At 38.3% G+C, this 63075-nt stretch overlaps 1 protein-coding gene, 1 long non-coding RNA gene and 1 pseudogene across 2 annotated transcripts; 2 read left to right on the top strand and 1 right to left on the bottom strand.

Moving 5' to 3' along the window:
* Positions 1-5637: 5637 nt before the first annotated feature.
* On the top strand, positions 5638-6108 carry LOC134619957 (uncharacterized). Its single transcript, XR_010092062.1, has 3 exons — positions 5638-5737; positions 5826-5860; positions 5965-6108. It is a non-coding gene; the product is annotated as an uncharacterized LOC134619957 (long non-coding RNA).
* Positions 6109-16468: 10360 nt separating this feature from the next.
* LOC134624088 (uncharacterized) lies at positions 16469-33491 on the top strand (annotated as a pseudogene).
* A 23537-nt stretch (positions 33492-57028) lies between these two features.
* LOC134624089 (uncharacterized) lies at positions 57029-59657 on the bottom strand. Its single transcript, XM_063469071.1, has 5 exons — positions 59456-59657; positions 58109-59052; positions 57922-57991; positions 57339-57513; positions 57029-57194 (listed from the first exon to the last, which is right to left on the bottom strand). Exons 1-5 carry the CDS (start codon positions 59655-59657, stop codon positions 57029-57031), a joined length of 1557 nt encoding a protein of 518 aa, XP_063325141.1.
* Between the last annotated feature and the right edge of the window lie 3418 nt (positions 59658-63075).

Here is a 63075-nt window from a genome sequence, read left to right on the forward strand (position 1 = left end):
AAGATTTTATATACACACACATATATATACACACACACATATATGTATGTAAAGAATCCAATCTTTTCAGTCACTCCCAACAACTAGACTGTTTTATGGTCACTTCTGTTATTACCTGTAGACTGTGCACTTGTGTAGTGTATGTATTTGAACAGGCTAAAGTTATCTCAAGTTAAAAATGGTAAGTTGTGAATGTAATGGAAAAGATCATTTGACCATGTTTTCCTAAATTTAACGTACACTGAGAGGGATACCCAAGTTACTGGGGCTACAGATTAACACTCCTTTGTTGCATCTAGATTGGAAACTTGCAGTGGCCACGAGAAAAAACTTCAGCTTAAACTTAGAAAAACAGGCAGAAGAACATTGTTTCTTATGTGACATTGGTCTTGTCAAAATATTTTTGTCACCAAACATTTTAACTTGTTATAATGTACATGTTTTTGCTCAATATTACCTTTTTTGTCTGGTTTCTCCCAGCTGTGTTTCCCTCCTGTCTCCCATTCCCTGATTGCTCCGGTGTGTATTTAATCCTGTTTTTTCCTTGCCCTGTGTTGCGTCTTACCCTCTTTTTTGCTGTGTGTTTTCTTGTTGTGTTCCTGGTTGTTTTTTCTTGCTCATGTTCCTTAGTTTTTAGTTTCTTGAGTTCCATTTAGTTTCTAACTCATGTTTGAGGTTTTTGGTTTGTTTTGTAAAGTTAATGCCTTGAAACGTGTTTCCAGCGAATAAAGCTGCGTTTTGAGTTTAAGTCCAGTCTCTGAGAGTCCTGCATTTGGGTCCTGCCTCTTGCCTGCTACACAGCCTTTTCATGACACATTGTTTAACTGGTACACTTAATTCTTTTATTAAATTTTACCTTTCATATTTTCAAAAAGGCAAAAGCCTTATCTATTATAAGAAAATCATACATCTTAAGAGTCAAAAAAATGTTGCACTTAGTTGACTAAGTGTTCAAATCTTTAATCCATTAAAACACGTCTTGCAAATCTTTCCCAGTACAGAGCAGAGCAGCTTTTAGACACGGCAGCAACATATTTTGCTTTGTAGTGAAGTCTGACTATATAAATTTATAGCCATGAACAGAACAGGAATCAATGGTGTCTCCAGACAGAAAGTACTTATTTTAACCCTGAACCCACAGTTTCCAGTAGCTCTTTATCGAAGGGCAAAACAGTATAAGTGGTGGTTGATGGAGGAGGAGCCAGTGTGGAAAATTATGAACAGCCCAGATTACCTCATAGTGAGAGTGAGTGAGGCTCTGCCATTGCTTAATGATGAAAGAGAGAGAGAGAGAGAGAGAGAGAGAGAGAGAGAGATCAGAATCAGAGAGAAACTGAAAGAGAGAGCATGCTGTGGTCTGACAGACACGTTCTGACTCCTGGCTAAACTCGGGGTTAAAATGCACTTCACAAAAGTTAATAAGCTGTAGTGTGAACACAAGTCAGACAAACCCAAAAGAACCACCATGTGTGATGTGCAGAACAAATAAACTAAAATGAAGGTAATTAAAGTGAACCTATTATGAAAATTTCCAAGTTCATATTTTCATTCTTGAATTTTACTAGAGTAGCTTTACAAAATACACAGTTGAAAATATGCTCTGTTTTTCTTACACTATGACCTTGAAGCAGCCCCCTCTTCTACAACATGTCTTTTGAGCTCCCAAACTTTATGTTGTCTGCTTTGGGCTCAATTCCTTTGTTAGCAACACACAGCAGGAGCAGCTCCCATCAATGCAAAACTGACTCCACTAACATCTCAGTCAGTGACATAACTTAGACTGACCGTGAATCCAAAATGCTCCAACAGGTCATTTTGGAAAGAATTAATCATATTTTATAGAAACAGGGGAAAAGAACAAGAACATTACAGAACTGAATAACCACTACAAACATTGTCCTTACCCTTTATCAATAAAAAAGTCCACACAATTCACATTTATATAAGAGGAGAGGCACATTTATTGTGTGTGCAGGAGATCAAGTGGAAGGGAAGCAACGCTAAGGGGCACTAGAGGTGGACTCAAGCTGTTCTTCTGTGATGTAGACAGGAAGAGAAACTGAGTAGGAGTAACCTTTAAGGAAGAATTTGTGATTAGTTTTGTAAAGGTGAAGAGAGTGTCAGAAAGGATAATGACTTTAAAGCCGGACATAAAAAGGTCTATACTGAATGTTGTCAGTGTGCGTGTCCCAGAAGTACTAGAAGAGAAAGGAATTGTGAACTAAGATGGACAAAGTGGTAGAGAGTGTCCCCTGAGGGAGAGACTGATGATTGGAGGAGACTTCAATAGAAAGGTGAAGGGAACAGAGGTGATAAGGAGAAAAGTGAGGTGTTAAGGAGAAAACATGGTAATGGATTTTGCCAGCAGCATGGAAAAGGCTGTGATGAACATGTGACTTAAGAGAGAGGAACACTGGATAATGCATAAGAGTGCAGGAAGGTACATACAGGTGGACTACATATGTCATGTAATGACTGTGTGACAATCAGATTTGAAAAAAAAGCAACTTTAATGGTGAAGACTTCAAAAAGCAAAAAATACAAAACATGTGTAGAACAGGAGGCAGGCATTCACAAACTAGAGCTCTTGAGGAGAAACCTCAGAACAGGGGTTCACACAACACAGAGCGAGGACACAACAAAGAAGACAAGGAAAATGAGACGAGATGAGATTAGAACGGAAGGGACACAACTGAGGAACACAGCTGAACAGAATCTAAATAATGAGACAGGATGAGACTATCAAAATAAGATTGGAAATAAACACTGAGACCATACTTTACTTAGTATGTGTACTTTTCTGTTTTCCCAAGTACTGTTCCAATTCAAAGTATGCATCAAGCCAGGTACGTTAGAAATGTCCAGATTTGTTCTCACTCCGCCCATTCTATCGAGCATGCATCAGTGGTGACTGGTCTGTACTTTGTGCAGTCAGGTAGCCCAGAATGCATTTCATCTGAAACTTAAAAAAGCAGCAATGACACATAAGAGCAGCTACAACTGTAAGTAAAGTTTGAAATATTACTGTTTCTCTGATAAACATTAAACTTTAAAGATGTTTTAAGGCAAGAATGCAGATGTGTAAGCAAAGAATATAGCTGTCAATAAAATATTGCTACTTAGCTGTGTATGAAGAATATAGAACAAGTAACAAGCAAGGTTAATTGTTTTTTAAATGTATTTAAACTGTGTGCTAGAATGTACTATAAAAGTTGCATGTAAATGTGAATTTACACCATGTCATGTAAATGTGAATAACTGCCAGCTGTGGCCTCAAGCAGTGAGAATAAAAAAACACACATTAATTAATCCCAGCAAGAATATTGTTCAATTATACACAATTAAGATCTCTGTGCCTTTTTCTGAAGGTGATGCGGGCTCAGTGGGACTGCCCCATCGAGCACTTGCATAGACCTTTTCTGTTTATGCTTATACCTTGCAAGTAAATAAATGCCATATGCTCTGTGTGTCTTACTTTGTAATAAACCTTCTCTGAAAGTGCCCTACTCATTGAGTCCTTGTCTTTAAATGAGTTATTAAGCCAGCAGGCCAGAGATATTAGCTTTAACAAATGGTTCTTCAATAGCTAGCTTGAGGATGAAAAATTAGTGACAGAGAAATCTCCTAGCCTGCTGTTATGATTATGAAGTTGGATATCAATCTAAATCAAGGTTCCCAACACAGCAAACCCAGAATCCAGATGAGTGGACATTCCAGTTCAGGACACATGTGTAATTGATCTACAAACAGCCATGCTAGAAAGGGGAGTAAACCACATGAAGTTGGCAGATATGTGACAACAGATTATGCAGGAAACCAGGAAACCAATGTTTATCAATTCAGTTCAGCACCAGGAAAGTGAAAGAAAACCCACAGCAGATGGGAACAGTATCAGCTGTTGTCAGGCCCTCAGTAAGAAGAACTTTCCAGGGAACAAGAAAGACAGATAAGGACAAGGCTTATTCTGCATACACTAGGAAAGCTATGTATTATTATTAATGGAATATCATTTGGAAGAGAAGGAAATTGAATAACAGAAAGCTATCCTCACTAACTGTCTCCTTATGGAATATAAAAGTGAATTCCCTTCATCCAGAGCTCTCAGTGATTAAGATAAGATAAGATAAGATAACCTTTATTAGTCCCACAAGTGGGAAATTAGTATTATTATTATTATTATTATTAGTTTGGCCCAGGGCTTTAGGTCTGCAGCAATGGCGCACACGCATAATGTTTTTAAATGCAGTACAGCACCAAGAAAGTGAAAGAAAACCCACAACAGATTATATTATAATATCACAATATTAAGGAATTCACAATTGTCTTCCCCTACCTTTAATCTTACCAACTAATATTTGTTTTCAAAATTGCTCTTCCTTTATCAACATCTGTCCTGTCTGCTGAATTGGACCCAATTTCCAAAACACTAATCATGTCTCAGATATAACACATGAATCCTATCATGGGTTCATCACTGTCCTCCACCACTTTTCCTGGAATTTTTTTAAGCCAGATATCAGTACATCTGACGAAGTAAAGAAAGTCCTTAGTTTTTCCACCTCTGATGATGTATTAAGGCAGCTCTGAAGCCAAAGGGGGATCAAATCTGGTACTAGCAAGGTTTACCCAATGAGTTATTTAGAAAAACATGTGAATAAAGGACGTGGACATTTAAGCTAGAGGACAGTTTTATAAAATGTGTTCATGCAATACTGACAGTTGACAAAAGTCCAGTACATCATGCTACGTTTAGTGGGCAGACCTAAAAACAGAAGGAAAAAAAAAACAAACACCCACCCATTTAAGTGTAAAAACACACTTCCTGGATCTCACTTCAGTCCCAGACATTTCAAAGGTTCACTGGTCTGTGCAGTAATGAACTTTACTTTGATTTCGACTTTAGGTCTCTGCAACCTCTGTGCGTACTGACTTGTAATTACATTACATCACTGCTAACCTTATTTTTGTTATGTTTACCTAGCTGTTGCTTTTATTATTTACCTAAATTAAGTGGTAATGTACTTTTATATTACTTTTATTGTTTCAGTGTTGATTGCAGTCTGTAGGGCTCAGACTGTGGAGGTCCGTCCAGGTGAAGAAGTCACACTGCAATGCTCCAATATTTCCACGCACAGTTCTTTAACATTCTGGTTCAGACTGGTCAACAGAACCATGGCCAGCTGTATCGCTGTCATGTTCAGAGCTGATAAAAGTGTGGCATACTGTGATGGATTTCATAACGGATCGTTTGAAATGACTTCCAACAGCTCTACTATCTTCTTGAAAATTAAACACGCGCGTGTATCTGACTCTGGACCTTATTTCTGTGGATTTTTCACAATTTTTCCAGTTTTTAATGTGATACATTTAAATGTTAAAGGTAAGAACATTTAAAAGTTTTTGTGGGAGGTTTCAGTCCAGTATGTATTTATTCATTTTTTTGTCAAATTATATATTCGCTTTATTTAAAGACTTCAGTGATACTGATGAGACTGAGAGCAACACCAAAAGTAAGTTTAGCTTAATTACTAATCATCTGGTTTCTATGTTTGCTTGCTAATTTTGTTAGAAAGTAACCAAGACCGAGAGCTGAACTTAAACTAATATAATAATTATGTCTTTGTAGAAGAGTGTGATGGAATATCAAAGCTGGCCGGTCTGATTTTGGCTCCTCTGACTGTTTTCCTTATAAACGCAGTTATCGCCATGGCTTTTAAAATCTGGACACTACAGACAGGTACTAGAAACAGCCACTGGTTAATTTTGGTTAATTTATAAATGAGATTTTGGCATGACTGACTGGATGTTTTGTTGCTGTGGTGTAGCTGCTGCTGAAGGACAGATACTACAGCAAAGTGAGGTGAATCCATTTTTGCTGTCCATGATAATGTGTTTCAATATTTATAAGATGCAAAAATCCTGTGAAATGAGGAGACCTTTGTAACTCTGAGTTCTTGTTTTCAGAACCTGGATTCTGATGAAGCAGCAATGACTTTGTACCCAGCAGCAATAACAAAGAGGAGGCCTGCATCACAGAGAGAAGTGGAGACTCATGTTATTTATGAAGCCCAGTAAATACTCGGGGAAACATTGATAAGGTTTCCGATAAATCTGCTACTGGGATTTTGTGTGTAGTTAATGAGTCTACTGTAATGTAGAAAAAATGTTTAATACATTGACAAAGTTTTGTTTAATGAAATGTTGTCTTTCATTTGGAACAATAAAATCAGGTTTTTGTTTCAGTGAGAAAGTGTCTGTAATAACAGTGACTGACTGTTCAGGTTGTCATTTAGTAAGAGATGGAGATCTGCAGCTGTGCAGGAGTGAGTACAGAAGAGAAATACTATTCTATAATACTACTATATAGTATTATACTATAATAATTTAGTAAAGAAATTAATGGGTTTTGTTTCAGTATTAAGAACTGGAAGGCAAAGCATCTTGCTTCCATCTGCTCTAAAAGATCTATCTCCTCTGGTCTTAAAACGTGTTCGTGGGACTACCAACAGCCTTTATTAGATGATCTCAGCCTGCGAGAGGAATCATGGGGTTCTAAAAGATCAGATGTAGGCAGGAGCATCACAACTCAGAGTTTTAAAAGTCAGTACTAAGATTTTAAAATGAATTCTAAAATGTACCGGAAGTCAGTGTAATGAGAGTAAAACTGGTGTAATGTGCTCTCTTTTTCGTATCTTTGTTAAGAGCCTTCTTCTTCATTTTTTAATTTCAGCATTTTCAGTCCCAATGCCACAACCACCTATCTGTGCAGTCTACTTTTACACATATTTATATAAGAATAGCTGTAATCTACAACTACTGCTGCCCGTCACTCCTCCCAGGGCATGGGTCACCAAAGGTAGATCTCCACAGATTTCTGCCCTAGGCCATTCTTTCTAGTTAGCTCCAGGTGTAGCCCATCTTTTTTGCTTCTGCCTCAAGGTCTCGTCGCCAGGTGTTTCTTGGGCGGCCTCTCTTTCACTTATCTTAGAGGTTCCACCCCAGAGCCTGCCTGCTGATGTTGGTTGGTGGATTGCGCAGAGCAGGGGTGGACAACTCCAGGCCTCAAGGGCCGGTGTCCTGCAGCTTTTAGATCTCACCCTGGGTCAACGCAACTGAAACAAATGATGAGTTCTTTACCAGGCCTCTGGAGAACTTCAAGACATGTTGAGGAGGTCCTTTATACATTTATATCAGGTGTGTTGGATCAAGGACACATCTAAAGCCTGCAGGACACCGGCCTTCGAGGCCTGGAGTTGCCAAACCCCTGGTGTAGAGCGTGCTGTATCAGCACAATCTTCTAATAGCTATAAAGCAGGGGTGGGGGAACTCTGGGCCTCAAGGGCCGGTGTCCTGCAGCAAGCAGGTAAGAAAATGATTGCACCACTTAACCAGAGTGATGACAACAAGTCATTTTAAGTATTCTGTCGTCAGTCTTTAATGTGGCTAGTCAAATGAGAGAGCGGCCATCTTATCTCCTTATATGGGGTGTGGACATCAGGCTGGAGCTAATCATCTCTAAGCTGTAGTCTAACCGCACTGATTCGAGCGAGGCAGCTGCACAGTCAGATTATCACACTCTCCCCACAGAGTACAGACATTTCCATGACAGGAAACACTAGCTACACGAAATGAAACTAAAGGCAGAAGTCATAACAGAGTATTATTAACATTAAAAAATCATGTTCAATAATATTGACATGTAAGTCATCCTACTTCTTGCCAGTTGTCTGACACACTAATCTAAAGGTCACTAATGAAACACTGAATAGCACTGATAATTCATCTCGTCTCCTCAACTTTCTTTTAGGACAGTGCAGGCTGGATGAAGATGGTCTGTGGTTTTCTTGTAGCCCACAGTGTGTGTTATGCCTATTTGAGAGTAAATGGCACTCTCAACCAGCTTTAATGACACCTCTGTAAGGTGTGCACTGATCAAAACCTGAAAGCACATGTTCATATAATTCAAATCTGCAACAGTATATAATTAGCTGAAGAATATTCAGTCCATATTATAATACTGGCTATTATAAAGCCTTTCGGACTTTTCTTAAACTCCTGAATTTGTTGCCATAGAATATGGACATCACAGCCCATACTGTCTTATAGTACGAGATCTTCATGAACTTAGAACACTTAAGCAAGCACAGATTGTGCTTGTTTCAGTATGTGATTCAAAATTCCTAATTTACAGAATTTGGGCTCTGAAACAACTCCAGAGCAGAAAGGCTTCTGTCAACAAGAAGCAGGTCTCCAGCAACAGAGAGATGACGTTGAAACTCATGTTGCTTTATTCTGCCAACAGGTAAAATGGATTTTCTGTGTTTATAATATAAAAAATGTGTATCTATTTTTTATATATATATATATATATATATATTTTTTTTTTTTTTTGTCTTAATTGGTCTGCATCTAAACAGAATAAGGGCGTACTTGATGTTTGTCAAACGCTCATAGGGAGAGTCAAATAGTCTTCAGGGGAAAATACTCACCCATTCACAGGAAGAGACAGCACAGTGTGGTCTGAGCACAATTGAAATGACAAGGCCTCCACAGTCAACACAGCTTTAGAACAAAGTTTAAAAAGGAGCAATGATACTTGGCCTACTTAGTTTTGACTAGTCTTTGTATTTGTACAGACTTAACAATAAATAATGAAGAAAATTACAATCCTTCACCCTTGAAGGATTGTAGGTTTGAATGAAAATGTGTTATGAATCAAAAATAAAGTGCGTAACAGGAAGACTTAAAGCCTTGACCACAAACATCAAATGGCATGATTAAGACCAAGAATAATGCTACTTTTAAAAGCACATCATCTTTGCTGGAGATTTTATGAACAAGAACAAACCAGAGTTTACTGATTAAAAAATGAAACTGTGAGTTCTGTGGCAACGTGTGTATTTCTACCAAAGTCATGTAACATACATTAATGTGTTTTCATTGGACGTTATTTTAATTTCATCAGATATTTAAAATTTCTAATTGACTTGTCTACTGGCACATTTGTTTTCTGTACACAGTCGTTATTGTGTTTATTTCAGGAAGCAGGTTTTGTGCATCCTCCCCCCGCCATTTTCCACTGTGGTGACAACACTATGTATCAGACAAATCGAAAGCAAGAGAAAGACAGCCTTTAACTCTGCAACAAAACCACAAGCAACAAAGCGCAGTAGTTTGACACAAAGTTCTTACTTGTTTCTTATTATATGTTCATTTACACAAATAGCTGTCCTGCTCGCTTCCTGCTGCACCTAAACCAGCTGGCTGAACCCTGGTTACATTTCCTGATTTCTAAAGTTGATACAAAGGCCAAGAGCAGAGCAAATGTTGATGACAGATAAGCACAAGCTGATTAGTATGACTCCTCTTTTCTTCAAATTTTAGATCAACACTTACAATTTTCATATTCCTCAGACCACTGGATTGAAATGGAGGATTTGTGCTTTATTTACTCATTGCCATGGTAAATTCTGACATCAGAGCCCTATTGGCACTGCTGCATGTGCTTAACATAGGATAAATATACTCAAAGTTGGTTGAACTTGCTTTGACAAGCCTTCCTAGAAACACGCTTCCTGGAATTTGGCCAAAGAAGCTAACTAATTTATCCTGTTATTTGTCAGATCTTTCTAAAAGCTGTGAAAAGAATCCACCTGTGGTAAATTCAGTTGATTGTAAATGACTTGAAAAGACACACACTAATCTGCATATGCTCCTATTATTGACAATATATGACAGAGCACAAACCAAGCATTGAAGTCCAAGGGATTGTCTGTAGACCCCAGGCTGGGGAAGGGTACAAAAAGATTTTTGGACCATTAAAGGTCCCAATGGGCACAGTGGTCTCCATCATCCATACATGGATGAAGCGTGAAACCACAAGCGTGACTTTTCCTAAAGCTGGCCACTTGGCCAATCTTAGTGACTGGTATAACTGAGCTAAAACCACATTGTTGAAAGCTCATTAACATGTTGAACTTACAGTTTGAATAAGAATAATTCATACCACTTTAAGATTTCCTTGTTTCCATTGTTGGTGTAACAATATAATATACAAAAGGTATGTCTATTATGTCATTTACTGGATGATGGACTGTTTTGTTGCAATTGTAAATTGTTTGTATATTTACCTGAGAGAGGAATAGCGATAGGCCAAGGTGGCTCATGCTTTATGGCAGACTGAGTGAGCAGCTAGTAGCAACTAGCTACTAACACTTGAGAAAAACAGTAAAAATCGGTTGTTTACTGTGTTTCTCCCGAAGGCCAAGTGAAACACAGTTGGGCTGTGTGTTGCACTACCACATTTCAGAGTGGTTTCCCTCTTCGGTGTTACAACACAACAGAGTGGTTTGTAGAACTGCTAACAACAATAAAGGTGTGAGGACTGCTGGGGTGAGTTTTCTTGTGCTGCACACTACAAAGGACAGTGTGTTTGTTAACATCCATCGTACTCAAGCATCGGCTGCTCAGGCCTGCAATGGGTTAGGATATTTGTCTATTGCTGGCTTAAATTTTTGTTTAAATTTATTTTCTGTTTACGTGTGCCCACAAATGTAAATGTGTGTAATGTTCTAGTAAAACTGTTTTGCAAAAACTTATTTCCCCCTGCTTGAGTGAGATGTTGTGTATTAATAGAGTAGTGTTTACATCTGGGCATCATCTAGTTCAGTTACACTGCTCTCATCTGTCAGGTCTGGGCAATTGTGTCCATACTGCTCAGTATTGATCCCGCTGTGTTGTAGTCCGCTGTGTTGTGTGATGAGAACATGATAAATTAAACCAAAAATGAGAGCTTCTTTAATGTGTTTTGCTTCTTGGTAACTACTGTCAACTAAAACTCATCCATTTGTATTCAGGAAGTAAATCTGTGGCAGTTTTGATGGTTACTGATGGTTTCCCTTTTAATATTTTGGCCTTTTGATGACTGCTAAAATTTAGATAGAGAGACATTATTTAAGAGAATGTTTTTGAGCAAAGCCAAGATGGAAATCGTATGACTAAAGTCACTTTATTTAGGAAAGATCACTGTTTAAGAACTGGGCATTTATTGAGATACATAATTAATTAAACTATTTGGCAAGTAGACCCCAATACCATCAGAGCAACAGATTCTGATTGATTTACAGCAGGCAGGCAAGAAAATTATTAAACTAGAGTAATTTTATCATTGTTGAGTTGAGGGAAAGACAAATTTTTAAAAAAGACTAGCAGCGTGAACACCGAGAGAAGCAAGCAAATGAGTGATCACAGATCTTCCTTACTGAACTTACGCACAAGCTTTATAAAAATGTGCAACTAAAGTGAAAAAAAAAGTAGTTTACAGTCTGTGGCTATGTTTAGAAATGCAGAAGAAGAAAAAAACCAGTGTAGAAACTAACCTGCAGGCAACAAACAGCAAGGAAATGATCTCAACCACAAGAAGACTGGTTTTGAGCTTAATCACACACATCAAAGACCGAATTGTGTTTAAAACTGTTACTTTACTGATTAAACCTTTTATTTGACAGTTTACTACACTGAAGTATACAAACTGACTGACCTTGAATAAAAACAACGATATTTGCAAAGACTTGTGGAAAAATTCTTGTATAGTGATAACTGCAGACAATTATTTAATTGCTAATAGTTGACATGAAGGGTGTTTAAGCACCAACACCCCCAGATATGGGGACAAAAGGGAGGATATCGCACTTGGGGGTTAGGCGTGCATGCTTTAGAGGTTAAAGCACCTGAAGTTGTTAGTGTTTTGGCCACACTGGCTCAACAGTAAATGTGCACAAAACACTGAGTCCTGAAAAAGAGAGAGAAGTTGAGATGGTTTCTATTTATACAACCAGGTGCTAACTCAACCAATCTGCTGTGGTGCTTGTTCTAATTCTGTCTGTTCTTATGTGTGAATGTGTGACAAGCAAGTATTTCATACCAGTAGTAAGTTGGAGTCAAAAATGGAGGGGAGTTTGCAGAACTCGCGAAGTGAGTGTTTGGCAGGAAGAGGTAACACAGTGTGGTCAGCTGATGTCAAGAGAATCAGGTTTGTATGTGCAAAAGTCAAACCTGAAAGACGGTGGTAAACACCAGCCGAGAGAAGTCATGTTCTCAAGACCCCTATACAAGTTAAGAAGAAGAATAAAAACCACCACAAAATGTAATTTTTAACTGTGTGATCACAGGTGTAACCTCTTACCCTCTAAAGGGACAGCCAATCAAAAGAAAGTTGCTTTGTTGAAGCGTGAGGTTTTTAACTTTTGGTTTGAACCTTTTGGAGACCAGTTTTGAATCTCTGTTGATAACACTGTACCTTAATGTTAAATGAATCTTTAAAAATAGGTGAAGAGACATTAATGTATTCTTCTTTGTTTGTAGATTTTGAATGGTGACAGGCATTTGTAGAGCATTTTTATGATATCTTGACCACTTGAGAAGCTTTAACAGACTTAAACAGTGAACAGGAGGTTATGGATGCTTCCAGGGCAAAAAACACAAAAGCTCCTCACTATGAGGTCCAATAATTAGCCATAGAAGGTACACTGGTGTGAATTGTAGGCATAGAAACACACCCTACAGAGTTAATAGCATTAAAACAAAAAATAAATGTGTTTATTAATCATTTTAATAATTATTATTTGATTGTTATTTGGTGTGTTGGGAAATGTATGAATGGCATCTGTGTGATACATTACAAGCACAAAACCGAACCAAAAGCATAGCAGTCAGGTGCTGATAGAGGGATGTGTATGATTAATTGATCATCAGTGGCCCACATTTTCACAGCTTCTTGGTCTGAATCATTCAAGGATACTGTAACACAAACCAAGAAAGAAACACATCATCAGAATCTTGCAGTTAAAGAACCAATTGTTGCTGCCCATCAAGGGTTATGAGGTCATTTCTAGAGTAAACAAAAAGTCCATCATTCAACGAGAAAGATCATTCACAAGTGGAAAACATTCAAGGCATCTTCACAGAAGTGGACGTCCGAGCAAACTGTGCAATGCTTAGAAATGGCAAAAAAGTGGCAGGGGTAGCTCAGTAGGTAGCATGGTCACCCCATGATCAGAAGGTCGGGGTTTGAATCCACTGAACGGCTGAGGTACCCCTGGTGGCTGCCCACTGCTTCACTGAGTGAATGGGTTAAATGCAGATAAAATAATTTCTCCACAGGGATCAATAAAGTTTACATTATTATTTAACAAAAAAAAAAACACAAGAGCTACATCTCAACTTCTGAAAGCCTCAGTTAGCATGTCAAAGTCTATGACAGTGAACAAGTACATCATGTTCAGAAGGGCTGCCAGGATAAAAGCGTCTTCTCTTTAAAAACAACAGCACAGCTTAGGGTTTCAAAGTCACATCTGAACAAACTACAAGATTCCAGGACATACGAGGCAAAAGTAAAACTAACTCGGGGTGTGCCTGGCTATTTCAGGAGGATGAAGCCAGGGTTGCTACAACAGGATATTGTTTGAATTTGCTTCACAGGTCATGTTCACTGGATGCTTGTACGTAACTACAAAGTCACCAAATTTGTATCCATAATGGCATTTTGATTGACTACAAAACAGACTGAACAATTTTAGTGCCACAGGTCTGGCAAAAATGCCAGAAGGCTGGGATTTTGCTAGTATATGTGCGATAATATGAAAATCAAAACACACTGTTGGATAATGAACATTGTATGAAACAAATGTAAAACCTCTACTACAGCACTGTTGATATTTTATACAACATTCTTCAAAAACAGACCACAGATGCTCTCAAAGCAGACAGGCCCTGGAGAGGTTTTTCTGCTCCATCAGTGAACTGAAGAACAAGCCGACCACAGATACCGCACCGTCACATCCAGAGCTGAAGCTGCAGCAAGGCCGCGCAGGATGCGGTGGGCTGACAACGTGTCAGTATAGTACCACAGTGCTGTGACGTAATGATGGAGCAGTCAAAGGCTCACTTTGAGCAAGCACAGCACTTAGTGTCGTTTGAGCTTATTGATCCTGGGCTGTTTCTGCAGTTTAAGGAAAGTCTCCCCCAGAAGCAGCTGGACATTGCAATCAAACATTTCCCACTGATATGTAAAGAGAAACTGAAAGTATTGTACACTGGAGCGGAGTTTGCAGGATTACACTCTGCAATGTCACATTTGAGGATGCTGACAGAACAAACTTCAGGACACTTTTTCTGAAATGCTGAAATGAACACATACAGACATCAGAAACCCCGTGACATCAGCAGAGGCAGAGCTGTGTTTTAGTACACTGAAGAGGATCAAATCATTTCTTTGAAGTACTATAGGGTGCGACAGGCTGAACGCACTGGCTGTACTGTGTATTGAGTGGGACTTGATTGGACTTCAATGACAGGTTGATTAATATGTTTGTATCCCAGAAAGTTTGGCGATGCGAGAAACTCTCTAAATAATGTTAGCCAGACAGGCCAGACATCTCTCTCTCCCTCTGCTATAAAATAACGTAACACACTCTATAAATGACCCTAAATATGTTTATGTATTTGTTTGCATCTTATTTTGGCACTTATTGCCTTTATTTACTTTTAGCTGCGATTAACTTCCCGTTTGAGTTTTAATGCTATTATTTTGAAGGAATGATTTCCTGTGTAACTGTTGTTATGGAAGTTTATTTTGTCATTAGCAGCCCCTTTGACAAAGACACAATGATGTAAATAAGTACATGTTGAAATATTTTGTGTGACCAAAACTGTGCATTTGTTAAATGTTATGTAGAAGGTTAAGTTATTTTATGTTGTAAACATTAACACTTGTAAGTGTATGGATTGTGACTTGTACACTGTTTTTGTGTACACATCCCCAGTTCTGATGGTGAGGTTGGGGGTTTATTGCCATTAAACCTAAAAATTCATCAGTAAAGTGTCGTCCCTCATTCCAGTAGGTTTGCTACACACTTCCCTCCTGTTGCCTGCTACTTTTCTTTAAAGACCCATGTTTTCTGCTGTACATACCAACTCCTTTTATTGGAGTTGTTTGAGTCACTATGCTGCAAAATAGTTGTGATATTGCAATTGCAGTGTATTGGCAGTTTCCACAGTTCCACACATTTTGCATAACATCCCCAGCTGCATCAACAGTAAGTGAATAGATTTTTCTGGCATTGTAGTATTCTGATTATTCAGCCATCATTACATCACTCTTGTGTATTTTGTTTTTTCCTAGAATAAAAAATGCGTGCTAGTGTGCACAGAAACAAATAGTCAAAAGGTTTGTGGGTAAGTGTGAGAGAGAATGTGTGTGTGTGAGTGGCATTCTGGGTATTTCTCTATATAGTTTTGTTTGTGTTGCTGTGACGAGGTGTTGTGGCTGCAATGTGGTATCGAGGATGCAATGCTGCTGCTGTTAGTGTGAACTATTTAATGCATTTGTTAGCCCACCCAATATCACTATCAGTCGCCATTGATGGAGATTTTAGAGAAAGAGAAAGAGAAAGGGACATCTGGTAAGAGGCTGTTTTCTTAGTGAAAAGTTTTTTCCCCATTACAGCCATGGAAAATTAGTTAGCCAGAGTCACTTCTACAGAAAGTCTAAGGAACAACTATTCACATTGACCTAATTTTGCAGGAGGTTGCCCTTGTTTCATTCATTATCTGACAAAATCTTCACACTCCTCACCTTTTTTTAAAAATTAGCCATAATTTCATAATGGTCAAAAATTGTACTTTATTAATAGAAAAGACCAGTAAAGTCATTTTTATTTACTTTCCCTTTGACATAAATTTTTCATTCTGTCATCCACACCCCACCTCACCCCCCACCACTGACCCCACCCCACTATCTGAGAACCAGTGCAGCAGGGTGGCACGATGCCACAAAGCTGATAGAATCTTAGACTGTTTTCTGCAACATATCATTTGTATTCAGTCATCTAAATCCAGTGGAGCTCATTGGTATATTCATCTATTCTCTTCCGCTTATCCTTACAAGGGTCCCAAGGAGGGCCTGGAGTCTATCCCAGCTACCACAGCCATTAGGCAGAGCACCCTGGTCAAGTCGGGGAAAAAAAGAATTGCAAATCTTCCCCAGTGACAAAGTGTCTGAGGAATGTTTGCTGAATCTATGTCAGTAGGAAGTCAAACTCAGTACTACCCAGTACTGTTTTTTTGTTTATGTGAATAAATGCAAGAATTGTTCAGTTGTAAGTTTGCCTTCCAGATCAAAGTAATTTTCCCTTCATATGCTGCAGGATGACCATCCTTGCAGAGAAAAGTACTTGTGAAGTCTAAAACTCGATGACAGCGTGGCGTACTCGTTAGGCCCAAACTTTATCTTCTTCCAACACAAACCTGCATAAACTACAATAAAAAGAAAAAAGCAGCACACAAAGCTGTGGTGTTTTTTTGGTGGTGGGCAAGTTCTTTTGTCTGAGCAATGTGGTCAAACTAGGAAATAACACCCCTTCATGCTGAAACTTTCTTATTGAAGCTGAAAGATTTCATATGCACAGCGATGAGCTTTACTATAAGAACAGCTTTACTGCTCGGAAGTCTCAGTAAGTACTGGCACTAAATTTCTCTCAAAATCCAAAATGTGAAAGCATGTTGAACTGAATTTTAAAAACTGAATCTAAAGTCTACTTAAACCTTTGAGAGGTATTACTATCTGTTTTGGTCTTACCAGCTCAGAACTTCATTTCTTTGCTGTTCTTTTCAGACTGGATCTCTCTCTTACAGTCTCAGACTGTGGAAGTCCAGCCTGGAGAAGATGCTACACTGCTGTGCTCCAACTTTTCCAGTTCTCCTACTCAAATTATTTGGTTTAGACTAGTCAACCAAACCCAGGCTCGCTGTATTTTATCCATTTATATCCCTACTGATCCCGTTTCATTCTGCAATGGAGTTAAACATGAAAAGTTTGAAGTGACATCCAACATCTCAACTGTCTTCCTTAAAATCAAACACACAGACTTGTTTGACTCTGGGTTTTATTTCTGTGGATTTTATTTTGGCAGACACCAAGTGATAGTCAACTCAACTTATTTAAAGGTTCATGGTAAGAATGATGTAGAATGTCTCATAAGAGCTGACAAAGTGAAACAGATATCCATCTTACTTTTTCACTTTGTCAGATTGAAGAGTTGTGATCATGTTTGAAGAAATTTGAATTTCTTGTTTTCATCAAATGTGGGCATGTTTCTTGTAGAAGAAGCTGGTGAAACAACAAGCCTGACAAGCCTGATCCTGAGTGCTGTCACTGTCCTTCTCACTAAGGTCATCATTTGCCTTGTTGTCAGAATGAGGCTTCAGACAGGTACTGCTCAAGGAATTGTTACTTGTTCTTTGAATGTTTTAATGTTTCGTTTCCACATTTAAAGATTATGAACACAACAAAAAACTGCATAAGTTCAATTTAAAGACAAACAATTGATATGATGTGCAGATAAATCCACTTTTAAGACTCAATTCATGGAAGGTTTATTTTACATTTATGCATTTCTCTATTTTTTTCCCCTTTTTGAGGTCATCTCTGTGTAAATTGTCTGGCTCTTCATTGCAGAATCTGGATTCAGCCTGGATTATTAATTTTCATAATACCAAAGAGAAGAGGAGACTCAATCTCATGCATATGTAAATTGTTGAGTTTTCAGTCAGTCATTTTTCAAAACTTTTCAAAAATGTTTGTTACAGGACTCGTGACACAAGCTCAATAGATATCTTTTTGCATTAGATGGAAAAGGTGATCATTGTGTGACCACATATACCTTCTGCGCAATAACAGTCTGTTAATGAGGCCCCCACTTTCTGGAGGAATGGAATTTTGTGCCTAACAATATGACCTGCTAAGAAGTTTGAAATTTGGCTTGATGAATTTCTCATCGCAATAGCAAAAGAATCAGACTGGTGATCTTTAAGGTGTAATTTAGGGACATATCCCTCTTCCCTGTGTTGGATCTGTGTGTTGCACCTGGATAGTATATAAATGTAGATTGCTATTGGCTGATAACTTTTCACTCAACCATCTCATCCATTTACAGTATCTTATGGCTCCAAAAGCAACCAAACATGACGAGTGAGTGACATCACAGCGACTACAGCCAGTGTTGTCGCTCCCAACATTTTGACAGTGTTTTGGTTGCTTTCATTCCTACACTCTGCAGTCTGCAGTGGGTGAAGTGTGAGAGGCTAGTGCTGGCTTCTATTGAAGTACCAGAAACAATCTTAACATTGTTAAGCAAACATCTTAATTTAACAGTATTAAATATAATAAAATTGTCATTAATTATTTGGGATTTTTGTAATTAAGTGGAGTTTTTTTTTTTCCATTTCACTTCAACTTACAGTAGTTTTTACTTTTAGTTCACTTGTTTCACAGATCTTTGGTCACTGTCTTTTCTCATATTTACCAATGCTTCATAAATAAAATTATTTAAATTGCTATAGTAGTGATTGTTATCATGATTATTATAGTCAAGGTGATTATACATACGTTACTATTATTCACAAAATGTGTCTGTCCACACATTTTTACACAATTGAGTCTTAACCTCCTAGGACCTGGGTCCACATATGTGGACATTACATTTTGGGTTGTCTAGACTAAAATACTAAATTTTGCTCTAAAAGGGCCTGATATCCACTTACGAGGACATTATGCTGCCACTGTCCTATTGAAATTTAAAGCGAATGTCCTCATATGTGGATCTCATTTTTCTCAGAAACAAAAATCAGGTAAAAAAAAAAATAATAATAATCTAATTCTTTGTTTTTACATTCATCTAGTCCCAATCAGCCCAAATGGCAAAGAGAAATTCAAAATGAATGCCATGAAAGAGTTCAGGTCTTAGGAGGTTAAGCAACCAAAAGTACAGACGGGTAAATCTTAGGTTTCTTGAGGTTTTGATAGATCACATATGATGATTTCATCATATGGGCTAGAACTACCAAATTTTCAGCATACATTTACTTATAGTATGTCAAGGTTACGGGTGCAGGACTCACTCTGGGTGAAAGTCAAAAAAGTGGTTTATTTACACAAGTGAAACGGAGTGAAATGTATACAGCCAGTGACTCACTATAATCCACAATCCAATCCAAGCTCACACACTCAACTACTCAGGGTCCACCAGGAAGGGACACAGGCCACGGTTCAGGAAGTCTACACACAAGGAGAGAAGTTGATGTTAGCAAGGAGCACTAGGAAAATCTGAGGAAATCACTAGGCAAGCTGGGTTACACTGATGCATGTTAGCACAAGGATCCAGCGAAGATTCAGACTCCACTGAGGCCTTAAGTAGCACAGGAGTAATCATCGGCGATGGATGGCAGGTGAGTGGGGACAGCAGCTTAGAAGAGAATTGTATCCATTTTTTTCAGAATAATGAAATGTAATTTCTCTTCATGAAACTTATCCATCATGATGTTATCATGCCTACCAACCACCTAACAACAGACTAAAAAACACAGGCCAAATAATGCATTGGCATTAGTATAGTACTGCAGTACAGGTGGAAAGTCTAAGTACAGAACTATGTGATTCAGGACAGTGCCCTTGTCTTTTCAGAGTTTTTGTCAACAGTGGTGACAAATGGTCATAGTATAGCATACCTATTTAAGTCCTCCAGTAGCTTGCTGCACTATAGTTGGATGACTTCTGCACTCAAGACTTCATAATTTGGTTTCTGCTCTGAAATGTACTGTCAACTGTGGGACGTTTTATAGACAGGTGTGAGCCTTTCCAAATCATGTCCAGTCAACTGGCTTTATCACAGAGGGACTGTAATGAAGTTGTAGAAACATCTGACAGATGATCAGTAGAAACAGGATGCACCTGAACTCATTCTTGGGCCTTAAAAACAACTTGATTTTTTGTTTTTTTTTAATGAAAAGCGGGATATTATAGTATATTAATAACCAAAAATTGTTGAATTAAAAGGATTGAGTAATATATGGCATCGTTAACTGTCAATATCTAAAGGGGGATAAAAAATATTCATGAAAAATGAAGGTGGCATTTTGACAAAATAGCTGGTTGAACTTTGTACATTTGGCCAACCAAGTCATTTTTCTTTCTTTTAGTTTTTATGTATAAACAGAAAGCCAGCAACACAGAGCAAAGATGGAAACTAGCCCAAAGAGACTTCACAGCAATCACCACAATGATTTTTCTTTCAAGCCTCAAGCCTGACTGTGCATCACTGCGTTTGTGACCCATTCAGGCACTGGCTGCTGGGCACGGGTACATCTTTTATTTTTAATTTTCATCACTGTGAATTAGTGGCTGGCTTTGTGTTAGCATTCTATCTGTGCAGATGTTTGCAAACTGCATTAGGAGCATAATGTGATTCTCTCCATTGCGCTCCTGTCTTTTTGGGGATTTAAAAAAGTAATGTCCATATCTACTCTGAAGACTGTACGACCCTTTTCCTCATCCTGCACATGAACTGAAATCAGCTGACTGTAATAATAGTTACTGAATTTGCCACAGTAACATTTCATTCCTTCATGTGATCGGAGCAAAAGTTACAGTAAGACTGAAAGGAAGTCGTAAATACCAGCTGAGAAAATTCATGTTCTCAGAACCTTTAAAGAAATTAAAAGAAATAAAGATAATACTCTGCATTGCACTGTGTAAACACACTGCGTAAACACAGTGTGTAAACACACTGCGTAAACACAGTGCGTAAACACACTGCGTAAACACAGTGCGTAAACACACTGCGTAAACACAGTGCGTAAACACACTGCGTAAACACACTGCGTAAACACACTGCGTAAACACAATGTGTAAACACACTGTGTAAACACACTGCGTAAACATAAGTATGAAATGTTATGTTGCATGTCTTAAGTAAAAGTGAAATTTATGAAACACCTCTGACATTGCCACCCACACTATTTGACTAAAGGGTCAAATCAGCATATATACTGTACATGTACTTCAGTTCATCCTCCTAACAAAGAAAGCTGTTTTAGCTTCTTTCTATTTAAGGCCATCCTCCCTTTAGGCCATCTTACATCTGACTGGATATGTGAGCTTCTCTAACGTGATCATATTATGGACCCATTCTCACTCCCATCATACAGAGTCAACAATAGTAAAATACTCTCAGAAACTGAGTATTTTGAGCAACATCATGGGTGGGCTTTTGACATAGAAGGGCTACTTGCACATGTAATGGCCTTATTATTTAAGAAGTTAACCATGTTTGATATAGTCATCCATTAGATATCTAATGGCTTTCTAATGGATAGATCCATAAGATAACCCAAAGAGTTGTTTAAAATTATTGGAAACATATTAAAAATACAAATAATTACAGTACTGTGGAAAAGTCTTGAATCATCCCCATTTCTTTACACTTGTATATTTTTTTAAATATGTCTTCAATAATAGGCTTTCAAAGTTTGTCTTTGGACATTGATTGCTTTTTAACTGATTATCAGTCCAGTCGTTTTTTTTTTTGCTTACTCTGTTTCGTTCTGTTTTGTTCTTAAGCACTCTATTAGCAGCAACCTGTCAAATAAACACATAATATATTTCCATTTCAATAGTTCAACGAAAACTTCAAAAGATAACACAGGTTTACAGACCAACAAGGTGCTTTCCAAAGACCTATTAGCCAAAAAACCTGGCACATGTTGACATGGTGTATAGTCTGGAGGACAAAAGAAAAACTGGCAGGCTTAAAGAACTATGTACAGCAGATGAGCAGTATCAGAAAGTCCATTTATGGTCAACAAAAGTTATATTATGTATATATTTTGTATAATAAAAGTAACTTCTATGGTTAATACAGTACCAAACACCGTCTTTAAATTAAATTAAATTAAATTAAAAAAAAGTCTGATCTCATGATGGGCCCCATACAGCTCGACCTTTGACCTCAACCACTGCCTGGACTGTCAGCCATGCCTGGAATGGGTTTGCTTCCCACTGGGCCTCTGAAGATTTCTCAGGAGATTCCTTTCAGCAATACTCTGACTGCTGCACCTGTATTTCCTTGCTAGGAGGAAAAACTTCTACTTGGAAAGCATGTAAACCATCATCAAACCACATTCTTTAGTTCAGTGAGCTCCATCTATGGACCATCAAAGCCTCATCTAAACATAAATGCACCACTTGCATAGGTTTAATACCTGTAAATGAACCGTTAATCACACAAAAATCATAAAAACACAGTGGTTGCGTGCTTTGCCCCACAGTGGCAAAGATTTACACTGTTATATTCAATTCAGCTTCTCCATCATGTAGTTTTCAGCTGTTTTATACAGGGTTCAGCATATTAGTTGTTTTCGTATCTGTGCTCTATATCTCAACAATGGCTCATAATAAGATGACAGTTTTCAAACAGGTCAAGTGCCTCTATGCACGTCATTAATTAAAATATTTACCTATTTACTTCAGCTCATATGTGATCGTACTGAATTTGAGCAACCCTAAGCTTAATGCAGATTACTTTCAACACTGGTTAAATTAATGGTCTGGAGCACAAGCTGTTGTTGATCAGGGCAATCTAAAGAATCATCTAAACATTTTGTGTCAGCAAGGGGTGGGGGAAAACCATTCACCAGAGCACATCTTAACTGCTACTGATGTGGGCTGGCCTTCTCCACACGCTCTTGTGTTTTCTGAAAACTTCTAACATTTGAATCTCTTCCATTTATAAGCCTGCGATTAACCGCACGGCTCAGGTCCGCGTGAAACCCGCGCGACCGTGCCCGTGTGCAGCCGCGCAGCAACGGAGCCGTCCACTCTTTTTAAATACTTTGCGCTGCCAGGAGTGAAGTCCAGTCTGTCACCCTCTGACGCACTCTTGGTTGCTTAGGAACCCATGATAACAACAACAGCTGGCGACACAGACCACATGTTCTACTCCGCACTCACTCACACAAACACACTCAAAATAGGCCTATAGCTTTTCCCAGCCTGCGTGACCCCGCACGGCCGTTGCGCTCCAGGACTCGCGTGCACCCGCGCAGTCACTGAGCTTCACCTGCCTGCGTGAAACCGCACGGCATAGGCCCGCGTCAAACCGCGCGACCGTGCTCGCGTGTACCCGCGCAGCTACAGCGCTCTCCTTTGTACAGTACTTACTTGGTGTTGCTCTTGCGTGTAGTATAGCCTCGAATCCCGCCGATCGTCATTCATCGAGGAGGAAAGACAGACAGCTAATCCACAGGAACTTCCTGGCTGACGTCAGTATTTCAGCGTGTCCCTTCTCCCCTCGGTGAATGTCGACCCAGAGATCCGGCTCTCGAAGGACCAATTAATGATAGGTTTGTAGCTTAAACCCATTCGCTGGAACGTTGAAGACAATTTGCTACACAGCAAGAACAAGACCCAAGTAGGCAACGTTCTTTATCTTTCCGTGCACGGGGAGGCCTGTCTGGAGCCAAGTGTCGTTCCACCCACTTTACCTCTGTCAGACTCTCAGCCAGGTTCCCCATAGCACTCCTTTTATTGTGGTTACATGAATATGCATAGGGTCATTAACATATAACATCATACATAGGTATACATGTGAACAAAGAACACCCTGTGTGTGTGTGTGTGTGTGTGTGTGTGTGTGTGTGTGTGTGTGAACCCATAAAATGACTTCCTAAACCTGCTGGCCTGGAAGTCCAGCAGTTCATCTAAACAAAAGGCACTTAGCCTAAAACAGACATAGATAGGTTTATCCTACCATAAAACAATAAGACAAGGTACGACCTCTCCCATGCTCCCAGAATGCTCTGGAATGCACACAAAGTTTGCAGACTATTAAGGATCGGACCGCTACCAATCTACAACTAATTATAAACTCTAAGCATATATAAGTAGATATTTCTAAGCATAACTGACAATCAACAATACAAATCTAACAGATATGTTTTGTACCTCTCACTCTGTTTCTCTGTTTGTCACTAAGCTCAAGATGAACAGCAAGATCAACAACAGAGTGAGGTGAGTCCGGCTTCCTTTTATATATATATGATGCTGCACGTGTCAAACCTGCATTTCCTATCTTAAACTACATGTGATGAATTTCTGCACTTTACAGAATCTGGGCTCTGATGACTTGAACTATGCTACAGTGACTTTCGGTCAAAAACCACGAAGAAGAAAAATTGATACGAATGTTGTGTATGCAGCCACCAGATAGACTCAGGAAGCAACTGAACTGCAGCTCCGAGTGAAACCGATGTCCTTTTACTCTGCTCTTTGTGACACATCTGTGGGGGGAGTTGTTATTTTACTTTTCATTTTGCATTGAAGACCTGTTTGATCTGAAGAATAAGATTTGTGTTTTAAGATGGAAGAATTAAGTTACTTATGTCTGTTTAGGGTCCCTTGTGTGATAGAATATGGAGCTGTGGGAGATTTAGTGAGGTACACGGTTTGTTTGATGGGGACAATCAACACAGTAAAGGCTGAGAACAGCTGAGCTTAAAATCCTGAGGCCTGTTAGCTTAAAGCTTAGGGGGGAAAAGTATGTAAAAGTGAGAAAAAACAAAAATGACCATGACTGTGTCATTTTGATGCATGTCTGAATAAAATATTCATTGTTTTTCAAAACAGTTTTTTGTTGTACTTATTAAAAATAATGACAAGGACAGGCCCACTGTCTGCATGAGTGAGGTGTCTGCAGGTTTACACTTCTAACAGACTTACACCAACTGGATTCACACAGTCCACACGTCTCTGTGAAACTTGTGAATGCTCAAAGCAGTGTGAAACGTTTACCGCCTCATCTGAAACCACTCACTCTGGTCCATCTCCCCTGTGACATGCATTCTGCTTTTCATTATAATTAACAGATGATTGTTGCCAGATTTAATAACAACTACTCAATACTGTAAGGACGGATTACATTCAATTTTTTTTATATGAATTCCAGTGCTGTGAAAAACTATTTTCATCCTTCCTGAATCTTTTCTTTATTTTGCATATGTGTCACACTTACATGTTTCAGGTCATCAAACCAATTTTAATTTTAGACAAAGAAAAGAAAAAACTGAAAAACTGCACTGAGATACAGAGCGGGGGGGGGGGGGGGGGGGGATTTCACCCTCGCCCTTAGCACGAAGAACTGCAATCAAGCACTTACATTAACTGGCAATAATTTTTTCACATTTTGTTGCAGGTATTTTGGCACATTTTTTTCATAATGACATAATGAGGGTTATATGTTCAGGCAGGTGGGAGGTCAGGTGAGTTGAAAAGGTCAGAACACAGCAGGTGAAAACAGCTGCTAGTCCCAAGATGAAGAACAGGGTTTGGGGTGCACACTGTACTTAAAAGATGGACATAGATTTGGGTCTGGAAAATGAAACCAGTGCTTTAAACCTGTATTCTCTCCAAAGGTCAGAATAGAATAGAATAGAATAGAATAGAATAGAATAGAATAGAATAGAATGCCTTTATTTTCACTATACAGATGTACAATGAGATGCAGAGCATCACTATATACATATGGACAGTATTTACAGAAAAAACATGTAAAATGTGCAAATACACAATCAGGTAAAAAAGGAAATAAAGCGTGCAAGTGAAGGAGAGATGAGGGCCGAGTCTTACAGTCTGGAGCCGGTTTGTGAGAAAGTCTTTTATCCAGGTAAATGTGAGAGGGGGGAAGCCAAGAGTGACCAGTTTGGTAATGAGGATATCAGGATATCTCAAAGAATTTCATGATTACCAGTTTGAGGGCCACAGGGTGGTAATCGTTCAGATTACTGATGGGAAACTTCTTCGGCACTGGGATGATTGTGGCTGATTTTAGACAGGATGGGATGGCTGCCTGATCTAGTGAGAGTTTGAAGACTCTGGTGAAGATGAAGGTGAGATGGTGGGCACATGCTCTTAGCACCTTGCCAGGTACGCCGTCTGGACCGGCAGCCTTCCTGGGGTTCACTGCTAGGAACACGAGTCTGACATTGTGTTCTGTTACATTTAGTGGAGCGGTGCAGGAGCCACGTGAAGGTGGGGATGAGGATGAAAGCAGGCCTGGAGCAGATGGGGGCTGCTGTTGTGATGTTTCAAAGCGGGCAAAGATGCCGTTTATTTCCTCTGCCAGCTGCACTCAGGTTTTCTGTTTTCACAGTGCAGCCTCTGTGGTGTGAACTGATGGTCTGACATTGGACAAAGGGACACAGTGATTATATATACACAGAACAGTGACTAGGGGAGTGGAGACAGCTAGGAAGAATGACATGTCACCTTTCTGTCTGACTGCCCTCTCCACGGTGCAGTGTTTTGTAAGCCATTGTGGTACTGCTTAAGTTCACAACTATAATAAGAAAATAGAGCAGGCAAGTAACATGAAAGGACATGATGCTGCAGGCTGGCTTTCTTTCTTTCTGATTCACCAGTTTGTATGCATCTTTTCACAGGAGTGACCTAAGGACCGATCTAGCCTACACTTTATTTACTTATATGATAAATATAGTTTAGTGTAATGTAGTGGAAAATAAATAAAGTGTTGTATTATAAAATTTTATTATAAATGTAATAACATGAAGCAGGCATCAAATCTTTCCATGGTAAGTGTTCTAGAATTCTGCATTTTTAAATGTGCAAAAGACTTTAAAAAGAATTCATCTGTGCATGCAAAACCATCAAGTTTGGAGTATTTTCATATCTACATTTTGTCTTATGCAAGTTTTGGAGAGTATCATTGCAGAATCTTGATTCAGCCTGGATTATTAATTTTCATAATACCAAAGAGAAGAGGAGACTCAATCTCATGCATATGTAAATTGTTGAGTTTCCAGTCGATCATTTTTCAAAACTTTTCAAAAATGTTTATTACAGGACTCGTGAGACAAGCTCAATAGATATCTTTTTGCATTAGATGGAAAAGGTGATCATTGTGTGACCACATCTTCCAAAAAATAGTAATGTCAAAGTATCTTACTGTATATTTTACAGTTTTGTACTGTCTTTCTAGAATAGAATTTACATAAGTAGACTGTGATTTTACATGTCAAAGGTAAAATAACATAACATCACTGTAAATATAGTAAAACACAATTTACTTGTTTTTTAAATATATTTTTTGTACATATGCATATTTCGATTGTAAAAATACATTCAGAAATGTATCATAATTTCACAAATATTTGTCTGTTATGTGAGAGAATGATCTGTTAAATTCAAATGTAATGCTATGGAAAAGTATATAACATGATTCCTATAAGCTTGTGTTACATCACATAAGTATTATTATCATTGCTAGTTAGGGTGATCGTGGCTCAAGAGTTGGCAGTTCGCCTTGTGATCAGAAGGTTGCCGGTTCGAGTCCCGGTTCGGACACTGTCGGTTGTTGTGTCCGTGGTCAAGACTCTTCACCTACCGCCTACTAGTGATGGCCAGAGGGGCCGATGGTGCGATATGGCAGCCTCGCCTCTGTCCCAGGGCATGCAATCCGTTATTATTATGTTAACTGTATATTTCTGTACATTTACGTATTATGATTCATATTGCCACATTCATTGACCTTGTTTATAGGTAATTTCATTGTTTGATCACGTTAAAATGTTCCTAATTTAATGTTTAAAAGCACTTGGAAAAGGCAAAATCCCATGTAAAATTAGCACAACAAACTCTATTTTCATTACTGAAAATAACTGTATTTTTATGAGGAAGTTATTTTCTGTTATTTTACGGTAGTATTTTGGCGCCCCAGCTGCAGGAATATTACCGTTTTTTTAAGATGTTTTTTTTAACAGTGCACATATACCTTCTGTGCAATAACAGTCTGTTAATGAGACCCCCACGTTCTGGAGGAATGGAATTTTGTGCCTAACAATATGACCTGCTAAGAAGTTTGAAATTTGGCTTGATGAATTTCTCATCGCAATAGCAAAAGAATCAGACTGGTGATCTTTAAGGTGTAATTTAGGGACATATCCCTCTTCCCTGTTTTGGATCTTTGTGTTGCACCTGGATAGTATATAAATGTAGATTGCTATTGGCTGATAACTTTTCACTCAACCATCTCATCCATTAACAGTATCTTATGGCTCCAAAAGCAACCAAACATGACGAGTGAGTGACATCACAGCGACTACAGCCATGTTTTACATGCTGATGGTTTTTAATTCAGTGTGCAGCACAGTGTCATTTTATTTTTATGTTGTTTTCTTGTAAATCTTGGATTAAGGCAGCTTGTTAAATCTCTCTTCAGTGTTGTCACTCCCAACATTTTGACAGTGTTTTGGTTGCTTTCATTCCTACACTCTGCAGTCTGCAGTGGATGAAGTGTGAGAGACTTCTATTGAAGTATCAGAAACAATCTTAACATTGTTAAGCAAACATCTTAATTTAACAGTATTAAATATAATAAAATTGTCATTAATTATTTGGGATTTTTGTAGTTAAGTGGGGGGGGGGGGGGGGGGGGGGGTTCTTCATTTCACTTCAACTAGTTTTGATAGATTCCATATGATGATGTCATCATGTTGCCTAACAACCACCCACCAGTGGGCTAGAACTACCAAGTTTTCAGCATACATTTACCTACAGTATGTCAAGGTTACGGGTGCAGGACTCACTCTGGATGAAAGTCAAAAAGGTGGTTTATTTACACAAGTGAAACGGAGTGAAATGTATACAGCCAGTGACTCACTATAATCCACAATCCAATCCAAGCTCACTCAGGCCACGGTTCAGGAAGTCTACACACAAGGAGAGAAGTTGATGTTAGCAAGGAGCACTAGGAAAATCTGAGGAAATCACTAGGCAAGCTGGGTTACACTGATGCATGTTAGCACAAGGATCCAGCGAAGATTCAGACTCCACTGAGGCTTTAAGTGGCGCAGGAGTAATCATCGGCGATGGATGGCAGGTGAGTGGAGCTGCACAGGTGAGTACTGAGGCGGGGACAATAGCTTAGAAGAGAATTGTATCCATTTTTCCCCCATTAATGAAATTTAATTTCTCTTCATGAAACTTATCCATCATGATGTTATCATGCCTACCAGCCACCTAACAACAGACTAAAAAACACAGGCCAAATAATGCATTGGCATTAGTATAGTACTGCAGTACAGGTGGAAAGTCTAAGTACAGAACTATGTGATTCAGGACAGTGCCCTTGTCTTTTCAGTGTTTTTGTCAACAGTGGTACAAATGGTCATAGTATAGCATACCTATTTAAGTCCTCCAGTAGCTTGCTGCACTATAGTTGGATGACTTCTGCACTCAAGACTTCATAATTTGGTTTGTGCTCTGAAATTTACTGTCAACTGTGGGACCTTTTATAGACAGGTGTGAGCCTTTCCAAATCATGTCCAGTCAACTGGATTTATCACAGAGGGACTGCAACGAAGTTGTAGAAACATCTGACATATGATCAGTAGGAACAAGATGCACCTGAACTCATTCTTGGGCCTTAAAAACAACTTGATATTTTTTTTTATGAAAAGCGGGATATTATAGTATATTAATAACCAAAAATTGTTGAATTAAAAGGATTGAGCAACATATGGCATCGTTAACTGTCAATATCTAAAGGGGGATAAAAAATATTCATGAAAAATGCGGGTGGCATTTTGACAAAATAGCTGGTTGAACTTTGTACATTTGGCCAACCAAGTCATTTTTCTTTCTTTTAGTTTTTAAGTATAAACAGAAAGCCAGCAACACAGAGCAAAGATGGAAACTAGCCCAAAGAGACTTCACAGCAATCACCACAATGATTTTTCTTTCAAGCCTCAAGCCTGACTGTGCATCACTGCGTTTGTGACCCGTTAGTCACTGGCTGCTGGGCACGGGTACATCTTTTTTTCTTTCTTTTTTTTCAAATTTTCATCACTGTGAATTAGTGGCTGGCTTTGTGTTAGCATTCTGTCTGTGCAGATGTTTGCAAATTGCATTAGGAGCATAATGCAATTCTCTCCATTGCACTTCTGTCTTTTTGGGGATTTAAAAAACTAAAAATGTCCATATCTACTCTGAAGACTGTGCCACCATTTTCCTCACCCTGCACATGAACTGAAATCAGCTGACTGTAATAATAATTACTGAATTTGCCACAGTAACATTTTCATTCATTACAGTAAGACTGAAAGGAAATCGTAAATACCAGCTGAGAAAAAAATATATAGTCGTCCGTCACTGTAGTAGTATTTATGTGGCAGAAAATGTTTAACTTATAAGTTGTGTTTAATATTGTCACCTACTGGGAGAGTGATTCTGAACAAAGCAGGGCAGCTACTATTAAAATATTAGATAACCCAAAGAGTTGCTTAAAATTATTGGAAACACATTAAAAATACAAAGTCTTGAATCATCCCCACCCACTTTGGTTTGAAGGAACCAGACTTTCTTGTATTTTTTTTAAATATGTCTTCAATAATAGGCTTTCAAAGTTTGTCTTTTAGACATTGATTGCTTTTTAACTTATTATCAGTCCAGTCGTTTGTCTGTTTGTCCTGTTTCGTTCTGTTTTGTTCTTAAGCACTCTATTAGCAGCAACCTGTCAAATAAACACATAATATATTTCCATTTCAATAGTTCAATGAAAAATTCAAAAGATAACACAGGTTGACAGACCAACAAGGTGCTTTCCAAAGACCTATTAGCCAAAAACTTGGCACATGTTGACATGGTGTATAGTCTGGAGGACAAAAGAAAAACTGGCAGGCTTAAAGAATTATGTACAACATATGAGGAGTAACCTAAAGTCCATTTATGGTCAACAAAAGTTATATTATGTATATATTTAGTGTAATAAAAGTAACTTCTATAGTTAATACAGTACCAAACACCATCTTTAAATTAAAACCAAGATACTGAATATGTCTTTTTCCTGAAAGCATTTATGTGGTCACTTTAACAAACAGAATACAGAACCTGGGGGGTGTTTTAAACACAAAAAAAGAAAGAAAAGAAAAGAACAAGGAAAGACAGAGTTCACCCCGCCTCTTTACATTAAAAGCATACTTTCTAGAGCAGAGTTCATTACCAGACATTACTTTACTGCAGTCATACACCATGAACACATTTACTTTGATAGCTACATTACTTTTCTGCAGGCTCAGTGAGTATTGGTCTTTAATTACACTACCCTGAAATAAACATTTACATGTTTATTCAAAGAAATGTTTTATTTTTTGTTTGCTAAACGTTAACTGTTTATCGTCTGTGCTTGTTTCAGACTGGATATCCATGTCAGTTTCTCAGACTGTTGAGGTCCAGCCTGGTGAAGAAGTCACGTTGCAGTGCACCAACATTTCTGCATATAGTGGTTTATCATTCTGGTTCAGACTGATCAACAGAACAAATGTCAGCTGTATCGCAGTCATGTACAGTGCACATAGCTTTTCACACTGCGATGGATTTCAAAGCGGATCCTTTGAAATGAGCTCCAACATCTCTACTGTCTTTCTCAAAATCAAACAGGTGGCTGTATCTGACTCTGGACTATATTTCTGTGCATTTTACACAAGTGGACGTCCACTTTTTAGCGTGAAGCATTTAAAAGTTCAAGGTAAGATTTAATCTGCATGCTTGTTTGGATTTCTTTGGATTTTTCCTTCTTTTAATACGTTTCTTAAAACCAGTATAAAACCAGACTGTGATGATTTCAAATGACATCAAAGTAACAATTGTTCATTACAATCAAAGGCTATGATGAACTTGATGATGACATCAACAACATGTCTCAAAGTAAGAGTCTTCAGTCTGTTAGACAAACAGTCCAGAAAAAAGACAAAAAAACTCTAATGACTGATTTTTGTTGCAGACATATCTGGTGACAATATGGAGCTGATATGTGCGATCTTTGCTGCTCTGACTTTTTTCCTCATAATGATCATCACTGGGCTGCTTGTTAAAATCAAAAAGCATCAGAAAGGTACTCCTCTGGCTTTTTTAAAAATGTTTGTCTTAATTTTCCTTTCCAACATGGTGGCAGTTTTTATTAAAGTGCCCTTTTCAGAAAGGTTGTAATAACAGGATTTATTATTTTTAAAACAAACCATGAACCAGAAATATGCAAAGAAATAACGTTATTATATCACCATCTACGAAGAATATAGCTTTTCAATCAGTGTCTTACAATAAAAACCCATCCTTATTCTTCAAAAAGCAAAAATGCAAAGTTAACTCTTTTTTTTGTACTAACCCAGTCATTAGAACACCAATATCTTTTTAAAAAAGTCCAATATCTTTAACTGCACATGACTTTCACACTTAATCACATTGTTTCATTAGAACATGAGAAACTTAGAGCACAGTAAAGGGTCACAGCGGAACATGGAAACTTCTTCCTCAATTCAGTTCAGTTCAATTTAATTCAAGTTTTTAATCAATTTTCTTCATACAGCGCCAAATCACAGGAGAAGTCTTCTTAAGGTGACTATTTCCAGAATGTAGCCTTTTGTTCTAAAGTCTAGAACTTCAAATACTGCAGTTTAATCAAATTATGTTAACACGATGTTAACCAGGCATACCTCATAGAAATACATACTTTGTCACCGTGACACCCAGGTTTATGGCAAAAATGTGATGGATCGGCAGTGTTGAGAAGGTTACTTTTAAAATGTTCCAATGGAACTTATTGTTTCGGAGAAAAACACGAACACAGTGTACAGTCGAGTCTTAATAGCTTACTTACAACTGGGCTACACGAAGCTACATTCTTCAGGGCTGTGCCTGTAACACTCTGCCTATTGCCTTCATATTAAAACATTTTTTTGAACAATAATTTTTAAAAATATTTTGTCCTGTCATTATGCTGGCCGCAAGTTCAGGTGACATGTGCCGTGAGATTGTTACACAGGCATTAGAGCCTCTTAATGCGTGTTTTGTTCCGGCGTGGAATTACCCAAAATAGATAGGGGGCAGCCTAACATATGAAAAAGGAAATCCCTTTATTTCAACAAAGTAACCTTTTAAACGGTTACTTTAACGGAATACAGTTACTCGTATTTTGTATTTTAAATACGTAACGCCGTTACTCCCCAACACTGTGGTCACTGAAGACGACCGTTAAGCATCACATGTAAAAACATCGTGTTAACATAATTTTTACCATGCAGAGTTACTATTTAACCTCTCAACATCCACCAGATCTCAAGCGGTCCATGTAGTATTTACTAAATTTATTATAACCCTTTAATATTTTAAGTATTTAAGAATTTGGATTTTACAAAAACTACAGTGAAGCTGATGTGATGTCACTTTGTGTAAATTTGCAATGTAAAACCTAAATTAATATGAAGTACAGCTAATAAGAAAATTCTCCTGGAAGATTTTTAACAGTTATTTGAGCAGATGTGTTTTGTACCTCTCACTCTGTTTCTCTGTTTGTCACTAAGCTCAAGATGAACAGCAAGATCAACAACAGAGTGAGGTGAGTCCGGCTTCCTGCTATATATGATGCTGCACGTGTCAAACCTGCATTTTCTCTTGTAAACTACATGTGATGAATTTCTGCACTTTACAGAATCTGGGCTCTGATGACGTGAACTATGCTACAGTGACTTTCGGTCAAAAACCACGAAGAAGAGAGCCTGAACCAAATGTTGTGTATGCAGCCACCAGATAGACTCAGGAAGCAACTGAACTGCAGCTCCAAGTGAAACCGATGTCCTTTTGCTCTGCTCTTTGTGACAGACCTGTGGGGGGAGTTGTTACTTTACTTTTCATTTTGATTTGAAGACCTGTTTCATCTGAAGAATAAGATTTGTGTTTAAAGATGGAAGAATTAAGTTACTTATGTCTGTTTGGGTCCCTTGTGTGATAGAATATGGAGCTGTGGGAGATTTAGTGAGGTACACTTGAGGTTTGTGGCATTTGATGGGGAGAATCAACACAGTAAAGGCTGAGAACAGCTGATATTTTAATCCTGAGGCCTATTAGCTCAAAGCTTGGAATAAAAAGCACGTAAAGCTGAGAAAATCCAAAAATCACCATGACTGTGTCATTTTGCTGCATGCCTGATTAAAATATTCAATATATTTTAAAACAGGTTTTTTGTTGTACTTATTAAAAATAATAACAAGGACAAGCCCACTGTCTGCATGAGTGAGGTGTCTGCAGGTTTACACTTCTAACAGACTTACACCAACTGGATTCACACAGTCCACACGTCTCTGTGAAACTTGTGAATGCTCAAAGCAGTGTGAAACGTTTACCGCCTCATCTGAAACCGCTCAATCTGGTCCAGACTGTGAGCGTTTCAGCAACGACAGATCGAAGCAAAGCTATGGCGGATACAGCTGCAGTCCATCTGCTGTGTGACATGCACTCTGCTGTTCAATACAACTAACAGATTATTGTTGCCAGATTTAACAACAACTACTCAACAATTTAAGGAGGGATTACATTTAATTTATTTTATATAAATTTCAGTGCTGTGAAAAACTATTTTCATCCTTCCTGAGTTTTTTCTTTATTTTGCATATGTGTCACACTTACATGTTTCAGGTCATGAAACAAATTTTATTTTAGACAAAGAAAAGAAAAAACTGAAAAGATGCAGTTTGGAAATAATGACTTCAGGAATAAGGGGAAACTATTCAGATGTTTAAAAGTAATTGTCTGAAAACTGGCTATTTCACCCTTAGCAGTAAGAACTACAATCAAGCCCTTACAATAACTGGAAATAATTTTGCCAGTTATTGTACTTCTTTTCATAACGGGATAATGGGATGAGGGTTAATGTCCAGGCAGGTGGGAGGTCAGGTGAGTGGAAAAGGTAGGAACACAACAGGTAAAAACAGCTGCTAGGCCCAAGATGAAGAACAGGGATGAGCTGGACTTAAGGTATAGGGATACGTGATGTGCTGTGGAATGTTCTTTGTTTGAGAGTGTCTGTGTGGGTATATAAGATGAGCAAAAACTCACTGATGGGTCCTCACCTGTCTGCTTTTGGCTCAAACCTCTTCTTCTATGTAAAAAACAAAAAACAAAAAAACGGTCCTCATTTTGAAAGAAGCCCCAAAGCAATTTCCTTAACAATTATGAACATTATCTTGTACAGTACGCCTAGATGCATAGGTCTCCACATGATCACAGAAGAGGAGACAAGGGCAACTTAGTTCACAATATCCAGGATTATTGTCATTTCTGTTTTCTGCATGAATATTGATTCTACACACCTCTACAGTACTTTTTAGAAACAGGATTGGAACTGAACTTCAGAGTTTTTCTTGAACTATTTGTGACATTATTTTCTTGAGCACTTAAAGTGTTTATCGTTACAGTTTATGGAGCTGAAACCTGTGTTACATTTAGTCTGAATCAATGCAAAACTGGTTTGGCAAGAGAGTTAATGTATTTTTTTAAACACTTATTATTATTGATATGTATTCCTCCAAAAGTTGATTCTGTTCATCTGGACGTAGCGTTTTGTGGGAGAAATGTTTCGTCACTCATCCAAGTGACTTCTTCAGTCTCAGCTGACTGCAGGTTTCCCCAATCTTATAAACAGTACATTTGCATAATGACTGAAACCAGCCCACTGAAGGAACAATGGGCTGTGAGGTCAGTTCCTTAATCATAATTATGCAAATTCTCATGACCATTGATCAACAACCACTGACCAAAACCCACTGATCAAAGACCATTGATCAATGGCCATGAGTACCATTCACAGAGAGTTGGGGAATGGCTGCAATCACAGCATTGTAAGATGGCGAAAGATGTACCCTTAGGCCCCCTCCTCGATTCAGAGATGGTCTTTCCCTCTTCACGTAAATGGCCTCCTTGACTCCGCTCTCAAACCAGCGTTCTTCCCTGTCCAGGATGTGTACATCCTCATCATAGAAAGAGTGTCCACTGGCCTGTAGGTGTAAATAGACTGCAGAGTCCTGGACTGACGAGGTAGCTCTTCTGTGTTGTGCCATCCGCTTCGCCAGAGGTCTTTTGGTTTCCCTGACGTATAAATCCTGGCAATCCTCCTGGCACTTAACAGCGTACACTATGTTACTCTGTTTGTGTCCGGGGACCCGATCCTTGGGGTGGACCGATTTTTGGCGCAGCGTGTTTTGGGGTTTAAAAGCCACAGAGACCCGGTGTTTAGAAAAAATGCGTCTCAACTGCTCCGATACTCCTGACACATATGGGATCACTACAGGTTTTCGCTTGGGCAGCGGTTGTCCTTCTCTCCTGGATCGGCTGGAGCTTTCTTTAGGTGTCTTTCCAGCTTTGACAAAAGTCCAGCTGGGATAACCACATTTACTCAGGGCCTTCTAAGATTGATATGTATTAGTTATGTGTATTGGTAAAATATAAGAAATGAACATTAGTTCTAATTATGAAAACTAAACTGTGTGACATTTTGACTAAGAACAAACAATATGCATATAATATTACATGTGCTGTTTTGCAGCTTAGTGTGGCTTTTGTGGAGACAAATAACAAAGGGCAACACTAACAAAACACACAAAGAAAGACCACCAAAACATCTATCTGTGCTGTTATACAACCTAAATAAAAGCAGTGAATAGTGGCTGACTACAAACAATCTTGAAAAACCAGTGTAACTAATGTGGGACCTGGATGTAACTGTCTGTGTACTGTCTGTGCTATTATATAATAAATATTTTAACAACACAAAATTAAAAAACTATTAAAAGTTCCAGTATTACAGATACATTTGAACTTCACATGCCCTCTGCGGTAGCAAACAGTATTTTTATCTGCATAACCAGTGAGGTGTCAACCAGAGGAAGTATGACGGCATTGTTTTTTTACATGTTAAAGTCACACCAGAACAACAGAGGTGTTTAAATAAATCCAACCGGAAATTGCCAAAGAATTGCTAATGGCCTCTTGGGGGTCTTTAAACACTCCTACAGAAACAGCTTTGATTTCTTCAGGTAGTTTTGGGAGGAGGGGGTTTTTATCCATGATGACATTGGTAAGCCTCAAAGTTAGTGGTGTGGCAGCAGCTTTGATTGATATTTGTGTTAGCACACACACTAGTGGTATAGCCTCTAGCTATCTGCTAGGCCTCATCACTTACTGAACTGGACCTTGCAAGTTCAGAGAACTTTGTTCCAAGTTTTGAGACTTAATTTAAAGAATTTTATTGATTTGTTACTTAAGCACCCTATATATTTTCTTTTATTAAGTTTTATAACAGTTCTGTTTTAAACATGCTCCAAATAATATGGTCACATAAAACATAAAACCACTACTCTGAACTTTGACCTCTGTTTTACAGAAAGCACTTATGTGGTTGATTAAAGATACAGAGTGAGCAATGTGGGAGTGTTAAACACACAAACACACACACACACACAGCTTCTTTACATCAAACGCACTTACCAGAGGACAGTTCAGTAGTACACATTGCTTTGCTGCAGTCATTCACCATGAAGACCTTTATCTTGATAACAGCTTTACTTCTCTGCAGCTTCAGTGAGTATTGGTCCTGAACATGTAAACTGTATAAACTAGACTCTTTTAATGTTTATTCAGATGAATTGTTTATGCAGCCTTGGGTTCAGTGAAAGTAAATTGTTTCTCGTCTCTGCTTTCATCAGACTGGACATCTATGTCAGTTTCTCAAAATGTGGAGGTCCAACCAGGCGAAGAAGTTACCTTACAGTGCGCCAACATTTCCACAAATAATACTGCAACATTCTGGTTCAGACTGGTCAACGGGCCCCAGCCAAACTGTATCTCTGTCATGTTTAGCACTGATAAAAGTCTTGCATACTGTGAGGAATTTGAAAGTGGATACTTTGAAATGAGTTCCAATATCTCAACCATCTTCCTCAAAATCAAAAATGTGGCTGTATCTGACTCTGGACTGTATTTCTGTGGATTTTACACAAATGCAAGACCACTTTTTAGAGTGATACATTTAAAGGTTAAAGGTAAAATTTTAATTTAAGTCTTTCTTCAGATTATTTTTGTTGTTACATATAAAAACATATTTATACATTTTTGTAATTTTCTTTCTATCAAAGCAAAAACTGCATAATTACACAACAAAATGTGATGCAAAGCTGTTGAATAACATATTTTTTTATTTCAAAAGGCAGGTTTGAGTTTGTTGATGACAGCAAATCTCAAAGTAAGATTTCTTACATTCTTCCGATTGTTGGTCAAATGTCAAGTCACAGATTGTTGTTGTTGTTGTTGTTGTTTTAATTATCTGATTAAATTGTTTTTGTTGCATAAATGTCAGATGACAAAATGGAGCTGGTGTGTGGGATCCTGTGCGCTCTGAATTTTTTCTTCATAGCAGTCGTCATTGGGCTGGTCATTAAAATCAAGAAACTACTCTGGCTACCGTACATTGGTAAATTTTTCACATAATTCAAATAATGTGGTCATTTAATAGCAGTGTATAAGCTATAAAACTGTATTTATTAATTAAAGAAATATAATAAGCTGTTAATTGGAAGAACAATGATGGAACTCCAGTTTTGAGTGAAAAAACTCTATGACAGTTTAATGTTTACCTGCTGTAGTTTATCAAAGTGTGATAACTGACCTCTATTCATTAATTAAAATCTAAACTAAAGGAAACCTACCTAGAAAGTGCCACTAAATATTTTATAGCTGCTAGTTATCTGACCAGATGTGTTCTGTGTCTCACTAAGCTGATGGTGAAGAACAATATTCACAGCACAGTGAGGTGAGTCCAGCTTCAGTGTTTCCTTCTATTTTATATTTATATATATAGAAGTGAAAGACTGACTTTGGGGGTCTGTTGTATTTTTGATTAGTTATGTTTGGATTTGTTGGTTTTCACGTTTGTTATTCTCATTGTTTTCTGCATGTCATGTTATATTCTTAGCATTAGTCCTTAGGTTTCTGTTACCTTGCCTTCCCTGTGTCCCACCTTTCATCTTTAGTTACTATAGTTCTCTCTGCTCCATGTTTGCTCGTTCTTCTCTGTCAGTCACTCCTTGTCAAGTCTGCGTCTCCGTACTTATCTTGTACTTATCTTATCTTGTATTTCCTGTTTTACTTTGACTGTCTTCTGTCCTGTGTTCAGTGTTTTTGATCTTGCTTCCTCCCCTTATATCAGATTAGTCCCAGCTGTGTTTCCCTCCTGTTTCCCATTCCCTCATTACCCCCTGCTGTATTTAAACCCTGTGTTTTCCTATGTCAGAGTCGGTTCATAGTTCTTTAGTTTTCTCGGTTTTCTGTTCTTAGTTTCCAGTGTTTAGGAAAACCAAATTTCTCAGTGGTGTGACTAAAAAATATCCTACTCAACCAGCCGTTCGAGTAAAAAAAAAGAAAATTCTCAGCAAATCTGAAAGTCTCTGTGTGGCCAGCAGCAGACAACATTATGCCCATATTGTGGTCTAAACCAATCAGAGCTAGTCAAGGGCGGAACCTCTCAGATGCCCATGCCCAAGGTAAGATGTTCAGATACTGAGATCTTTAGTTCGAAGCCTTTGAGGCACTTTTAATTTTGACTTTCTTTTTATTTTATATAAAAAAGTTAGTCTAGAGCCCTGCTCCCTGAGTTCACTCCTCGGCTTCTTGTGAGTCCTGCATTTGGATCCTTCATCCTGCCTGCCAAACAGCCACACATGACATTTTCTCTCAAACTCCACATCATGACTTTTTATACCTTACAGGATCCGGCCTCTGATAATGTGAACTATGCTACAGTGACATTTGGACAAAAACCACGAAGAAGAGAGCCACAGACTAATGTTGTGTATGCTGCCACCAGATCTGCATCTCAAAGTGGAACTGATGCCTTTTTATTCTGCTCTTTGTGAGAGACCTGTGGGTGGATTTTTTACTTTTACTTTTCTTTTGCAATAAGATTTGTGTTTGAAGAAGCAAGAAATAGGACACTGATATCTGTTTAGGGCCTACTGTATTGTGAGAATATGCAGCTGTCGAGGGTTTAGTGAGGTAGTGAGGCTTGTTTGACAGGAAGAGATGACATCACAGTGAGGCCTGAGAATAGCTCAGTAGTAGCCTGTTTGCACAGAGTTTAAACAAGTATTTTTTTAGATTTAAAAGGGCCTAGAAATAAGTTGTTTTTGTTTTTTTTTACTGTAATGTCAGTGTGCTGCATGCCTGAATAAAATATTCAGTCCATTTAAAAAAATCTTGATTGTTGTACTTTTTTAAATGAAAGACCCATAAAAGCCCACTCTTGAACGGTTGAATTTTGACAGTTGTGACACTTCTTTACACTTCTAAGTGACTTAAAGCAATTTCATTTATATAGTGTATAAACATCTATAACTACAACTTGCAAACTTGTGAAAGCGTTGTGAAACTTTTAGATCTTCATCTAACAACTTACCCTGCTCCAGGCTTTAACGCCTTAACAGTGATTGATAACATAAACATGTCAGATGCAGGTCTTCTGTGAAACAAACTACTTTTCCAATACAGTTACCTGTATCATACTCAAGTTAACTACCTATTTTTTATTTTTCTGCAAAAAGAAAGATCACATTGCTAAAACAATAATTCAAAAACTACGTAATGTAAGTAATAAATAAACACATTTAAAATTGCATCCCATAGGGTGGATGAAATTCACTCCTGAGTTTCTTAAGGCTCTGGGAGTGGTGGTGGTGTTTTGATTGGTATGCCTTTGCACCATTGCGTTGAGATCAGATGCAGTGCCTGTGTATTGGCATTCCCATCTTTAAGAGTGGTGACCGGAGGGTGTGCTCCTATTATAATGGCTTCAAACTACTCAACTTCCCTGGAAAGGTCTGCACCAGAGTACTGAAGAGGAGTCTGGTGGAGCAGCTCTTTAGCCTATTGAAGAAATTCAGAGGTGCCTAGCAATTTGCCTAATCGATCTACAAGTGCTTTGTGGACTTGGAGAAGGCAGTTGACTTTATCTGTCAGGCGATGCTGTGAAGGGTCTTTTAGAGGTATGGATACCATTGCTACAAGTCATTCAGTCCCTTTACAACCGCAAAAAGAGTCTGACCTGCATTGCCAATAGTAAACTGGATTAGTTCCAATTGGGCTGCCCTTTGTTATTCTATCCATAATTTTTATGGACAGTATTTCTAGGTGGAGCCAAGTGACAGAAGGCTTTTCTGATCTCGTTTCTGATCTCGTCTCAGCTTTTCGCAGATAATCAGGCTGCGTTCAGTAGCCAACATCTCCAGCTCACACTGGACCAATTTGCAGCCAAGTGTGAAGCAGCAGGAATGAGGATTAGCACCTCCAACTTGATGATGAGTTGCTTCCTTAAATGGAGGATTTCTGTATCTCGTTCTTGTTCGCAAGAGGGGAGTGGAAGATTTAGGAGACGTGTTTGAGTCATGTCTGCATAGATTTAGTCGATGTATCAGTGCTTTGCAGTGAAGAAAGAGGTGAGCTGCCAATTTCCTAGTTGATTTACATCTCTACTCTTGCACACGGTCACTAGGCGAGAGTAGTAGTGTGCTGTAAGTCACAATTGACCTGACAGTGAGGCTCTTCATGATCAGACGATGAGATGATAAGACAGCGGAAACTTATTCAGTCAATTTACTTGGATGAGCTGTTCAGACTGTGCACCTCCATGTGCTAGACAAACATAGATCAGTTCACATCCGCGTGGTAAATACTGTTGGTCACACTTAACTGATTTAAAACTTGCTGACATCACAACTCTCTGCTCTAGCATGGTGAAACTTACACAATCTCATATCAAAGCGTTTTCTCCTGGTTACACATTTTAAGATGTTATCACACACTAAAACCACACCAGGTGAAGGTTCCAAACTAGCATGCCTTTGTGAACCCTAGTCTTGCTAAGATTATTCCAGTAGTTATCATTGGCCAGGTAAGGTTTCTGCTGCTTTTTCTGATCATGTCATTAATTTGCATGTTGTGTACATTCATACAAGTTTGCATTTTATGGAAGTACTCCCTTAATAATGTATGATTAATGTTAACATCACCGCACAAGTAACTGTTTATTAGTCACTAAGTAAACAGTAGACTTTCCCCTATAAGAATTGTATGTGCTTTATTTGAACATGTTCAGCTATAGCATGAAGATTGTATTGACTGTGTGGTCAGTAGTTTACTTTATGCCATGTTATAAGTTTCAAAATCAACAGAGAACCTTGACTTAATTATTTATATCAGGAGTATTTGTCTTATGCTGACATATCTGTGGTTAAAGATCGTTGCAAAGACTTAAAGATGTAAATACATAAACTTTTATTTTAAAACATGTTGGATATTTCATGGTAAAGACACAGCTATATAACACTGTATAAAATTATTACAGTGACTCATCTTTTGTAGATGTCCAAATTTGTGTAAAAGCTAGATTATCTAGAATCTTAATTATCTACAACAAAAATACTGATATTCTGTTCTTCTTACAGCTTTCAGTTTGCAGCTATTCGTCTAAAAGCACTGGCACTCTCAGTCAAAGCAGCTGTACATGTAAAAGAACAGCCCACCTCTTTATGCAGAGATTGCTTTTACTGGAGCACAGTTCACTTACAAACATTGCAGTAGTGGTGGTACACACAATGGTGAACTTTACCTTGATGCCAGTTTTATTCTGCACCATGAGTAAGTACACTTTTCACTATTTTCTCACACAATGGTTAAATCTGTACCACAATCCAAGTAATTTGAATCTTGTAGCCAGTTATATGACAACATTATTCATAGGCATTGTCTGGTTTGTGTGGAGTTTAAAATTTAGGAATATTTGCTTGTTTCAGGTTGGATCTCTTCCTCGGTCACACAGTTTTACACAGCGGAGGTTCAGCCTGGTCAAGAAGTCACACTGAAGTGCTCCAATTTCAGCAGATATCGCTCCCACATATTTTGGTTCAAACTGACGAGCAGTCCCAATGCCAGCTGCATCTCATCTATGTCCAGCTCTCATAGCAACGTTTCTTTCTATGATGGATTTAAAAAAAGCAAATTTCATATGACATCCAACACCTCTGTGTTATTTCTTAAGATCAAACAAGTGAATTCTTCTGACTCTGCGCTTTATTTCTGTGGAGAGAAACAGTCAGATGGAAGGTCAGTCATCTCAAGTGGAACATATTTAAAAGTTCAAGGTAAGTAATGCAGTCTATGGCATTTTATTGTAAAGAAATTAAAAAATAGCAAAGAAAATTATATAAAATTTTGAGTAAATGTAAAAACAGGCAGTATACCTTGTAAAGTTTTCATTTTAATTGTCCATTTTGTAGACGTGGCTGATGGATTAACATATGAACAAATGATGACTGTGATCCTGGGCAGTTTAACTGTTTTCCTTCTACTGGTCACCTTTAGTCTGGCTGTTAAAATCAGGAGATTTCATACAGGTATTTGTATGACTTCATTTAAATTGTCCAATCAAACATTTGCAGTAAACTACTGCAGTTACTGACAGATATATTGTTCCTGTTGTTTAGCTCAAGATGATCCACAGAATGCACAACAGAGTGAGGTAATCTATTTTAATATCAGATTTTGACTTTAGATTAAGATTTATAAGGGGATAACAAAGACATCCAACTTGAACCCACTGAGGGTTCAAGTTGTTTTTATTTAATTCTGTTTGATTTTTTTGTTGTTTTTGTTTTTAGAAACTAGAAACGGTTACTTTTCAGATTAGGTTTCATATATTCTTTTTGGCATCCCAGTTTTCCTGTCAACAGTTTTCATTGGTGCTTCCCAGAAGGGGAAAATTAGATTAGAAAGTGCTGAATGTTAATCTAACCTTAACCTTAACCGAACCCAATACCTAGATAATGGCTATTGTCCTGGTGGATGTTAACATGTGATGTTTTGGGATTATTGAATTTAAACATTTTCATTTACAGAATGTGGATTCTGATGCCATGACCTATACATCAGTGAGTTTCCATCCCAAAGCTAAAATCAGAAGACCTGAACCACCGAGGGAGCTGCAGTCTAATGTTGTGTATGCTGCTACCAGATAGACTCACAAACCAAACCAAATGTTTGCTCAGAGTGGAACATGATCTGCATGTGGGGTTTTGTACCGTTGGTGTGTGGGAAGAGTTGTAATTATTAATTATGTAAAATTTATGCAACGACTGTTAACTGGTTTATAAGACAACAATGAATTTTCATTCAAATAATCCAAAATACAATTTTGGCAAGAACCGTAAATGTTACAGAACTTTTATCTGAACTATATGGTCTGTTGATTAAAGATGACCTATAACGCACATTTCAAGCCGTTGTTTTTGTCCTTCAGTTCTACTACACTACACCGTCTCTTGGCGATATTGTTGTATATATTACATGAGTAATCATTAAGTCATTTTCAGTACAATACATATATTTAGAGATATTTAAGTCCCTTTCTTCAGTTGGTTTATTGTAAAGAGTTTTTGTTTTTGTTCTTCTGCTTGTAGAGATTTCTATCATTGTAGTGCGAATCACTGGTCTGGTTGCCGAAATGACCAAACTGTGAAAAGTTAAAAGAGCAAGAGCTTTCACTCACTTGTTATATTCTTCTAAATAAAGAATCTTTGATATATATTTTACAAAATGCATTTTAAATATGAATATGATCATGGTAGTGATAAATAATTATTAAGATTCATAATTTTTTCCATTTAGGTAGAAATATGGAGATGAGTAAATACGTGAAATTACGTATGAAATTATTTTTCTCATTCACACTTTCTAATTTCCAGAGAAACTACAGGACAAACCATGGGGTATGACAGTATAATATTAAATTAAATATTTTAATTGCTTCTCATTATTTTCTGACATTTTGCACAGTACAGTCTATAATTTCTTGGTCAAAACGCATCTCTGGTAGTTTTGCCTCTGTACACCACCGGAACTGAGATCAAACAATCACTGTGTGATTGAAGTGTAGACTTTCAGATTTAATTTCAGAGTTTTGAAAATCTACTTTTTAGAGCCATTTTTCTACACTTTTCACCATGTACAGAGACTTAAATCAGACAACATAGCATAAATTTAAATATAAGGATCATTTATAATACTGGGATAAAAATCCTTTACAGTCGATGACTGTCTGAAGTCTGGAACCCACAGAATCATTTCAACAAAAGTTTTCAGATAATTAAAAAAAAAAAAAAAACAACATCAGACCTCTTAACGTGAAAATACAGTATATTTCATACAGTATTTGTTAGTGAGCAAGTTTGTAGAAGTAACTCAAACCTCTCTAAAGCTGTATCACCATACAGTTGCCTGAGGGTTTGTAACAGGTCTCACGTACTTAGACCCACATCACCAGTTCAGCTCTACGACGTGCATCGCGTGTTCAAACTTGTGAAGAGATGCTTGCAGCAGTGTGACATTTTCTCACCCTAAAGTAAAAGCATGTGCTTCTGAAGACTCATAGCAGAAGTAGCTCCCACCGTCTTGCACTATGCAGTACAAAACTGACATCTGTGGATTTTAATCAGAGACTGGCCTTACCCTTAGATCAGCAGTGTCAAACTCATTTTAGTTCAAGTAAACCATAAATTATTACCTATAAATATTTTCCTTTCTTTTTGCCAAAAAAAAATGAGAGTTCACAGCTGGAGATGACTTAACTTTTCTCGTCAGTGAAACTGTAATTATCAAACTGCTATGCTGACAGGAAATACATTAAGAATGCCCCTGTATTTGTACTTAGGTGGAATTAAAAAGGTGATCAACTACTCATACAGAGATGCATTTGTAATAACTTACAACATAATGCTTCCTGGTGCAATAAACAGACAAAGACAAAGAAATGATGCCTCCTTAACCACAATTTCCACACGTTATACAGTCATGCAGTGGGCTGGAAGTTGTATGTTTGAGACCCCTGATCTTAAGGTTATTGGAACCATAGACTGTATATAAATGATGGTTGCACTCACCATGATGTTAACCACAGGTTTCTGAACTTTATATTTTAAAGCCTCAGAGTGTTGTATTTTTGCTGCCACTATGCTGGTTTTTAAAGCCTTAATTGACAATATGTAGACAAGCATTGAGTCATAATTGGGGGTAGATTTCCATTCATTTCCTATGGCGGTCACCACAGATGTAACAAGGTGGATTGATTAAAACATTCAATATTCAATGAAAGAGGTCATCATCACTTTTATATGTTCAAGTGCATAGTGTTGAGAAAGTCATAAGGCCTTGAGGCAATCAGATGTAAAAAACAAAAAACAAAAAAAACAAACAAACAATATTTATGTGTGTTTTAAGTTGTAAAATCGGTCAGATTTGACCCGAACATGACAGGAAGGTTTTAACTGCATCCATTCGCTTCCGCTTATCCTTTCCAGGGCCGCGGGGGGCGCTGGAGCCTATCTCAGCGAGAGGCAGGGTACACCGTGGACAGGTCGTCAGTCTGTCGCAGGGCTAACACACAGAGACAGACAACCATTCGCTCTCACATTCACACCTATGGGCAATTTAGATTGATCAATTAACTTATCTCCACTAACTGCATGTCTTTGAACTGTGGGAGGAAGCTGGAGTATTAACAGCACCTTCTAGTGGCCATAGTTATTATATGAACACAGGAAAAAATCAGTCATCATGATAAAGGTTCAACAAGGTTCTGCACACATTTCTTGAGTCTTTTACAATATATATATATATATATATATATATATATATCCTCAGCCCCAACATACTAAAAAAAATGTCCTTTGTACATCATGTGGGTATAGGTGTAGTATCAGTGTCTTTTCCTGGTAGTGTTTTTGTGGTCGGTTGAGAAATAAACCCTCCTCTTTTTATTGAAGACCCCCCTTCCTGGGTCTCACTTCAATTCCAGACATTGCAAAGCTTCAGTCGTGTGTGCAGTGATGAACTTTACCTTTATAACAGTTTTGTCTCTTAAGACAGTCTCTGCAGCCTGTGCTAACTTAATTACATTTGACGTTATATTTCTGTTAACCTAGATTTAATTAAGACTTAATTTAATTAACTGATTCATTTTAATTGTACCGCATTTTTTTGTTTAAGAACTCATTTGATTTGTTTCATCATGGATCTCCATTAGCAGGTCTCAGACTGTGGAGGTCCATCCAGAAGAAATCATGCTGCAGCGCTCCAGCATCCAGTTCATAACAATCTGGTTCACTCATCCAGCTGGATCAGAGTCATGTTTACCGCTGATAAAAGTGCTGCATGCTGGGAAGGATTTCAGAGTGGATCACCTGAAATGACATTCAGCATCTCAACTATCTTCTTCCTAATCAAACATGTGGATGTGTTTGACTCTGGAATGTACTTCAATGGATAATATGCAGATGTTTATCCAGGTTTTAGAGTGATACACTTAAATATTAAAGGTAAGAACAATTTATTTTGATCAGATTTCTTTGTTTTAAATGTTAAAATGCACAAAATAAATATTTATCCAGGTGTCAAAACAAAGATGACATGAAAACTATTTTCATTTCATTAAATGGCAGCAGTAAATTTGATGGTGTGGACAACTAGCAAAGAAAAGACTGACAGACAGAGAGACCTGAATTTGAACTAATGCAGTGATTCTCTCATAGAATAATTTGATGGCAAAGCTGATTCTGGCTCCTCGCATGGCTGTTAAAGTCAAGAAACTCCATACGGGCACCAAGAGGATTCATCTGATCATTTTTGGCTAATTATGAAAGAGGTTTTAGCATAATGATTAACATTGATGCCATGTTGTTCAGTCTCTGTAATGTAGCTGCTGCTGCTGAAGGATAGAAACTGCATTAATTTTTATCTTCTTTTTTTGTTCACTGTTTATGCCATTTTTATATTAATTAATTAAGACACTGCGAGTTGTTACTGTACTTTGAAGAATCTGGACTCACCTGAAGCAGCTGGAATAAGAAACAGAAGGCCAGCATCAGAGAAAGAAGTGGAGAATTGTTTATGTAACTCAGGGTTAAATTGTTGTTTTATATTGTTTGTCTGTGACTGATTAGTCAGAGTAAAGAAAATGTTTCATTAAATATTTTCTCTCTTGTCTGGCTTTTCACTGAATTAGATCCAATTTTTGTTTGTTGGACGAGTCTGGAAGAATCACAACAGTCTATCCTGATTCTCTTATAATGAGAGTTAGATGAAGTTCTGGACGTGAACCTGAGCTCAACCACCTTAAGGTCACAGCTGCCATAGGGAAAGAAGCAGGGTAGCCCTGAAAAGGTTGCAAGTCCATCACATAACCACACAATCATCATTCCTCCGTGCTGTGAAAAAGTATTTTCTACTTTGCACTACCGCCACCATGTTTGACTGCTGGTATGATGTTCTTTCTATGAAATGATGGGTTAGTTTTACATCAGCAGTGGCTTTCACTTTCAAACACTCCCATGGATGCCATTTTTGCAAAATCTCTTTCTTGTTGTTGAATCATGAACACTGAGCTTAACTGAAACAAGTGAAGCCTTTAGATGTTGATCTGGGTTCTTTTGTGACCTCTTGTATGACTTGTCAGTAATAAATTACCTGAAAATGTAAGTGTGACAAATATGCAAAACAGAAAACAGCAAAATACTTTTTCACTCGCACTGTAGGCTCCAACTAAACATGCATGTCTTTGGAACATGGGTGGAAAAGTCACACTCTGCTGGTCATTAGAAAAAATACAAGTATAAGGGAGCAGTTTTCACTTTTCAGACCGAGAAGCTAAGTACATCTTTTAAGTACATTGTGTGCTTCAGATCCTGTTCTTTATCCCCTGACCACCTGCTGCTCTCACCAACTGTTTTCTTACCTTTGCCACTCACCTGATCTCAAATCTGCCTGGACACATGTTTTTTTTTTGTTTGTTTGTTTGTTTGTTTGTTGTCTTAATCTTCTCTGCAATCATTATTTTGAGAAAGTGGGAAGGGAAAACTCAATTTTAACAGGAAGAAACCTCCTGCAGAACCAGCTCAAGGAGCAAATTTCCACATCAGGCTATGAGACAATGTCAGACCAGAATAGACTGAGGAGCATTTAATGTTTCAGTGGGTCACATTTAAAGTGGCATAGATTGAATATGCAGCTTGTGCTATTCCATTTTTTATAACCTTTAAAAATCCTGACATGTGTCTCCTGTTCCTCTCTGACTGAAGCATCACTCTTTGGTCCTTTGTTTTTGTAGAAGGAAAGCCTGAAGAGGAACTTTGCTGGCAACTGTAAAGAGGTGATATTTTTCATGTCTGCTGTGGTGTCCTAAATTTCCGCTTCTGATCTTTATTTCAACAAATACGGTGTTACTTGATGTTTGTGAAACTTACTCAAAGGGGACAGTCAAATGGTCTGCAGGGGGAGGGAGGGATGAATGACATACTTATCACTTCAGCTGAAATCGCACAGCGTCAACAGTCAGTAGTTTTTTAGGAGAAGAAGAGGCGGTGAAACCTGACCTAGTTGGTTTTCACTTGATAAAATCAGTGTTTGTAGTTGTACAGACTTTTGGAAAAGTAATATCAAAAATTAAATTATTGTCATCTTTGCTGGTGTATTTACAAGGATTATATATATTATAAGGACTAATAAATAATGAAGCCACAACACAAATGTTTCTAATAAGGTTATGTGGTCTGGGTGTAATTTGTTTTCATCAGAATATATATCTCTTTCTCCAAAAGTTGAATCTGTTCATCTGGACGTAGCGTTTTGTGGGAGAAACGTTTCGTCACTCATCTAAGTGACTTCTTCAGTCTCAGCTGACTGCAGGTTTCCCCAATCTTATAAACAGTACATTTGCATAATGACTGAAACCAGCCCACTGAAGGAACAATGGGCTGTGAGGTCAGTTCCTTAATCATAATTATGCAAATTCCCATGACCATTGATCAACAATCATCTAAAAGCTGACGTGTACCGTAAACCTACACATGCGGATCAGTATCTAAGGTTTGACTCTCATCATCCACTGGAGCACAAACTGGGTGTCATCAGGACACTACAACACAGAGCGAACACCATCCCCACTGACACAGCGGCCAGGGAGGCAGAAGAACAGCACATCAAGAAGGCCCTGAGTAAATGTGGTTATCCCAGCTGGAATTTTGTCAAAGCTGGAAAGACACCTAAAGAAAGCTCCAGCCGATCCAGGAGAGAAGGACAACCGCTGCCCAAGCAAAAACCTGTAGTGATCCCGTACGTGTCAGGAGTATCGGAACAGTTGAGACACATTTTTTCTAAACACCGGGTCTCTGTGGATTTTAAACCCCAAAATACGCTGCACCAAAAACTGGTCCACCCCAAGGATCGGGTCCCCCGACACAAACAGAGTAACATAGTGTACGCTGTTAAGTGTCAGGAGGATTGCCAGGATTTATACATCGGGGAAACCAAACAACCTCTGGCGAAGCGGATGGCACAACACAGAAGAGCTACCTCGTCAGGCCAGGACTCTGCAGTCTATTTACACCTACAGATCAGTGGACACTCTTTCAATGATGAGGATGTACACATCCTGGACAGGGAAGAACGCTGGTTTGAGCGTGGAGTCAAGGAGGCCATTTACGTGAAAAGGGAAAAACCATCTCTGAATCGAGGAGGGGGCCTAAGGGTACATCTTTCGCCATCTTACAATGCTGTGATTGCAGCCATTCCCCAGCTCTCTGTGAATGGTACTCATGGCCATTGATCAGTGGTCTTTGATCAGTGGGTTTTGGTCAGTGATTGTTGATCAATGGTCATGAGAATTTACATAATTATGATTAAGGAACTGACCTCACAGCCCATTGTTCCTTCAGTGGGCTGGTTTCAGTCATTATGCAAATGTACTGTTTATAGGATTGGGGAAACCTGCAGTCAGCTGAGACTGAAGAAGTCACTTGGATGAGTGACGAAACGTTTCTCCCACAAAACGCTACGTCCAGATGAACAGATTCAACTTTTGGAGATTTACTTTCCTGGAAGATTGAGAATGCATCAAGACATATATCTCTTTATTTCACCAGATACTGTGAGATTAATTTTTTTAATTGTCTCTATTGTATCCTGACACATTTGTTGTTTATATGAAAAATACAAAAGATGCAGCTTTCTTCTCTGTCCATGTACTTATACGCATTTCAGCCAGCACCTGGGGAGGGATTTTAATTCAATTCGATTCAATTCAATTTTTATTTATACAGTGCCAAATCACAAAAAAAGTCGCCTCAAGGCACTTTATATTGTAAGATAGACCCTGTAATAATGCATACAAAGAAAAAACCAACAATCATATCACCCCCTATGAGCAAGCACTTTGGCTGCAGTGGGAAGGAAAAACTCCCTTTTAACAGGAAGAAACCTCGGGCAGAACCAGGCTCAAAGCAGCAATCTGAACTATTTGGATGCAGGAATTACAGTCGAGGATGTGTTGACTAACAGGTACCTCATCACAAGAAGTGTGGCTGATCGGTAGGCCAGATCTCTGCTAACACATTGTGTGGATACTGAAAGTGATTATCATAATTCTTGATCACTGTTAGCAGTCAGCATAATAACTGCTTTGTAACACCCCCCCCCCCTCCCTTTTTTTTTTGATCAAAAATTGTGTTTCATTTTCTTTTAAATTGTCTTACGGTTGTTTTTAACCTTACACTGTTAGACATTTTATTGTATTTTTACAGTAACTTACTGGCAACACTATTGCCAGTAAGTTACTGGAATTACTGATCTACAGTATCTTTACTGTTGTGATGTTTTACAGTTCAGCCACTTTACTGTAAACATATATTACAGTATAACAGCTTTACTGTAAATGTTGCTTGTGGTAATGCAGCTTTACTGTAAACGTGGTTTACAGTTAGAAAGACTTACCGTGATTAAGTTTTATAGTATCACTGTACTGCAAATGTGGTTTATGGTATAACACTGTAATTGTGTACAGTATAATTTGTTTAGACTGTAATTGTGTTTTACAGCATATAAAATAATATTAACATTTATATTCAATATAAGAACATTTACAAAAAACAATATAATTCAATAAAGTAGTCTCAGAATAGTGAATTAAACCAACATTTATTGTTGATAATTTTTTTTTAACAAGAAAAACATTTTTCAACTGAATAAAAACAATGTCAATAACCAAAATAAATAGAAGCGTACATGAAAACTACACAGTCCTTCACCTTTCTGTGTCTGATTTTTTTAAGGAAAACAGTTTTTCATTCCACTAAAAACAGGACAAACCCACCAGCATGAACATTAAATAAACTATTACAATTGTAAAACAAAAATCATTTACAAAATGTAATAATTATCAGTGGGTCCCAGGAAATAGAATGTGACATGGGATTTAGATTTCCGTTACCAGGATGGTCGGGTTCAGCGTAGTCGTTATCACCACCTGTCAAAGACACATCATCAATATTCATGTTTGCTCAGGTTATTCACTTGTTCACATCTGTCTGAGATCATTCATACTGTTGTATGGATGTGTGTACAGTATTATGGAGGACCACAAGAGCCACGCGCATCGAAATAAAAATTTCTGTGCTTAAATAATGAATTGTAGAATAAATTCTGCAATTGTAAATTCATTTTTGAATTCCAATTTAATAAACTGCATTTCAAAATCCTTTTTCCAATTGCAATTTAATAAACTGCATTTCAAAATCCTTTTTCCACTTGCAATTTAATAAACTGCAGTTCAAAATCCTTTTTCCACTTGCACTTTAATAAACTGCAGTTCAAAATCCTTTTTCCATTTGCACTTTAATAAACTGCAGTTCAAAATCCATTTCCCTTTCCTGTTCGCTCCGGGATTAGGTGCTGGATTAGCTGCTGGATTAGCTCTTCGATTAACAATTTGCTGGAGGCTATTCAAATTAGCCACACCGTGGGATGTAAGGAGCTCTCTGATTGGTTGGTCAGACACAGGCTGTCTGCCTGGATTTTTGTAGCTCATAGCTTCTCCCTGCTAAGAAGCGTGTGTGCTTGTACAAAGGCCGTTCAGCCTCGGGATTTACACTCGGCTCGACACGGATATGTGAAGAATGAAGGGACTCTGCAGCGAAACGGAGAGCCCAACCTCTGACTGAGTGCCTGTTTTCGCAGTCTGACCACCTGTTGAAGGTAACGTGCTAACGTGGCTAACGCTAGCATCACCGCACGTAGCCCCGTTATTTTAAGGACATCTTAGCTTATGAAAGTTTTACGTCGCAGCTGTACGAGCTAGCTACGTGTTTTGTAAGCTGCTGTGCTCTTCACAAATAAAGCTGGAAGCAGCTCAGACTGTTAGAACCAGCACTGAGCCCTGTTACATTTATACAGTGTTAGAGCAATGGCTGCAACCTACAGCCTTTAAACTAGCGATTAAAATGCTGACAGTAAACTCGTCAGTCCAGATGTTACCACATTACTCTATGGTACTTAGAGTTAAAACAACTGAGACAGGCTGATTAAAATAACAGCTGTCAGTTCTCTCATTCCTTATATCAAGAGTGAAGATCACACTACTGATTTCAGTTCATTTAATATGTGAGAGCACAGATTCATTCTCAACTGGACATAAATGATGATCAAAGGTTGTATATATGATGAATTCATCAAATCCCAGCCTCTAACACAGTGCGCTGAATCTTAGCTTTGAATGTCCAGTATATTCTAATCAGTGCAATTTAAGCATTCACTGAACCTACAGTATCTACACCTGTGTGGCAAATGTGTGGTAAAGATACAGATAATGAAATTTAATTATTAATACAATATACATCATGAAAAATGAAAGCTGAAATTGATTCAGTTTAGTACTTTTCTCTGTATGCTCTGTGATTATAGAGGCCTTAAATTCTGTGATATACACTGTAAATGATTTTCACAGAGGTCTTAAAGTACTTAAATCACTGCTGATAGTCTGGTTGTTTATATTTTCACATCTTTTTGTGTCTGTAGGGTTGTTTGATGACGATTTGGACTCCTCTGGGAGACGAGGACACACCCACATCTGTTCCATACTGCAGCCGTTGATGGTGTTACGGCTCTGAGTCAGCTTTAGGCCATTAGATGCACACACTGGAAAACCAGCACCTGGACTTCATGCAGGAGAGACGGCCTCAGTGATGTAGGTTCATAAGCGAGTTCAAACATTTCTGGCCTCTTATCACTTAGATTCCTTAATCTTAAAAGTGGATGCATTTAAAGCAGGAACTGCACACCTAGCTGTCAAAAGTTTGGCAGCATGAGTAAAGTTTTGTAGGGTCCTTCTTAAAAATTCCACAAGCACCACATTTGTCATATATAGTTCATTTTGTACAGGACATTTTTGAAATTATAAACTATATATTCTAGTTATCCACTTGTCAGTAATTTTTGAGTAAATGGATGGCACTGATAAATCAGTGGTGATTCACCTGCAAATGTTTTTAACAAACTTTGTTTTTTGTAGAATTCATCAGCAGCTGTGAGGAGATGCATTTGAATATCTTCTGGTTCCACTTTTCCTTACCTGGAAGCTGAGGATGGCTGATTTCTGACAAGGACACACACCTCAGCACTTATCATGGGTGTTACATCCTCCGTGCAGCAATTCCAGAGAAAACGAGAGAGCAACGATCACTTATTAAGACCAGCCAGAAATCGGTCCCTTTCTGGCAGCTGTGAAAACTTCCAATAAGAAAGTTTGCATTATTAGAACAATGCTGGGTCGTGTGTGATGTGTCATCATATGAGGATATTACATTTTGACTTAATTCTGCTCAATTAAGTGTTTTGATCGTTGATCCAGTATAGCAGCTTTGTGTTGTGCAGCAAGTTAAAACTCATTGTCCTCATGAGCACAGCATCTAACAACTCTCCTTAAAAAAACCAAATGACTTTAACTGGACACAATGGTTTCCAGTGGGAGATACATTCATCACTCATCCGTGACACTGGAGAAGTCACCTGGATGAGTGATAAAACAATTTTCCATGGAAAATCCAGAGGAACTAAACTTTGTTGTTGTTTCTCTGGGCTCAATTTCAGCCTCAGGAGCATCTCTCAGAAGAAAACATTTTGCCAATAATCAGATAGAAAGATTGTTGAACCAGGTGGTATTCTCTGGAGTTTAAGACCAAAACTGAACTCAGTGAATTGACATTAGACTGGAATTCATAAGATGAACAGAAATACTGCTGAAGCTGATATATATATATATATATATATATATATAAATAATATATGTGTGTGTGTGTGTGTGTTCTTTTTTTTTCTCCAATTCACCAGGTCTGTAAAGTTCAGTATGACTGTGGCACATGATACAAAAGAATAAATACAGAAGAATAAAGACTTTATGTGAATAACTTTACTCTTCTTAAAAATAACTCATAAAACAAGTAAAAGTACAAATGTGTACAAGTTAGAGACTTACTCAGTAAGTTTACACTCTTTTGGAGTGATTTTAATTATGTGTTAAAGAAGAAAGAGATTAGGAGGTAAAGTAGAGGATGCACAGTCCATCATCACTGAGGCCGTCTCTCCTGCATGAAGTCCAGGTGCTGGTTTTCCAGTGTGTGCATCTGATGGCCCAAAGCTGCCTCAGAGCTGTAACACCATCAATGGCTGCAGTATGGAACAGATGTGGGTGTGTCCTCATCTCCCAGAGGAGTCCAAATCGTCATCAAACAGCCCTACAGACACAAAAACATGAAAATATAAACAACCAGACTATCAGCAGTGATTTAACTACTTTAAGACCTCTGTGAAAATCATTTACAGTATATATCACAGAATTTAAGGCCTTTATAATCACAGAGCATACAGAGAAAAGTACTAAACTGAATCAATTTCAGCTTTCATTTTTCATGATGTATATTGTATTAATAATTAAATTTCATTATCTGTATCTACCACACATTTGCCACACAGGTGTAGATACTGTAGGTTCAGTGAATGCTTAAATTGCACTGATTAGAATATACTGGACATTCAAAGCTAAGATTCAGCGCACTGTGTTAGAGGCTGGGATTTGATGAATTCATCATATATACAACCTTTGATCATCATTTATGTCCAGTTGAGAATGAATCTGTGCTCTCACATATTTAATGAACTGAAATCAGTAGTGTGATCTCCCGTCTTGATATAAGGAATGAGAACTGACAGCTGTTATTTTAATCAGCCTGTCTCAGTTGTTTTAACTCTAAGTACCATAGAGTAATGTGGTAACATCTGGACTGACGAGTTTACTGTCAGCATTGTAATCGCTAGTTTAAAGGCTGTAGGTTGCAGCCATTGCTCTAACACTGTATAAATGTAACAGGGCTCAGTGCTGGTTCTAACAGTCTGAGCTGCTTCCAGCTTTATTTGTGAAGAGCACAGCAGCTTACAAAACACGTAGCTAGCTCGTACAGCTGCGACGTAAAACTTTCATAAGCTAAGATGTCCTTAAAATAACGGGGCTACGTGCGGTGATGCTAGCGTTAGCCACGTTAGCACGTTACCTTCAACAGGTGGTCAGACTGCGAAAACAGGCACTCAGTCAGAGGTTGGCTCTCCGTTTCGCTGCAGAGTCCCTTCATTCTTCACATATCCGTGTGGAGCCGAGTGTAAATCCCGAGGCTGAACGGCCTTTGTACAAGCACACACGCTTCTTAGCAGGGAGAAGCTATGAGCTACAAAAATCCAGGCAGACAGCCTGTGTCTGACCAACCAATCAGAGAGCTCCTTACATCCCACGGTGTGGCTAATTTGAATAGCCTCCAGCAAGTTGTTAATCGAAGAGCTAATCCAGCAGCTAATCCAGCACCTAATCCCGGAGCGAACAGGAAAGGGAAATGGATTTTGAACTGCAGTTTATTAAAGTGCAAATGGAAAAAGGATTTTGAACTGCAGTTTATTAAAGTGCAAGTGGAAAAAGGATTTTGAACTGCAGTTTATTAAAGTGCAAGTGGAAAAAGGATTTTGAACTGCAGTTTATTAAAGTGCAAGTGGAAAAAGGATTCTGAACTGCAGTTTATTAAATTGCAAGTGGAAAAAGGAATTTGAACTGCAGTTTATTAAAGTGCAAGTGGAAAAAGGATTTTGAAATGCAGTTTAATAAATTGGAATTCAAAAATGTTTTTTGAAATGCAATTGGAAAAAGGATTTTGAAATGCAGTTTATTAAATTGGAATTCAAAAATGAATTTACAATTGCAGAATTTATTCTACAATTCATTATTTAAGCACAGAAATGTTTATTTCGATGCGCGTGGCTCTTGTGGTCCTCCATACAGTATGTATATAATTATCAGCTATGTAAAAGATATTATCATCTCTGTATTCTTACCTAGTTGGAAGTCCTCCATTCAAACTCAGAGAGCCGCTGGAGGAAGGTGGTGATCCGAGGGCTGATGCTTGTAACCTTCCTCTTTATGACACGACCTGTCTTGCGGCTTGTACCAAGTTTTGCAGGGCATTTTGTTCCCATGTCTGGATTGATCCTCACAAAGAACCTTTTAATGGAAAAAAGGCTGCTTTAATTTCAAAATTAAAACATACATTACAGCAATCACCTATATGTTTCTGCAACTGTAGTCAAGCTATCACATATATTTCATTCTTAAATGGTGTAAGCTTTAATGGTGTAAAGTATTTACCTCTGTATCATCTCCAGTGTGATGGACGCTGACTCCTGATACTCAAGGTTGAAAACGTAGTATGACGCAAAGAAGACAGCAAGGGTGCTGGCAAAGTCATGCATCTGCTCAGGCTCATAAAATACCTTGCCCTCCAAACTGATCATCCAGCGGCTTGCAGACATGAAATTATTCCCTAAAAACAGACAAGAGTCCAATAAGACAATGTGCTCACCCTTACAAATAAGGTTTCCACAAGAATGCTGGATAGCAGGCCTCACACTGTACAAAAATAGAATCCACACGGTTTGCTGCTATTTCTCTTATTATTTATTATGTAATGAAAATTATGATCAATTACAGGAAAAAACTGCCTAATGTTTTGGCATTTTGGCCTGTGCTGAAATGTTAGGCTGTTTTTTCCTGTTGGTCATTGTGTATAATAAATAATAAGAGAAACAGCAGCAAACTGTGTGTATTCTATTTTTATACAACATAAAACAGACAAACCCCTGTTAAGTAAGTTGTTGTGGGTACAAATACCACAATAATTACATAGATTTTTTACAAAAATATTACAAGAGGATTGAAACTATTTACTTACCAAGCGCTATTACCCTTGGTGTGATGGGTAAGGTCATCTCTCTCTCAACAGACATCTTGGTGGAAAAAGCCTTTAAAACACAAAAGGAACTGATTTGAATGATGATACCCAAAATCATTGAAATATTTTTCCTTTGTTTATGTTGACAGTATTGAGAGTGCATGTGTAAAATTTTAAATATAATTACGTCAGCCAAGATGAAGATTGAGTCCTCTTTTTCTTGGAAGTACTTCATCAGAAGAAGGATGGCTGCTGTGGCGATCTGGTTGTGGTTCAGCTTTGCACTGTCGCACTCACGTAGCAGATGTTCAATCTCCTTGTTCCACTGAAGTCTCTGGCTTTGAAAGAAGTTCAAAATTCTCCTTCCTTTCGTAAGAAGGGCTTCACTGAGACGTGTTTCTACCTCAATATCTGTGAGTGTGTGGAAGTGAGTGCAGAGGCCTCTTTTAGTAAAAAGAAATGGCCAATGCTCTTGAACCTCACATAAGGTGGGGGCAGGCCAAGAATTAAGCATGTGCCTCTGGTAAATATAAGTCAAAGACATATAAGTATTTACATCTGTTGTTTCAATTGCTTGAGGACCTGCTGATCTGAAGACAGCTGACATAGTCTGTCTTTTTGTCTCCAAAGTTTCAGTCGTTTCTCCTTCTGGTAGGGTTGTGGGTTGCCAGTTGATGCAACCATAGCTATCAAGTTCAGATCTCCCCCTTTTGATGGCAACATCACCCTCATTGTTTTCCCTGGTAGACCTTTTCCTTGGCTGCCGGATTCTGCTGCTGACATTGTCTCTATTTACATGTTCAACTCTTGTTTTAAGCTGTTTGAGTAGGGAATAATAACCACAGCCTAATTGCTCACCTTCTGCAGTCTTATCTGCAAAGGTAGCGGGATACTTAGATACAATAGCTCTAGCTACCTCCCCACAAGCAGCTCTGTTAGGGTTGGGGCAGTGTACTCGCATTCCTTCTACAACAGTCCTAATCATTATTCTCCTGTCTTCTGGGTGAGCCATTCCACCTGATGCCAAGGCCTGTAAAAGTCTTGTTGGCATCTTCTCCCAGGGAACTGAAAAATTGCTGATCCAGGAGGTGTTGCTTACATTTGGTTGTGTGGAAGGGAGTTGACCTGATGCTTGTGCAGAACAGAGTGAATTACCCTGTAGTGGCACTTGCACAGTTGTTGAGCAGGTGGTTTCAGGTTCCTTTGGGTTGTTTGAAGAGCCAGACTCCACACTTGGTCGTCGATATTCACACACACACACATAAACACAGCAGAACAATTCCACATTAACTATGTACAGATGGGTTTTTTGGAGTATTTATTGAGTAATACTCTTATATGAGACACAAAAGCAAGAGTGTTGGAGAAATAATACCAATGGCAATGAAAGCTAGTTTTAGTTTTGAAAGCTAGATTTTTTATGAACTATGAATTGAAAAATAAAGTACAATTTCAAAATAACTCTCAAAATAACTAATTTACAACTATTTTCAAGATAGGTCTGCAACCATTTATGACATTAATGCATTCTCACCTTTTCTGAATACTTGAACAAGTCTTCGACTTTGAATTGGTGTCAAGAAAGGTTTGATATCATCAGGCTCAACAAACAGGAGATCTTCTCTGTTTCTGACACCAATAATGTCTGTCAGGTGCTCAATAACTGCCCTCTTTGTCTCTTCATGCAGGTCAGGTAATGCCAGGTTAATTTCATGATGTAGGCTGCCACTGTCCATATCTGCAATGAATTAAGAGGATGATATTGAATGATGCAAAGATACAACGGTTAAACCTGAAGCGATATACACTGGCAGAGGGTAGTAATCAAACAAACTGTTTGCTTGAACACATATGAATCTTTTTTCAGAATTGTGTAGACAGTGAAGTCCAAGGTTGATCAGTATCACAGATTGAAGGATGTCCAAAACAAAGTGTACTTGTTTGTGACTGATGAGGATCACTGAGATTTTTCCAAAGATGTGGCCACATTCATCATGACCCATCGCAACAACAAGCCCTTTGCAATATTTTGTTCCTTTGTAAACTACTGCTGATACCTCTGACGTAGTTTCTTTCATCAAGCCAGCTGTCCTGACAGACTCCTGAATTAGACCATTGTACAACTGCTCATCATATTCACTAGTTTCACCAACTGCTTGAACTGCTGGAGCAAACAATGGTCCACTGCTGAGGTACGCCTGAAGCAGCTGGTGCCTTTCTGCCAGTGTTTTACAAAGGTGAACAAGGTTGTGCAGTTTCCGGGCGCATTCCTTGAAATACGAATGCTTACTCTCAAACCGGAGAGTCCGCAAACGAATAAGAGGCCCAAAGTGCAAAAAGAGGTCACTATAGTGCAGTAAATAGTGATGCTTGGGCTTGAGTGGGTGATTAGGGAAAATTGTGTGTCTTAAATGAACATACTCCTCAGTTATTATCTTAAGGTATGCAATCTGGTCATGATGGATCTTGGGAGCACATATGAGCTCAACCATTTCCTTGAGCTGTAGATACAGTTGCCAGACCTGACTGTCCTCAGGATTTTTTATCCTGTCACCAACCAACAATGGCAACAGTCGCAACAGACACCAGTTCTGTGCTGCAGAACCAGAAAGTTTTTTGCCACACTCCTTAACCTCACATGGTTTACTGAGACTATCATTCCCTGAGTATTTAAACTGTGTGATCGACCTGTTTAGTTGTGCATAAGTGAAATGCTTTTCCTGTTTCACTAAATGACTGATGTACAATGCCAAGTCATCAGAGACTACACCTTCAAATAAATCATGACCCAAACATGGGGGAAGCCCAGTGCAGACATGAAAATATTTCAGAGAATTGAAAGGTGAGTCAAACTTTACCCCCTGTACCATGTCTTGGTCAGTGGTGGATAGCTGTTGTACACTCTCCTTGTGACCAGTGATGGTTCTTTTTGGACCAAGCTTTAGTGGTGTCTTTTCAAAGTCTCTCCTTTCAATCAAGCAGTATCTACAAAAATGCGTACTACAACTGAAGTTTTCAGTGAAACCACCTAAGCAGTGTGAACCAAGATTATCTCCACAAATGGAAATCAAGGCCACTTTGAGGGTATTTCCATCATCTGTCTCAATCCCTGTATCTTCTAGATCTTTAAGGTCTGTGATAATATTTGAGAAAACTTTCTCCTGACCAAATGTCTTGAAGTCCCTTTCTCTGCACAGCATCACCAACTGCATGGGATCAACTGAAGAGCGATTGTGTGGCTGGACCTCACCTAGACTCATGTAAACCCCCAAAACTTTATGTTTTTTCTTCCCTGACCCAAGAGGATTCACAACCTCAAATCCATCCTGGTAAAGGATGATGGACAATGAAGAAGGATTGTCTTTTAACAGAGCATTTTCTTTTACATTTCTTCCATCTGCCACATCCTCTACAACCATGTTGGAAGAGGTATGATTTTTGGATTGGTGATATTGCTCTTTAACACTTGACTGTCTAAGGAGGGATTTTAATGTCTCTTTGATGGAAATGTACTGGCAAAAGCATTCCTTTCCAGCAGCATCACTTCCCAGATAAATCTGGGTGGGTTCAACATAGTCAAAATACTGCTTGTAAAATGTTCTCCTTGTTTTGTCAGATCTGAGTATTCCTTTGTTGTATATTGTGAAGACATCCTCTTTAGAGAGATTTTGAATAATCATTTCTATCTCAGTTTGTGGTATGTCTAGCTCAGAAAGCTTGCCCTTCAACTTGTCAAAAACATCTGCCATAGAAGTGCTATGGACATGCTGAAATCCATCAAGAATACACTGTATTGTGCTCGCTGGCAACAGCATCTTGGCTTGCATTTTCAGGTAGAAAAGAGCCAAATTATGTAAAAATGTCTCTTGTTGATTATCACACTCCTCTAGATGATCACATGGAGTTGGAGTCAGATTCTCCTCAGAAGGCTGAGTACAGTCTATATTTTCGGGGAGAGTTGACACCTGAGTTGTTATCACCGGCTTATGTTTCCTGGATAAATGTGTGGCAAAAGATGAGCGCACTCTGACATGTTTGTGGCAGTCATCATAAGGACAGACAACTTTCTTGCCATCTTTAATATGAAATCTCAAGTGAGTGCATAATGCTGAAAAATTCTCTGCCACATAGAAACATGCCTCAACTCCACAAGCAAGATTTCCTTTAAAATGGGTGTATTTAGTCTGAGCCCTGCGATAGCGGTGGTTCCTGTGCATATGGGATCTGAATGCAGAAAATGTTCGATAGGAAGAAGGACATTGCTCTATTCCACATGTGAATCGATAATTAGCTGTGTGCTGATGTTTCTTCGTATGATAACAAAATTGTCTTAATTCTGAACTACAAACACCACAAAATTTACACCTGTACATGGCTGCATGTGTCTGAATTTGACTTAACTTTTAATATGCAAAGAGCATGGCAACAACACAACAGTGACTGAAAAACATCTCAATCTATTATCTGTTTTTTCTATTATTAAAGAAGGGATCTACATTGCTTGGGTTGTATCAAAAAATGGGAAAAAGTTAAAAGAAAAACTATCTATAGATCAACGTTATTAACTTAAACCATGCAGACCCTGAAACATTTTGGAGGGTCTGTCAAGCTGACGTTAAACCCCTTAACAATGGCACTGCAACTAACTGCGACTAATTTACAGACCACTACACTGTCTTGCTTTTTAAATGGAACCTATGAAACAATAAACCACAGCTGAGATTAGAGCAGGCTAACCTGCATGAGAAACTTCAAAACTGGGTTAGATTGTTTTAGCAGTCTTTAAATTTCCAAAAAAATGTTGTCTACCTTTATTCTCACTAAATATAACTTTTTACCTGCTGTTTTGTCTTGTCTCTCAAAGAACTGAGGCTACATCACACTGTCAGCGCGGCCAGCAAGGGCAGGAGGACAGCAATGCACCACACTGGGCGGGAAAAGACAGAGAGACAATTGTTAATTTAATGTTGCATTTATTTAACCCTTGAAAAATATATTTACATAAGTAAATAAAAGAAAAAAAAACACACAACCCATCTTTTCCAGAATAATTCAACTAATTGCTCTTTTGACCAACCTAACACAGACGTTACATGGTTTTCCTATGAAAAACACCCTGGAAGACGTTGTATTAAAGGAAAAAAAAACATGCTC

This window comes from Pelmatolapia mariae, linkage group LG3_W (assembly GCF_036321145.2).
Source record: "Pelmatolapia mariae isolate MD_Pm_ZW linkage group LG3_W, Pm_UMD_F_2, whole genome shotgun sequence".
Taxonomy (NCBI): Eukaryota; Metazoa; Chordata; class Actinopteri; order Cichliformes; family Cichlidae; genus Pelmatolapia; species Pelmatolapia mariae.

Excerpts from the sequence above, each read along its gene's own strand:
- LOC134624089 (XM_063469071.1), bottom strand. The coding sequence starts at position 59,657 with ATGGACAGTGGCAGCCTACATCATGAAATTAACCTGGCATTACCTGAC. Across the intron at positions 59,053-59,455 it reads TGTTCAAGTATTCAGAAAAG|CATCAGGTCAACTCCCTTCC; the intron begins GTGAGAATGCAT and ends GTTCTGCACAAG. Across the intron at positions 57,992-58,108 it reads CAATCTTCATCTTGGCTGAC|GCTTTTTCCACCAAGATGTC; the intron begins GTAATTATATTT and ends TGTGTTTTAAAG.